The 60,515-nt window shown below is 38.8% G+C and overlaps 3 protein-coding genes across 4 annotated transcripts; 1 reads left to right on the forward strand and 2 right to left on the reverse strand.

Annotated features, from left to right (window-relative positions):
- Positions 1 to 5,355: 5,355 nt before the first annotated feature.
- Positions 5,356 to 42,667, forward strand: nhsl3 (NHS like 3). Its single transcript, XM_079485532.1, has 8 exons — positions 5,356 to 5,741; positions 7,036 to 7,313; positions 36,866 to 37,018; positions 37,099 to 37,139; positions 37,710 to 37,833; positions 38,018 to 38,125; positions 38,348 to 41,746; positions 41,859 to 42,667. The coding sequence occupies exons 2-8, from the start codon at positions 7,076 to 7,078 to the stop codon at positions 41,879 to 41,881; spliced, it is 4,086 nt and encodes a 1,361-aa protein (XP_079341658.1). The 5' UTR covers positions 5,356 to 5,741; positions 7,036 to 7,075; the 3' UTR covers positions 41,882 to 42,667.
- Positions 42,668 to 43,096: 429 nt separating this feature from the next.
- On the reverse strand, positions 43,097 to 48,374 carry yars1 (tyrosyl-tRNA synthetase 1). 2 transcript variants are annotated; one of them, XM_079485449.1, is made up of 14 exons: positions 48,081 to 48,374; positions 47,496 to 47,566; positions 47,154 to 47,300; positions 46,828 to 47,003; positions 46,541 to 46,670; positions 45,872 to 45,952; positions 45,561 to 45,653; positions 45,328 to 45,463; positions 45,168 to 45,253; positions 44,925 to 45,060; positions 44,661 to 44,761; positions 43,866 to 44,059; positions 43,649 to 43,790; positions 43,097 to 43,555 (listed from the first exon to the last, which is right to left on the reverse strand). In XM_079485449.1, exons 2-14 carry the CDS (start codon positions 47,550 to 47,552, stop codon positions 43,445 to 43,447), a joined length of 1,590 nt encoding a protein of 529 aa, XP_079341575.1. In that variant the 5' UTR covers positions 47,553 to 47,566; positions 48,081 to 48,374; the 3' UTR covers positions 43,097 to 43,444. The 2 variants fall into 2 exon arrangements, with proteins under 2 accessions (XP_079341575.1, XP_079341576.1); XM_079485450.1 differs by having other exon boundaries at positions 47,496 to 47,590; positions 48,081 to 48,131.
- Positions 48,375 to 48,786: 412 nt separating this feature from the next.
- On the reverse strand, positions 48,787 to 60,027 carry mfsd2ab (MFSD2 lysolipid transporter A, lysophospholipid b). The gene is made up of 14 exons (XM_079485451.1): positions 59,716 to 60,027; positions 57,908 to 58,033; positions 56,999 to 57,123; positions 54,025 to 54,148; positions 53,850 to 53,928; positions 53,547 to 53,731; positions 53,374 to 53,464; positions 52,811 to 52,929; positions 52,581 to 52,664; positions 51,683 to 51,766; positions 51,446 to 51,558; positions 51,209 to 51,352; positions 50,686 to 50,862; positions 48,787 to 50,536 (listed from the first exon to the last, which is right to left on the reverse strand). Exons 1-14 carry the CDS (start codon positions 59,800 to 59,802, stop codon positions 50,482 to 50,484), a joined length of 1,593 nt encoding a protein of 530 aa, XP_079341577.1. The 5' UTR covers positions 59,803 to 60,027; the 3' UTR covers positions 48,787 to 50,481.
- Between the last annotated feature and the right edge of the window lie 488 nt (positions 60,028 to 60,515).

The raw sequence follows: 60,515 nt of genomic DNA on the forward strand, positions 1-60,515 counted from the left end.
TGGTGTAGAGGGAACTCCAATATGCAGAAGACAAAGAGAGCAAGCGGGCTGTTAAACAGCATTAAGAGAAGAGGCTTAACCCTGTCGACAAGCGGGATTTCCTGACTGTTGCCTCAGCGTTGAAAACCATGAGCACTGGGAGATTTACACAAAGCACCTGTATACAGGAGCTTGTTGTTGAGTGTGAGTTCTATTTTATTATTTTATTAAATGAATCCATAAATGACCATTAAATAGTTGACACATACTAAGCTTCAAGGATAAAATTATTTACGGTTAGCAAAATTCTGCACGAAGAGCACCTGTAAAATATATTATAATAAATATTTTTTTCAAAGCTGGAAAAGAAGAAAATGTATTTACAACTGACAGACAATATTATCCAACGCATATTGCGTTCAGTCTGTACGTTTATATGTCTTCAACTCTTTGAACTTTGCGTTGTACTCACAGTGTGTTGCTCTACCAGTTGAACTACAGAAACACTACTGAAAAGGACATTTCAGTCATCACAATTTCGGGAATACATTTTAGACATGTCGATGCTGCTGTTGCACAATATTCACTGCTAATACACACATGCTGCACTAAACAGACCTCCGTAGACACTTCTCGACTAGTGGAACTGGGGCAGGAGGTGGGTGATTGTTAAAGCTCTGATCCATACTGCTTACAGAGTATGAAGTGAAGGACCATTTAAAAGTAGAGGTTAGTAAGACAGAGATATATATTCAGGCAGAAATTGATAAGTGTAATTTGCTGTGAATTATTTAAAAAGCCAATCCGTTCGATTTACACTAACGTGAAATGTAAGTGGCTGACTGACTGATCAGTCTGCATCTGAATCATATTTCTTGAAAAAGAAATACACACCGTATCTTATAGTTTTACTGTCCACACGTGCCACAGTTTATGATTCAGAATGTTGTCAGGTATTTGAAGTGATGTACATTTACCCTACAGGCATCATCAGCGAATTACGTTACATGAAAAACAAAGTGAAGGTTTATTTCTGTTGAACTCAACAGAATCTGTTGCATTCCTTCAAAAACCCTTACAATATAGCATTTGAAACCTTTAGCTGTGGTTGATTTTAATATTCCTTTAAAGCTCTGAAACCATACAAAACCGCCCTTGAGGTTTCTTCAAAAAACATTTATTAACTTTGATAGATTTTTCTTCTCTCTCTCTCTGATTGGTTTAGAGAGATAATGTTAAACAGACATTAGTCAAACAATTGAAGATTGTTTAATAGCTTCAAAACAAAATCAAACTGAAACCGCTACACAGCCTTAAGAGACACCAAAGTAGATAAATAGAAATTCATGGCAACCAGGAATGCATGCAAATTCCTATAAGATTATTCACACAGAAATTTAATAGTTATAACCTTCAGCCAGGCTCAATTTGCCTTCGTTTAGCTGAGGAACTGTTGCATTTTCTCTACGCAACTCAACAAAGATCAAAGCTTCTGGCAGGGTTCAGTTTGTTCTGGTGGATAATGGTTGTGTATGGTACCGCTTGAAATACACCCAGTGCTTCAGCGCCACGCTTTCACAACAAAACACTGAGGCTTTTGTGAAGGCAAGGGAATAACTGTTTTCTCCATCGTTGCCACAGCAACATTTAAACATTTCAATCTGTTCGGACCGAATTTATGTCTGACTCACAGTAACCCCACCCAATCCCCCACAACTCTTCTCCCCCCCAGTCTCTCTTCTCTCTTTCTGCGAGATGCTATAAAAAACAACATGCAGCTTGTCTGATCCCTATCTCTGCATTTCTTGAATCTAAGATGTGTGGATGTATCTTCGACCTGCATAAGAGCTCCAGATTGTGATCCCCAGATAGTGTGGATCTGCTGGACCGCATTCGTTCCATCCCGGCGTGGGGAGAAGAGGCCAGGGGATCGAGGATCTCCATCTGTGCTTTTCAAAGCAGAAAGGAAGTCAAACAAGCTCAGAGAATAAGCAGTCTCCTGTTTACAGAGCATATAGAGTCATTCACGGTACACATCCTGACACATGTCTGCCTCATCTCTGTTTACATTTTGAGTGAATACATTTTGCGGTAAATTATAATCGTGTGGTGGAAAATGCATAGATCAACACTTGCTTTGTATACTGTGCTAGGCTTTAATGGACTAGTTTTGATGCACTTATGTATTTTGTTGCTTATGTTGTTATAATTGCTTCCAATGTTTCCTCATCTGTAAGTCACTTTGGATAAAAGCGTCTGCTAAATGACTAAATGTAAATGTAAATAAGAGGGTTGCACCGGACAACAAGGCTTTATGTCTTTAGGATGTACAAATATTGTTGTTTTATTGCCACAGATAGTATTGTCTCTCTTCTTTATTTGCTTTTCATGAGAGGAATTTGAAAATCTGTTTGTTTATTTGTTTTTTTCTTGTAGAGTAAACATTGACATAAAAACAAAAACAAGCAGGTGTTATAGTGACAAGGTTGTCATTTTGTTTAGGGAAATTTGACAATCTGTTATACAGCCAACGCACCATGCCACGTTGACACTTACACTGTGACATTTTAGAGCTGATCACTTGTTCTTGCTTAGAAAAGTATTTCAATAAGCATCCGTTGGTTAGCTTTTGTTTTAATTGTACAATTCTTACTGTTTACTGTACGTCACATTGACATACACTGTTTTGTGCAAATCCAATCTCTTTAAGAATGTAGCCGCAGTTTGGTAAGCATTTTTTTGAGTGCACATTAAGGGTTATGAAAGTGGTGCTTCATGATTCATGATGTGATAAGTAACGTTTTGTTTCATTTTACAACAGAGTGTGCGTAATATACAAGAAATGAGAGAGGCATTGTTTGTGTAGTTTGGATACATTTGATCTTTTGACACACTTCAAAGAATGAGTCAACAATCTTGCCCTACGACCAGAATGTTGTACAGTGACAGTTTGTACTGAATAAGATGAACTAACTTATCAAATCATTACAGTCTATAGAGCTCTGGGGGGTTGACGTCACGCAATCTGAACTCTTTTATTTTGGCAGGCTATCAGGAGAGCGCTTGAGTGGCTGTAGCACTGGTATCGACTGCGGTCAAACAATCATTTTAAACCAGGCGCTTTAGACTTTACAAATCGTAGCATTTTCAAAGGGTGGACAGCTGCTGTGTGCCAGGATGCAAGAACAGGTGGAGGAAAACAAAGGTCAAATACATTTATCATATTCCTTAGGATCCCGAACCCCCAATAGACGATAAAATGGTTAACTGCAATAAAACTTGCTAACCAACACGTCATTGCAATCTCTTCCTCTCCATCGTTATGCTGACAAATCCTAAACAACTCTCATGAGAGCAACACTCGCCTAGTCTAGCTGTTCAAAACCCCATCATGTCTGACCACCACCCTTGCCTTCAATGGAGGGTCATTCATTACGCTTAACCTGCAAGTGATATTCTGGCTACATGACAGCTAGGGTCAATTGTCTTAGCTAACAACACAGTTGACTTACCCTTCCAAACCAGGTTAAAGACTCCAAATTTGAATATCCGATACAAAATCAGGCTTCTAAAGAGTCTCCCATGAAAAGTGGAGGAGGTTGTTGTAGATTTTATGATCCTGCTGGTCAGGAAAGCTATACGTTTCTTTATTGATACACGTTAAAAGAACCCCAGGCATTTTAGGGATCTCTTAATAAACAATTTTGCTTTGCACAGGTGTATGTCTTTTGAAAAAAAGTGCACAGTGAACTCTGTCGCCCTTGAAACTCATGCTGGCGCCATTCCCTTCATATTCACTCCCGGCTGTCACTACCTGCCTTTGTGGCGGTGTAAACAGAACAGGTCATGTGACTGCCAGAGCTCTATATGGTATTTGTGGGAGCAGTATGCATACATTCCAGACATACTACAGTTAACAAGTTTTTATTGTCATGTGACCCGTGTGTCCTTTGGTAGATTAACAGTTGTAAAAACAATTTACCCAAGTGTTGCTAAACACGTGCAATATAACCACGAGGAATACATGTCTTTAACACTTACAGTACACTTGTCTACTGTTTTGACTACTATGTAGTTTCGGAAGTAGGCGATTTCTTTAAAAAAAAGAATCCTGAAAACCAAAAATCAATCCCTAATAAATATATTTTTTATTTAAAATGTTATTTTAGGGCTGTCAAATGATCAGATCGCATCCAGAATAAAAGTTTGTGTTTGACATATGTCTGCACATTTGGAAATATTTACGTGTCTTTATTTATATTTACCCATAATTAAAATTGTACATAAATGTATTCATTTTTATATTCTATATTTTTCTTTAAATATGTGCATGCATGTGTTTATAAATGCTAAATTAACATGCACAGTACACCGACATATATTATGTAAACACACACTTTTATTCTGAATGCGATTCAGGTCGATTACTTGTTTGACAGCCCTAATTTAATTACAAACGATAAACGCAAATTGTTTTAAATCATTTTGAAAATATTTTTTTCAAGAAATCTGTCTCTAGGTTAAATTTATAGTGTTAAAGTGTGCCAACTTTTCCTGTTCTCTCAAAAAATCTTGTAGTTATTTGGAACAACATCAAACCATTATTAAGAGACAGAAAATCACATCTAAGAGGATGTTGTCAGACTGGCAGTCTTCATATATCTGAACTAACTCTCTGTCAGCCAGCATCCCGAATGAAACCAGATGAGGCCAGTAACAGATCCCCTGCCACCGATTCCCACGAGACATGACATCACTATTAGCTCAGCTATTCTTAACATCTTTTCTGTGGCTTCTCTGTGCTGTGAAAGAACGAAAATAGCGAATTCATGGTTACCCAGCCCTCAGTTCAAGAGAAAATTCCTGAGAGGAATAAGCAAGAGGTCAAAAAAGATGCATAAACTCATCAAACGGTTGCCATTGGTTACCCAATTGCAAGGTGTACAGTGGCCCAACAAAGAATTTGGACACCAAAGCCACACGGTTCACACAGGTGTAGTTTGTCACTGTCTTAGTTGTTGTGGTTCAAATACTTTTTGAGTACTTTTTGGATACGTCTTTAGTTTTCGTTGATAGTAAAAACTTCAGCTATTTATTCCTTCACTCTCCTAGTCAGTGTGTGCCCGTGCGAGGTTTGGCTGAGTCGGCATGCCTCTTGCATGTCAGAAGTTACGCTAGACATCAGTTACAGCGCCCATTATCACCTGCAATAATCGGCATTGCAAGTATTTGTATAATTTCGATAACGTATACACAAACACATCATCTCACCCTTGTCAATGCTTCTGAATTGAAGAGAGAGTCCCTCTAGAGGAACCGCATAGTGTTTCTCTCTCTGGATGAGACTCGGTTTAAGATCGCATGAGGAGGAGAAACAGAAGTGGATAAACAGTGGTAAGTGAAGGTAAAGGAGAGCGAAACGGTGTTCACATTGTTGTGTAAGAGAGGGAGAGAAAGAGAAAGAGAAAGAGAGAGAGATAAGAGAGATGAGGTAGCCTGGGAGGGGGGAGCATGTCGTTGTGAAATAGTTGGGTGGAATACACACGTGGATTGCAGTTCCTCATGCACTGCGCTGAACGGTCACCAGCGACAGAAGCAGACACAAGAGAGAGATAGAGAGAGAGACAGAGACAGAGGAGCGACCAGCATGGAGCTCCACTCACCCAAAAAGAGCTGAACAAACAAGACAGCACAGCACTGCAGTAAAGACAAGACACACAACCCGGGACAGGCGAACAAAAGAGGCAAGGAAGGAAAGCAAGGTACCCCTCTGGAGCTTTTGTGCAGTTTGGTTTGCGATTGTCTAGATGGTGCTGTAGTTTTGTGAGTTGGTTTTCTGGTGTACGTGGGTTTATGTGCCAGTGTCTGCTTGAATGTTTAATGAAGAGGTGTGTATCCAGAGATTTGGTTGTCGATCCGATTACAGCATCAATGTGTGCAAAAGAAGCATAGCATGAAGTTAAAAACAGAGAAATATATAGACGGGTTGTTCAGATCTGTTGTGGGTGTATTGGAGTTCTGCATATTTTCTCAGGGGGAGAGGAACTTTTCCCTGCCTGCTTTTGTTGCGTTTATGTCTTCTACTTTTGTTTTGTCTCTCATACCTCCAGCTCTGGCACCGTGACTAAGATTAAATGGCTCAGCGAGAATAAACTCTTCAGAGAATGAGGATGTAGACGCAACATTTGCGAGTGAATGCTGGCGTAAAAATGTGTTGAAACGGGGCTCGCGAGAATCTGATGCAGAACACATGTGTGGCAATTCTTGGAACAGAGTAATTGTAACTTTTTCATACTTCTGTTTTTACGGATGTGGGAGGATTTGTATAAACATAGATGGACAGCTGGAAGCTTGAGTGGATGCATTTGTAGTCTTCTCTCCTACTGAAAAAAAGTGTGGTGTAAACACTTTGTTGTTTCAATCCATGGTTGGGTAAAATAAAACAGCCAACCGTTGGGTTATAAATTAACCTATGTGGAGTAGTTGTTACCCAACAGTGAGTTGAAAAAAGTCAGCATTTTGTAAGAGTGTAAGAATTAAACATGTGGACTTGGTAGCCAAATGGTTGTAGGTTCAAGTCCGACAGGGCTGATCCATGAGAGTTAAACTAAATTTGAATGCCAAATTATTCTTATAATGAGTATAATGCAGTGTCTTTATTTATTAAATGCAATATAATATATAAAACTATGTCTTAAGACGTGTAAAGACCTTACATAATGAAGCATTGTGTTTTTAAATATGCCGTTGAATTTAATACGCTGGACCTTTAACCATGTAATGAACTATTTTAAATACGGTTTAGGAACAACATTCATATCAACCAGACACATTTTAAAGTTAAGATTGGATTTGAGTTACATTTCTCTCCGAATTTAAGCGTAGTTAATAGTTTGGTTTGGATTAACGAAAACTTTGATCCAATCAAAATGCCTTAGTCACCAAAGTCAAAGGTACTGTGATATCTCTGTTAGCATATAGCATTGTTTCATCATTGCATTTTTTGGATGAAATGTGAATATGCAATGTTTCTGTCTTCTCTCTCTTGTTATAAAGGCAGGCGTTCCATTAGAGATCGGTACTTGAAGGCCTCGGGATGTCCAGGAGAAGCTCTGCAGGGGATCTGGTACCCAAAGACATTGAAGAGATTCTTGCCCTGCAGGCTGGTAAGAAGAAACGCGGTTCATCCCTGAGTCGGGCATTCAGCTGGTTCAAGGGCAGTAAACGCAAGAGGAGTCTTAGCAATGGACAAAGCAGGACAGGAGGTCCAGTTGGACGAAGTGGAGAGAGCACTACAACCAAACAGATTCATGCCGGTGGTGAACACTGTAGAGGTGAGCACAAGGGATTCTCTTTGGTAGCTGAATGCAGGTTGCATGTTGAAATGGGTATAAGCGTGGATAAGTTGATAACATGATTTAGACTTTTGGTGCATAAAGGCATAACAGACATGTTGTCCGTGTATTGTGTGTACATTCTCTAGTTATGATTGACTATTCCTTTTCCAAGGACTTCCCTGGAATGGCTAATCTGTGTATTGTTGTGTCTCTTTTTGCCATCCTGTTTCACTCTTATTTTGGCCTCGACCTTTCCCTTAAAATGATAAAACACGCAGTGATATGCTCTGATATAACTTATGAGAGCAGCATATGTAGTGTTGTCCAAAAATATTACACTACAAAACAAGTTGGTAATCACTTAGTAACCACCATGCACACCCTAGCAGCCATCCAAAATACCCTAGCAACCTCCAAATAACAACTTTATTACATTACCCTTTATTTTACGAATGCTGTTTGATATCAAGTTCGACATTTTCATCCTCTGGCCATGGGCAAAGTGTTCTGGGAACGTTTCGCCTAAGGAAAAGCCCTTGTATCAGACGGCCCCCGAGGGCCCTTGGACACTTTTTTAAAACCTGCTGGGCCACTTTACAGCGGAGGTCAAACCAGAAGAGTAAGAGAGTTCTCAGATTTTGGATTTTTCTCTTCCTGCCCCCTCAAGTCGCACACTATTCTGCTGAAAGAGCCTGTAGACTATGAGATGCCAAAGTGTGCGAGTTACCGGACATCTGGTACTTTAACTGCACATGCACTCCAAATAACATGCATATAGTAATTCAGAGACATCTAGTCGCATATTGCCTCTTTGGATTAATAGCTTTTTTTGGTTCATTTCGTGATAAAGCTGTTATGCAGGGGAGGGGAAGGTCTGCTAAAGTGTGGAAAGGTCTTATAGATTAGACACATGCTGTTTTATTGAAACAGATGACTGAGGGCGGATTTTTGTTATCTTTTAAAATGACTTCCCTTTTCCTCCTCTCGTTTGATGCTTGTCTATGTTGAAGAACTAGTCCTTAAATGTTTTTTTAGAACCAGGATAAGTTATGAAGTATAATACTTATGGTATGGCTTAGTGGCTTGTTGATTGTATTTTACTTTTATGAGTTTATGACTGGTCATTCTGTCCCATAAAGATATAAGTCAGATAGACTGTCCTGATGCAGGACATTTTGGGGCTTAGAGGCTCAACTGTGCTGCACTGAACCCTTGCGTCACCCCTGTTTAACTGAGCTCAGTCTCTGTCCATCCCCTCCCTTCACCAAGAGCGTTCTATCAGGTCCGGACATTTTTGGAGGGGTGAGGTCACTGTATATGGGATTCCCTCTCAAAACCCTGTTAAAAACATGGACATATTAAACATACCTTTGCTATTGATGCTTTATCGCATATTAGTCTGTGTGTGTGTGTGTGTGTGTGTGTGTGTGTGTGAGAAAGAGACAGAGAGCAGAGCCTGTGACCAAAGAAAAAACTCTTAAAAAATGTGAAATGTCCAGAAGTTCACTTGCACCCCTGTTTCTTTATCAGTGTTTTTGTGTTTTCAAGGAAAATCCAAAAAGCATTAATATATATTTCATACTGACATTTTCCACAAAATCAGAACACTTATTTTTCATTTACTTGCTCAATAACTGATTTTTGTTTATTTTTAACCCAAACTGTTAGACAGACATTATAAGACTTCAAAATCAAAACAAATCTTCAAATTTTTGTTCTTTTTTAAGGATGCTTTTATTTCCTGTAGCTCAGTGGTAAGAGCATGGAGCTAACAACGCCAAGGTTGTGGGTTCGATCCCAGTGGATTGCATATACTTAAAAACAAATGTATAGAATAATGCAATGCGAGTCGCTTTGGATAAAAGCGTCTGCCAAATGCGTAAATGTAAATGTACCAGAGATGTAGTGGAAATGACAAATAAAGAAGTGGGCTGATCATCTTTGTAATGGTTAGACATCTGCTACCGAGGATGTCAAATGCCAGTACAGATGACTTGCGGTTCAATGAAACGTGAGCGTTCTGTAATAGCTTGGAAATAAAGAGCATGTGAATGTTTAATGGCTTTATGAGACACTGATATACATCCCTGACGCACGTGATAGAAACATAAAAGAATAGAAACAAAAGGCAGTAATTTATGATAACTTTCTTCCTCAGAGAATTTTCATGAGAATATACCGCCATGCGTTCAATTCCTAGGATTATGTGAAACTTGTTGTATGGGTCTTTGAATGCACTTTAAGTTGGATAGAAGAGTCTGCCAAATGCCTTAAAGTAAATATGACACTGATAGTATGGCCCAACTGCTCCATCACGTCATATTTGTACTTTCAGATCACCACGATTTAGTCAAAACTGGTAAGAAAACTCTCCATGCTTCCGTTCATGCCCTCAGTCATCTCATGTATCACTGTGTGTGGTTTTCATTATGTAACTCACAGTAATGGATACACCTGTTGACATGTTCATCTCAATCTTTGACTTCAACAAAACCATGCCCTCTGCCTGTCTCTGCATCGACACACCAACTTCTGCGTTTACACAAGAAAAAAAGCATTTAGATATATTCCTAATACCACAAACCTGTCAGGGAGGCCGAGGCATACATCTCCAAGTCACCAATCCCTTTGTAAGAAAGTTTTAGATACATTAGATACATTTAAGTGCTGAACTCCCACATGTGTAAGAGTTCTTAGTTGGACAGTTTTATGTAGGCTAACAGTGAAAAACAAGAACGCTAATAGCTAAAAAAAGAGTTTGGAGCTCAGGAGAGATAAATGAGTGCGTTTCTAAAAGAAGCTGCTAAAGGTCACAAACGAGTTCTCTGACCTCGGCCTGGGTCACGGTGGTTACACCCAAATGTCCGACATACACAAAACTCCAACCAGGGGTGCTGATGACACACCCAGATAACTTTCCCCGTGGTCATGGCAACCATTCTTTACCTCCCATGTCCGTATCTCATCATTAAGTTCTATGAATACAATAATGGACGAAAAGATCCCAGTTATTTTATGTCTATGTTATTTTATCCTCAATGTGCTGTTTGCACAGCATTGCGTCCCTAGAGAGCGAGATGTCATGATCATTTCGGTGGGGTAAAAATATGAATTTGTATTCATAGTTTTAAGTGTCAACATTGTTTCAGCTGTTTTTCCGAAAGGATGAATAAAAATAGAAATAATAGACATCCCGTATGAGTACAGAGCAATGTGATTGTAGTTTAAATCATTTGAATGAATTTCTTGAGAAATGCTTGTGTTTATATTGAAATCTCTGGCCATTTTGAAATTATGGCAGATCTGAGCACAGTTTGAGATATTATTGAGATCTCTATTGAAATGACCACAGTCTGTTCTTGAGCAAGACAATTTGAAAAATTTTAAGTATATTTAATTTCCATTTAACATTTGTTTCGTGTTTCTTTATAAGCAGAAACGTGTTAACCGTTCAGAAATGAACTTGACACACTTGATTTAAGAAGAATTATTCATGCAGAACATTCTGCTGTCAAAAACAAACTGAACAGCAAAGTTATTTTACCTTTTCAAATATGTTCGAATACTTACACTGCATGCCATGAGATACCAAACATAAATTCATATTTATTATAAAAAAACACTGAAATGTTTTTAATCTAAATATGCTTCATATAACTAATGTTATAAGTTATTTTAAAAGGACACAATGCCCCCTAGACAAAAATATGATGTCCAAGCTGTAGCTTTTATTTACTGCGTCTCCCTTGAACTGGTCGACCCAGAGAGAAAATTCAGCTGAATATCTTTTCAGTTCTTATAATGCCTCATGACTCATCATCTTGCCTTAACCTTGAGCCTCTTCTACCTGCACTCTTCATAACTCTGACACTCTGAGCAGGCATGCTAGGAATGAAGACTGGGAACAATGAACACGCAGAAACACTATAAAGAATCAGGCAGGGCACTCTTGGTATTCAAACATAACCATCTTGCTTACCTTTAGGAACCTTACGAAAGGAAAAGACCATGTTAAAACAATCATTTTAAAAGAAAAGGGAGCAGTAGTGCTGGTTGGCATCAGGTTGTCTCTGGCTCTGCCAGCACCTAGATGTGGTGGAATGCAGGTGGATGGAATGCGACTCGATGCCAGGGGGATTGCATACCAGTATATCCCATCAAATCAAGATCAATTGTGGATTTGTGCACGACTGGACTGTTAACTTCCACCTTAAACCACAAGAGGACAGCGTCGAGATAAATTGAATCCAAATCCAAAGTGCGTATCTCACTCAACAGTGTCTGTTAAGACATGATTGGAATATCACTAGGGAGGATAATACATATATAATGAAGACATCTTTCGCCAATGCCCCAGGATTTACATATATAGATTTTTATCAGGCTTGCAGAAATCAGGGTTAACTGACATGGCTTGGCAGTGTTTTATAAACATACTATTTTAGGAGTTCTTCTTCCTGGAACCAGTTAGAGTCAGTTAAAGCTCTACCATATACAGGGTTCTCCAGTGTTATCCGAAATTTGGAGTGAGATCACATCTGTTAGGAGAGGAGGTACTTAAAGTTCTCAGCCCACCCAATTACATACATTTCTAACAGTTTAATTGTACCATTGTTATAGTTGAACAAAACAGATAAAAAGTATACCAACTGGTAAATCTGATTAAAGATCTGATAAAAGACAGACAAACAGATCTCATCCCCTGCTGTGGCAGTCAATGGGGTGAGATCTGTTTGGTTACCGACATTCTTCCAAATATCTTCCTTTGTGTTTAGCAGAGCAAAGACATTTGTACAGGTTTGGAACAACCTGAGGGTGAGTAAATGAAGAGAGAATTTTCATTGTTGGGTGAACTGTCCCTTTAAGGCGGATGCTGATGTCTTTGAGACAGAGGAGCATATGATCGAATGTCAAAAATATGATTTGAACAAAAATCTTTAGGAATTGTAGTTATATTTATACATTAAAATCCTTTTTGCCTATCATATTCTTGTAGGTTAGGCAGGCAAACAGTTTCTGGGTGTCTATAATGCATTTTTTTTGCATTAGTACATTTTCACATTGCCTGTTAACAGCAAGAAAAAAGGTCAATTTTAACTGGGAATAAATAAAGCGAAGGACAGTCATTATTAACTTGATTTATAATCTCGTGTTATAAAGGATGAAACAGACTCCCGTGATGCACCGTGATCGGATGTGAACGCAATGCTGTAATGGACACTTCATTTCATATTAATTGTATAAAGCGGGATGAGTATCTCTTATTTTTTAAGCGTGAACAATACAAGGTGCGGTGCGTGAGTGTATGACCATACAGAAACGGTGAATGAGACATAAGAGCCCTGCATTTACCTTAACACAGCATTGCGCTTGCTCACATCCAAATGGTTAGTCACGCTCAGATGGGGTCTTCATTTCTAGAGTTGGAAGAAAAATAAAGTTCACCTTGACCACAGGGTCCATTAACACCTCATAACTGCCAACAAATTGTATTGACTTTTACCAGTGACTAGCAGTGAGAAAGCTGGTTTATTGGCACCGTGACTTGTGGTGGAAAATTTAGGCTATAAAATTATGAGTAACATTATGAATATTGTCACAAGATGGTGGACACACGGTGGAGTGCATGCAAATGATTTAGTGGTTATAGTGTGTGTGTGCTGTTTTAAATTATGTCATAGGCTACACGTGAGATGGAGAGCAGATGAGGAGAAAGGGTGTGAAAGATAATAAAGAAACACATTTTCTGGTGGTGTATGTGCACGGCTATGCGAGTAAAATATACAGTAGACATTAAAATAGCTGAACAGAGGAAGTAGAGAGGATGTGTGTATCACTATCAGAGATTGGTTCGTATGCATTTGTCAGAGCAGATTTCATAAAAAAATTTATTAAACAGACCTTATCTGTTATTTTTGTTTGTGTTGAATATGGCAATTACTTTCATAATTTGTTTTTACTAATTTTAAATAAAAATAAAATCCTATACACTTGCATTTATGTGAGATAAATCCTATTTGCAGCAGCACAATTTCCATGAACAGTCTACTTATATATTTATAACTTATATATTTATATTTTAACCCGACAACGATAAGTAAACCAGGTAGTAAGCTATGCCAAATAATATCACTACACCCTCAGGGCATCACATTCCTGTCAGCTAAAATTGAATGACTTCAAATCACAAGCCTCCATTTCTCGTCTCAGGACACAGTCACAGGTTTACCAAAGATTGACACCAACAGAATTCAGATGAGCCGAATGGCAGGATTGATAGAGAACGTGAGGGCAGCTTTGTGAAGTGTATCTGCAAAAATAGAGCTTAATGCATAACATTATAAGAATGACATCAATTTATAATGATTTTATGGCTAATGGTATTATTAGCCATTAGCCTGTGATGATACCCTCTGAAAGCTTCTTGCGGTATACTCAGACTAGTACTTCTGAGTCCCTTTGAGTCTGTAAATTGATGTATGATGCACTTGTCTCTGCTGTGTAATGTATCTTCAGAACTGGAACTGGTCTATAGCCAAAGGTTGAAGTCAAACCTGCGTGTTAGTATTTGTAAAGGTCTCGTCTTGGTTTTGTTGTGATACAGGGCTCGACTCGGTTGTGAAAAACAGATGATGTAATATAGATCATGTTTCTAGAAGGAGTGTCGAAGTCGGATGTTTAATCAGTTCTGGAAATAAGATCTGATTCCGCACCAAAATTGATGATGTGTTTTGTGTGATGGGCCGTTGTGGATAAAACAGGATACACTGTTATAAACTTTATTTCTCCTTGGTTTTGTGCAATACATTAAAGTCTGGACGTGTTGCTCTGCCAAGTTAGAAAAAGGATGCCTTCTTTCCACGGATGTCATCGCATTTGCATTTACAAACCTCTTGTAATTTCGGCTTGTTTTAGATTTACGATGATTGAAAAAGCGCTCCACATTTACAAGCTTGGGCTGAAATGAGGATGTAGAGATGGGAAACAATGGAGGGGAGGCCCAGCTGGTACCTGGAAAAGGTCAACAACATTCCAGTGGGGCGTTGCATTTCTTCCTGATCATTTAGTGATATTATGAAGTGTCCTCTCAGAAACTCAAATAAAAAGTAAATTTGTATTAACGTGCTAATATCTAAAAATCTTAAATGCAAAAATTTCTGATCAATCGACAATGTTTATCTAAATGTAAATGAATTCATTTTTAATTCAATTAATTCAAATCTAAATGTGAGAATTTTGCAGAATATGCATATTATTGTCCGTATTGTAAATGTACAGTAACCGAATGGGACTGTAATTCTGATCACAGTTAATGCACTTCATGCTATAGATGAAAGTCAAATTAAATATCAGGTTACTCGATATAGAAAAAAGTAAAAGGCAGTGAAAGACAGTAAGCTGAGGGGACAGAAAGATGGAAACACAAAACGAGTGTTTCACCAGAGGACTGCATGAACCCTGTTTAGATCATTTTCATGAAAACAAAGCACATTTTCTTCCCTGGTTCTCATTACTGTAATGCAATAAAAGTTTGTTCTCATTACCGTAGTACACAACAAGTCACATTTTCCTGTATGGATCAAATACTTTATATTGTTTGCTTAATGCTTAAATGTGATAAGAAAATATAATTTACTTGCATCACATTATGGAGTGAAATATTAGATGGATATTTCTGGACAATATTCATGAGCTTTGCTTATCTACAGTTGTTAAACATTAAAAATGTTATCTTTGTTGGAGTCATAGAGACTCGGTGGATGAAGGCAGTAGAAAAAAAAGCAGGCTGCCGTGCATGCTGAGGTATGGAGCCCCTGGGGCAAAGTCTATAAAACAGAAGACATTTGAAAGCGTGAATCCTGATGATCAGCAATATAGTTCACTGCAGGCAGGAAACATATGTGAGCGCTTTTAAACTGTGTGTGCACAGGCAAGCAGATATCCCTCCTTCCTCATATTCCTAGTGCTGGGAGTAAGCTGTGACTGATCGTCACTGAAAGCAGTGTGTTGAGAACCAGACAGGCGAGGAGGGAGGGAGGGTCTCATACACACATACTCACGCTCAGAGCACACGCGCTGGATCCCGACAAATCTGAGAGCCGGACATCTCTGTCCCTGATGCCATAGCTGGGTCGACGAGCTGGAAAAGGAATATAAATACACATGTGGAACTACTGTACGTTTTGGGATTGTAGAACCGGAGGGGCCTGAGATCAAAGCCATGGGGAACTCCAACAGTAGGAAGAAGACCCAGGCTAGCTTTAGCACAGCTCAGCACACTAAAAAAGTGAAGTCCATCTGGTACTTTAAACGTGTGGATAAATTCAAAGCAGGTAAGAGATGAAACCATGGAAAAGCTGTGTATTTTATCAAGTGTTTGCTATTGTCCGACTACCAGAGCAGTGTTATTATGGGACTAGAAGATCATTTCAGTACCATGATAGATTTAACTCTGTGGGAATTCTAAGAGCTTGTGAATCTGTGTCCCTGTTTTTGGCGGTGTGGGAGGGAAAGTGCCCAGGTGTTCTGTCGCTTCCTGTGTTTCAACGGGTTATTTCCAAGGCTGGGAGGTCTGGGTGTGTTATTAAAATGGAAAAAAGCAGTTAACCTGTCATGGGTCCATCATTTATGGCTTGCTCTCCTCTTTTCCAGTGAAGTAATAAATAGGGTTAATGACCATAAATACCCAAGAATCCCGGCTCTAATATTAAACTCTCAGTCTTGTTGTAGTATCCAACCTCTCATTCTCCAGAACACCATAGATCTGTGGTTTTTACTCATGTATCAGCGTGGATCTGTAAGATGGCTTTACAGTGGCTGGCGATGCAAAATCACTGGGGCATATAAGAACGCTGAAAAGCACCTTGACAGAAATCAAAATTAAATAGAAAAGTGCAACTTAGAGGCAAACATACTGTCCAACAAAGACTCTCCTTTCAAAAACACAGCCTTTCATAACTGTCGGCTGTGTCTAAATGAAATACAAAAGGTCTGTACTTAAGTGGAATGTATAATGTATAAAATCAAATTGTAAATATTTTTCGTATATATTTTTAGATTATAAATTTAGACAATATATTTTTAGACAATAAATATACTATTTACTATTACTATAATACTATTTTTGTAAAAAAAATTAATCGGATAAATAAAAAATCATAAGTGATCGAAAAGGGTTAAAATTATTTTACGCTGTACCTGAAAGATCTTGCCATACTTTTAATGTACTAGAACTTTGTTTTGCTTAGAAAACAGAGGAACCTAATGGGTCATCTCTTTGGACTTCAGAATTGATAGACAGAGGTTGCTGTGGAGCAAATGTTTGAATGCACTGTGATGCACAGGCAGGCACCCCATACGTCTAAGATTGTCTTCTGTGCTTTCTTTTATTCATTCATAGTGCTGGGTTTATAGCGTTGAATCTGAATGCATTCCAACATACCAGCTTCTCTCCTCACGCGTGACTGAGCAGAATACACAACAGAGGGCTGGCGCTGTGTACGTGTGGCTAATGGTCTGTGTCAGTTTAATATTTAAAAGAGCGAGTTCTTGCACAACCGAGCCAAACCATTCAACTAATTAATAAGATTCCGAATTAGGCATTAGTGATGGAGGGATTATAGGACTGTCTTCTCATCCTCATTCAGGCTGGAAATGCCTGGATCACAACCACTCAAGTCATACAGGAGGCAAGTCTGACGGTGAGAAATCCAATACGCTATAGGTCTCTCCAGGGCTGTAGTCACGTGAAAGATGATTAACACTTGGACATAACTCTCTGACATATTGGTTTTCCCAGTGAAATGGGCTGCGGTAGTGATTTTTGCTGGGTTTGGGGGAGGGTCAAGGTATCAGGAAGCGTAAGGAAGAAGGAATTAAATAAGACGGTTTTGGCGATGGGGTTTGTGCTAATACACCTGTCAGTGCCGGATCCTCAGCTGAGTTTTTTAGACACCTCACAGTACACATCGTTCCTTTTATTGTGCAAATATTTGCATCACCTTGCCAAAAAAATTCCACACTCAACAATGCGGCATATTTTTTTGTGAGCGCCTCCAGTCTAATGCAAGGAAAATATAGACTTGTGAATTTTTGTGAGAAAGAGTCTTTCTGCTATCCTTGTGCATAAGTGGATAAAAAAAGTTGTGGATAAAAAAAGTTGGAAAAGGAATGTAACTTTCAGACCTCACAGAAATCTGATATATTACCAAATATGAACTTGTGTGTTTAGAATATCTTCAGTGTCTTGCATAAACATTGTATCTATTTTTTCCTTGAAATAATGGGAAACTGTTTGGAAACAATTTTTATTTTGGGCATTTCCATTTTATGCCACATTAATGCAAAAAGATAATTCTCATTATATTCTCTTCATATTTGGAAGAATGTCAGTAACCAACCAGATCTCGTCCCCCATTGACTCAAATCATATTTATTTTACCTACTATGGCGGTAAACGGGGGATAAGATCTGTTTGGTCATTGCATTCTTCCAAATATCTTCCTTAGTGTTTAGCAGAACAAAGACAGGTTTGGAACAAAGGGTAAATGAGGACAACATTTTTGGGTGAAGTATCCCTTTAATCTTTATCTGGAAATCTCTAAAACAACACTCAAGACCACACCAACAACACTGAAGAAAGAACACGGTGAGATAAACTTGTGTTCTTGTTTACTGTTAAAATGTCGCACTGTCCCTGCCAAATCAAAATACTGAACATTCTGTGTGAGCTGGCACTCGCTACACGAAGAACCTTATTTTGGACGTTATTGAACTCCAGAGAGAGAAAAAAGCATCGGAGTCTCTAATGGAATCACAGTTGAGGAGAAGAGGCTTTTGTTTGGAGGGCAATCCTTGCCTTGCTTGCACCCTTTAGCTGTTGTATCTCTGTGTGTGGTCTAATCCAGCCGTTCATCAACCTTTTAAATCTTACTCAAAACAGCGTAGTGGAATTCTATCCGAGTTTTAAACAGAGACCATCTTTGAAATAACCAATCACATATATACAAACTACAATACTAATTGTTCTCTAGACATGCATTGCGCTGGGCAAAATAATAGATTTTTCCATTGATGTTTTTTTTAAATGCGATCGATTCAATATCGATTCTCAAACGTCATGAATCGCTTTCCCGGGGACAGGGCTGGTCTCTCTAGCAGCGTGATTCTATGCACTGCTCCTTCAAGTGTGTGTGGTGATTTTGTCAGATGATGACAGAAACAGAATCAGACTGACAACAGAAAATATGTAAATGAGTGTTTTGTTGGGCAACAAGCTGAATCAAAATACAGAATGTTCAGAAAGTAGATGCGAAACGAATCTGAATCTGAATCACCAAACGCCACAGTTGGAGCTTGACCGTCTCCCTACCAGTTTGTCATTGGTCAGCTGTGAAAAAATTGGGTTTTTTACAGAAAAGCTGAACTTTTTTCAACTTCCAAAGACGCTCTGAACTGCAGAAAAAAACGCCGGATGTGGCGTTTAAAAAAGTGCTTAGGAATTTTTGGAAAACCCAGTTTGCTCCATAAGATTATAATGTAAAACAGACACTGGCAGCTTAAAAAAAGATGCCAAATGTGAACATGACCTTATAAGTGCAACATACATACGGAGTGCAAAGCTGTACTTATAGACTCTATAGCTTGTACTTGCGTTTGAAGACCTAGAGACAAACACAGACTGCTTAGCTGAGAGAAACACTAACATTGTCATCAGCAGTGATCTCTAGGATGCCAAGTGCACTGTGGGATAGCATCAAATCATGTTGGGAAATAAGGCATACAATTGATTGTCTCTCTGAGTGAGTTATTAAGATCAACATTTGAAGGTTCCCATGTAAATATATCAGCTCGTATTAAGATTGTTTTGGCTTTGCCAGCAAATAATTCCAGTACAAATACACTGTTAAAAATTGAGTACAACACAATAATGCTAACCATTCATCTTGATCATACATCATCTTGACTTTTAGTAGGCATCTTTCATCTCCACCTCTTGCTTTGGGCCTTGGTTGGGGCAGTTAGTTGTCCAAGGTTGCCCTTGACATTGCCTAATTTCTTACAATATATTTCAATGTTAACGCATTCTTGCACATTGAGCATCAGCAACTTGTGCTTTTTGTGCCAATTCTTTCCTCCTGAGGCGAGAAACTGCATACCAGGATCTCATTACTGAGAGAGATTATGGATGTTACCATAAATCCATAGCAACAGGCCAAAGATATACAAGATTTTCCATTTATCACTATCCCACAATCAGCACTCCAACTAATACCTTCTAGTGTAGAAGTTTGCATATCCTCCTTTGAAGTGCACTCAGTCAAGCACATGTGCCAACATCTGAGCATTGTACAAAACAGCAGAATACTTGACGACAGGAGAGGGAAATTCCTTCATACTCTGAATGTGTATTCAAATAGGATTCCTGAGCGCTCTCCTCGGCATTGAATTGGTCCTTAGACCATAGAGAAAGGTTTGTTTAATTATTGTGAGCAACTACAGACAAAAGAACCTGCTGAATTACACACAATACGTGTATTTTTAAGATGTTCTGAAAAGTGTTCATTGGGGTTTGTATGTGTTGCTCACAAAGAAAGCAGCACTAGACAGCGTACACAAGGTTTCAATATGAACCCCTTTGTGTCTAAATGTAACAGGACCTTTCAATCCATTACGGGTTAATAGATTTATCATATTAGATGCAAGGAGACCAATAGCTTTGTTTCTATACATTCTGCAGAATATAGAAATTGTGCCACAAATGTGTACCATATACACATTACATTATATAATCAATAGGACCGATAAAGCCATACATATTTGCACAGTAATTTAAATATAAACCAAATTTCAAATGGTATGAAATCCATAAGCAATAAATATGTCCATAACAAGACTTCTCATATACTGTATTCTTTTATATTTTTATGTGATTTGTATCACAGTTTTCAAGCGTCTTGTCATACTGTCAGTCTTTCACATTTGCTGTTGGATGACTTTTTATGTCAGTCCTGAGCTTTGATTTTGTTGAAATGGAAATAAAATGTATGGTCAAGTTGTTTGTTAAATGTTAATTTAGCCAAAGTGTTTTCGTACACATCACTAAAGGGCTAAAACACTCTCTCGTCAGCTTTTGTTGTGCTGTCACGTCAGTTGTCTTAATGAAGTCGGTCAGTGTGCTGTTTCCAGTAGACCAGCCAGCGCTTGGCTTGCTTACCTGTTCATGTTAAAAGTTCAGAATTAGCATTCATGCTGAGTGGCTGCCTTGGCGATGTGTATGAGAAAGCACATTCACATTTGCTTTGCTGTCCTGACCCACTTCATCCTATTATACTGTTAGACAAACACCAAGAAACATATATTAATGCAGGCTTGAAATGCATTCACAATTGAATGTAAAGATCAGTTTTCAAACGCAGTTTCTACTAATCTCATATTAATCTTGAGTACCCATACAGTAGTATTGCATACGTCGTATCTTCGAAGAGTGTTTAGTTTGAACACATAAACAAAAGATAGATACAGCTGTACGATTATTCTGCCGCTCCTTTCGTGACTGCAGCTGTTCCACCAACTGCCTATTTGGCTGATGCACCAATTCCTCCTGTTTGGATAAAGGTGGAAGACTGTTAGGAACAGCGACCAGGTAGGTACAGTCCAGCACCTCCAGGTAAGGACCAGTCCTTACCTGGAGTCCTGCAGGGACTAATTGCCCTGGGCCGGAAATGGACCACAGTCACCAGTGCGAGCCTGGGAGGATATTGCCCACCACCACTCCAGTGCACCGCCACCGCGGAGTGTTGGAAATAAAATATACTTCCTTGAAATAATAAACCCGCTATGGGGCAAACAATAAACTAACAAGGCTCAAACATATAACTTCCCACGAGGGGGCAAAACAAACAAGGTCCAGGATAATATTGATAATAAGTCCAAACACACAACAGGGAAATGGTCAACCGGAACAAGGTCATCCAACACGAAGCCACGACGAGGCTAGATAACACAATGAACCGACACGGGACAATAAACAGAAGGAAATTATATAGGGACGCTAACAAGGATGATAATACAGGTCAGGTGAAGGGAATGAACACTAACAGGGAAACTAACAGGGAGATGACGCGGGGCAGGTAAGGGGGATGAAACACTAATTGGACAAGTATGAGCTGAGAACAAGAGGGCGGGGCTAAGAGACGCCAGTCATAGTATGATTTTATAACATTGTGTAAATGCTAACTAGAACAAAACATCTTTGTGAGTAAAACTCAAGTTCACACAACATACTTTGTTGAGACAAATTGGAAAAGTACTACAATTTTACATTTATCAAATTAAGTCTTTGTAACTAAAAACGTTGTGTTGGCTGAATTAAAACAGACTTAAGTAACATATTATGTTTAATTCATCTTCATCCCTTCGTCTGTTACATCAATGATTTCATTATTTAATGGGTCTGTAGAGAGAGACTTTTAGGCTCAAAACACAAACCATTAATTACGACTTTTCCCCCAACAAACTCTTAATTTGTTGCTATTAATAGATAGATAGGTAGTTGTTAGGTTTAGGTGTTGGGTTGGATTAGGGATTTAGAATATGGTCATGCAGAACGTGTGGTTTATAAGTAATAATAAACAGCCAATATTCCAACAATAGACGTGCTAATAACAACTAGTTAATAGTGAGAATTGCCCGTTATACTGAAGTGTTACCAGATATTGAAAATAAACTCAGTTCTGAACTTCATATCAAAGAGTCACAGGCCTGGCGATTCACAGCAGAGAGAAGTCCAAACCAGATCATTTTGTTTCCTGGCACACATACTGTTTCTAAAGGATTCAAGAGGATGACATTTACACAGCATTTGATTTAATTTATAAATTCATACAAGTTATTTTTATACTCTTATCAGGTTGTGTTGTTAAAATAGGATGGTTTTTACTGGATACTTTCATTACAGTGAAATGTATTTCACACGTCACATCACTAATCCAGGTGGCATCTCTGATACATTATCCTGGTAGACAAAATCATGGTGGTAACAATTGGATTGTTCTCGATGTGGATTGCTATGTTAGTTACATACAACAACTTGTGCTTTCAAAATCTGAAAAATAATGCAATGTTTACCTGTTCTAAAGTACAGCTGCCATCTTAAGCTTGCATTACACTAACAAGTGGAATGTTAACTTATGTTTCATATTTAGTGGGTTTTATAATCCGTTTAGCAAACATCTTTAATTACAACCTCAAATCTTTGAAAAGAAAAAAGAACCAAAGCTCATTCCAGCCTTTGAAGCTGCAACACTTTCAACGTCAATGTTTTTGATGTTTCCTGTCTGTTGCTTATTTTCATTTCCTTTAACTTCAGAAAGTCCATTGTTAAAATTCCTGAAAGCCTTTGGAGAATTAATCGTTTTGTCAGTATGCTAGACACCGTTTGGCACATGTAATACCTACTATAATCATAAACAACTTACTTTTTATGCAATTTCTTCCATAAATATTTATTTTATGCCAACGATACAGCAAGTTAAATAAGCCAATACTTCATGTTTATTCAAAGCGACTTACTACATTTTTTTCTGAAGAGTAGCATTTTTAAGGTGCCCAGTGTCTACCCAATATGGACATAACTGTGTGTTGCAAGTCTGTGTTTTTGGTGCTTTTGCATGCGGGCCAATTGCTAAATAATAGTTCAAATCAAGCAGTGAGGGAAGTACCATCGTAATGAATGCATCACAAAAACCTCTAAGCTTTGGAAACTACACAATAGCCAAACATTTTTGGTCATGCTGTAAAATAATGAAATAAAAATTATAAAAACACTGATTGGTGAAAACTATTAATAGTCATATTCAGCAGGTTACCCTGAAGTACGTATTATGCATTATGTACATCATGACATGACATTATGACAGACATTATTCAACCACACTGACTTTCAAACAATTTGTATCTTGTTTTTTAGAGCGCATAACATGTCCAGGCTGGATTATGAATTCACAAGTGTTTATGGACCCCCTCATACACACACATGCGCACAATAAAGTTTTAAATCAGCCTCTAGGGTTCTACGTGTAGGAAGCACCTCTATTTTATACAGGATTATATTGACAAGTTACAAACTATGATCACAACCTGAAGGACAATATCAACACCTGTACACATCATTAATCCTATGGATTTACACCACATGATTGCAACTTTCCTGGACAAGCAGCAACAATATCAAGACATTTCCCTGCATTGTCATGATCCTGCCTCTCCTTGTCTTGGTTTTCGAGTCTTGTGGCAGGATCATGTCAGTCCCATGTGTTTTGTGTGGAGAAAGAGCATTGTTTTGGTTTGAGAAGCCATGCTCTCTCTCCGGTGTCACGTCCTTTAGCCCCGCCCCCTTGTTTCCCTGTTTGCAGTCCATTAGTGTTAGTCTTGTCTCCAGCCCTGATCCATCTTTCCCTTAGTGTTTCAGTCCCCTCACCTGCCTCGTGCAATCCTCCTGTTAGCTTTCCCTTAGTGTTTCATCCTTGTCACCTGTGGCCACTCTCCCTGTGTCATCAGTCCTTGTTAGTGTTTCCCTTTATCAAGCCCCAGTTTTCCCTCTGTCCCTTGTCGGTTCATTGTCATTTTGTCATTATCGTACCTCCTCACGTCACCTTGTTGGATTATTCCTGTCTATGGATTATCGTGTTTGTTCCTGTTCTAAGTTTGTGGATTTTGTTGATTTATTATTCAAAGGACTTTGTTTGTTTTGTTCCCCTTGTGGAAAGTTTTAGTTTACATTTTTGTCTTGTTTTAGATCATGTTCTCCTTTTGTTTAAATAAAGTTTTTGTTATTTAACTCTGCTGCCTGCGTTTGGGTTCTGTCCACACACCGTGACATGCATACTGTAACTAACTGCCATATTCAAGCAGCTGACACTGCCTCATCTCTAACTATACATTCAGTTCTGTCAGATTCTTCCATTATTCACACACAAACATGCGGAATCACAACTTTTGTTAATCTTTATTTATGTAACAATTACCTCGCCACTTCTTATGTAAGCATGTAATGTGTTACAGTAACTGCATTAGTTTGGCCCAATATTATAAGTACACGTCTTTAGCCTATATATTATGACATCATCATATTTGTGTGTATGTAAACATTTTGCAATGTATGTAAAAGCACTGTGGATTATCTATTATTATGAAATCGGTAAAGGCAGTTACTGATCAACGATATATCAATTTAAAATAATTCATAATTGGCAAAGACCTCTTACCTTTCAAGATTTTAGATAGCCGCGAAGGTATATCGACTCATTATATTTACAACAATAAAGACGTTCTCATTGACATATTTTCAGTTTCTGTTGTCAGTTCATGATGCCGCACGACATCATCTAACAACTCACAATAGAAAGATGTGATTTTGGCTGTAAGTTCTTTCACACAGCCTCATAGTAACCATGTGCCTATTTACAGAAGAACTTTGTTCATATTTGTATATCCAGACGATAATATTGACATGTTGTTGGAAACGCTGCTTTGTACTCATTTTATTCACAAGTCACCTGTGGTACAATGGTGCTTCTTCATGCCGCTCACTGTACACAGTGTCGCAGTGAAAGTACGCCGGGAAAGAGAGACCTCGCACTCGTGGGGCAGCACTGGCTATATTTTCCCACAGAATGAAAGTTAAGGTTCATCCAAGAAGACGCTAGATTTGTCGCTGTGCCCTTCTTCTGACACACAGTGTCACACAGACTAAGATTTTTGTGTGCGCACCTCCACGGTAGAATGAATACGGTGTAAAAGCTGTTCAGTAAAATTATCTTTCCCTTGCCTGGGCCCCTGGGCTTGTGCCGGCTGGACTGCGTTCATATATATTCGGGGGTCCGAACCAAGGGTTGTTTGTGTCATCAAGCCTGCAGCTGTTCATGCAAAATTCTATCAAAATAGCCTATATTGTTCATGTGATATTAAAGTTTCCCTTTATGTTGCACACATGACAGACACTGCCTCCCAGTCTGATCATAAAAACAACAGAGACTAACGTACACAATAGCAGTTTACAGTTTTTCTCAGTCGCTTTGGTACATTTCTCGAATCATCATTGACATTTACAGTAAGTGCATTTCTCAAAACAATTTGCACAAATAACAATAAACCATGGATTACCTGCAAAAACCAGTCTCCTGCTCAAAATCCTTAGTTGATCTGTCAAAAATAAATATCTGTGTCAATGAACATGTCAGTGCCATCAGAATGACAGGTCCTTGTGTCATTGTGTACGGATAAGACAGTCAAATTGCTATTTTGTCAATATAATAGTGTTATATAGAGGGATGTTCTGATGTAAACTATGGCTAAAGTTTTGATGACAAGTATTGAAAATTGACAGACCATGTCATTGCGATACAGAAAGGAAAAGACAGCACTGCATTGCATCCAGCCTCTGCAGGCATCTGCGGTGATGTCATCACACGCAGCATTCAAGGCAGCCAGAAGGGTCATCTGTGTATGCGGCTGGCGATCATATACTTTCCATCTCCATGCTGAGAAAAATTCCTCAATGGGGTTAAGGAATGGAAAGTAGGGTGAGAGGAACTCCATCAGCATCCTGTTGTGGACAGCAAACCATTGCCTGATGATGTTGGAGCGATGGAAACTATCACGTACTTTGGCAGGTCATCTCCAACCTGACCCCTCTTTTGTTCAGGGATGAGATCCCTGTAGAGAGTGTCTGAATAGGTGACAAGACATGTAGATGATGCGGTGGTTCACTTGCTTCCAGTTCCATTATACGCAATATCCAGAAGACACAAAATGAGTTTTATGAATTACATGCATTTTCATTATGGCCAAGATACATTTACATCAAATGTGCACAGCACATATTGCATCTTCTTTTCTACAGCCGTAGCAAATGTGTAAAGGTCACACTTTGTACTGTATATCACTATACGATGTTGTACTGTTGACTGGGAGGTACAGTTGCTGAATGCTCATACATGTTTAACCTGTACATACTGATAGAACAGCTCCTTCACCTTTCACCATTTCTTTCAAATGGAACAGTGTACAGCTGCTTCATATTCATTTGGTGTCTTTTCAGCACCCTGTCAATGGTTGAGATGCTGATCTTTTGCATGATTTCAAAGATGTTGTTGTCCTCTATAATGGCACTCTGTATCTCCCTTTGTCTTATGGCGTTGTTTTCTACAACCGTGGTGCAAATAGCCTCCTCCTGTTCAAGTGTGAAAATGGGCCCTCTGCCACCCCGTCAAGTTGTCTTGCAGTCCCATGGGGAAAAAATATAATGCAGAATTGAGTAAGATAAAATGTCACTGTGTACGTAAAGTAAACTTACTGTATAATGTCAAATTACTGTATAGTGGAATACTGTAGGTTTGTATGAAGCATTACAGAAAGTATAAAGCATTACAGTCCCTATTGTTAGATTACATACCAGTTCTGTCGACAAAAAGTCTGAATGATTGAGGACACAGTTGTTCTCCCGACATTTGGCTGCACCCTTCGACCAGCCATTGTAAGCCCATGATTGAGAACCTGGTCTATAAGTGTGGCTCTTATCTCTTCAGGACCGCGCATATGTCCTTGGCCTCTTCTACATCTTCCTATGTTGTGCCTCCCAACTCCTCCGCCAGCAGACTCACTCCTCTTCCTCTTCTTCTTCTTCTCTCTGGATGTTAACCCCGGCCAATTCCTTGTCCTTCTATTGTCAGACATTGTAACATTGTGTTGTGCTCCGGCTATATATGTATTATAAATGCGTACTTGCCAGTTGTTGGTTCATGAGATGCACCTTGAACTAATGCCTAAATGTTGTGGGGGTGAGACTATTCAACAGAAACCCATTACAATACATTTTGATCAACATGACATAAGCAATTGATAACGTAGGAAACAGCAGAGAAGTGTACATTATCATTTGCATGGATGTATCTAAGCATTTGCAACTTGTTCAAAGAAATAAGAAACTGCTTTTTTGATGTGCACAAGTGACACAATGATGTGAGGTTTGAACAGGCAGTTTTGAGAATTTCAATTCTGAGAATTGTACAAAAGTTACTGAGAAAAACTGTAAATAAAATCTTAAATAAATGCAAGGAGTTGTGAAAATTGGAGTGGCGTCATCTGCGTAAAGAGACAGCTCTTAAAGGGGCCGCTACCTAAACCTACAGCTGTAACTCCTGTCACTAATGTTAATCAAAGAACAAAAGAAAACAGAAGTTTAATGTTTTTTGTAGCTTTAATTAGAATTCTTCTGTATTTAATATAGGCTACAATTTAGCATTACAGACTATATTTGTGCTTGAGAACTTCTATTCCATTTCTGTATATTTCCTACCTATTTGAGATGATAGCTCTCAATTATACTTTTGAATGGCTATAATACATGTTAAAATAAATAAAAACATATTTATTTAATAGAGACATAAGTAACAGTACTAATATCAGAATTTTGGCTTTCATTCATAAAATAATGCTGTTAAAGAAAAAAGGTTAAATGTGAATTTATTAGACTGTAAAAGTATATTTTAAAATATGAATGTTATGTGTGATTAATCATGATTATGTGTGATTAATCAATCTGTAATCTGATATTTTTTTAATCTAAGCACAGTACAGTGTAAAAGCAGCTTCGTATCAGCTGAGGTGAGTTCGAAATAGTGTTGGCTTCTGGACATGGCCGTAGCAAGCTGTGAGGTCACTGAGGTCCGGACCTCTGTAATCTTTTCATATTCAAAAATAAAATGTGAAGCTATGAATGAATAATCAGCAGTTTAAAATTCAAAATGCGTTATAGTTTACAAAGTTGTTTATAGTCTGTGGTGTAAAAGACGGATTCATTTCTCATGATGAGGGAGGCTGTGAAAGAGTTGTGAGTGCGTGCGTGGGTATACAGTCAGTCCGCAAGCAGTGTTTTTTCATTAATGTGTCATAAAGACACATTTTTGTTTTTATTTTGGGCGTGTTTTTTGACGTGTGATCTACCAGCATGCCATTGTTAACTTTAATCATATAAAATAATTTCCCTAAAACAAAGTTGTTGACAGTGAAAATGCTGAGGGACTAGTGTAACAGAGTTAACCCAACTCACCAACCTCAAGAGGTGTTCTGGCGATGGACGTGGTCTTTAGCCTGCTCCTTAGCGCGCCCCTGCCCCATTCTGGAGTCTCGATTGATCGATGCTGGTTTGAAGCCTGTGGGGCGAGTTGAACCATTTACAATAGTTGTTATGTAAAACCCCTAGCCACAGTATAAAGCCCTGTTCATAGATATAAGTTTATAATTTGTTAACTTTATTAATCATTAAGTTGAGTCATTTATAGCCTTTATTGGTAATATAAGATATAATTATTGACACCCCACCCTGGACGTCACTAATAGGTTCACCATACATGAATATTTATTTCACTCGTAATATCAAATATTAGTGGTTCACCCGACGGGTACCCGCGGGTGCCCACCCGAGTGCAGGACTATGACCACTGGCATGAAGTTCCTGCAGTGGCATGCGTGTGAGAGAACATTTAACCACAGTTAAATAATATTTATCTATAATTTTTGTAGTGGGATATCACTTGCATACAAAAGTAGTCCAAAATCAAACCAGCAAGGAAATTTCGGTAACGCTTTAGATTACAGCCTGCAGTGTATCGCATAATTAAACAGAATTTCCAGCTTAATTTATTGTAGCAATAATGTATCTTTACCTTACTGAAATTTCAATCTTAACTGATTTCATGTGGCTCCTTTAAAAACCTCTGGACGACTGAAATGTCATTAAGCAAATGATGCAAAATCACAAGTGGAAAGAGGAAATGAGAGCCACATAATGATGGGACCCAGTGCCGTTATTGACATTGTTGTGGTCAAAACCGCCTGTTGCCTGGAGATGTTACACTAATAAGTAATTAGCTGTGATAAAGAGAGAAAGTCTCCGCTTGGGCAAAACAAGGTCATGCTCTGCTAACATTCACTGAAAAGAGTCAAACCGTCCGTCAACTCTGGAAAAACTAGTCTTTACAAATCACTCGAAGAGACCAGAGGTGAAAAGTCATGCCGAAGAAGTCAAACAAATTGAGATGGATGAGAAATAGGATATGTGGAGTGGTTATGTATATCGATAGGTCTTATTTGGTATTTTCATAGTTGACATGGTACATGTGGCATATGGCGTGACAGCGGAAATTTAGAAAACAAACTTTTAATAATATATTATTTGATATTATTAATATATTATAATATAAAATAACAATGATAAATCTCTCATGCTAGTTTTATGCTAGTAAAAAACTAAGCGCTCAGGAGCTGTCGTGGCATCTGACCTTGCTACAACCACGAGTCGGCTCGCCGTGCAAACGACGAGGTTCTGGGCAAGAATAAATGGATTTTCAGCAGGACACGCCTGGAAAATGTGCGTGTTACACCACATGGGAGCATGACCCCATTGTTCTTGCCATGCGTCTACATTTAAAATAACAAAGTTAGAACCTGAAATGTGTATGGCCTCAAGTGATTCGAACAGGGCTTGATATTAAAAACATTTGGGTCTTTACTGAAAACATCCAGAGCTTAAGCCCCCTTAGCCCACCCCTAACACCGCCCCTGTTTATCAGAGCCATAAACATTAAGTATATTTTATTTCATGCGGTCTTTCATCTAAATTAAGTGTTTGTCTCCAAACACATTTCTTATTTATTTTAAAGTGCAGTTATACTGTAAACAGTGGCCAAATTTACATCCAAGCTGTATACAGCGACACAAGTGTCAACACAACACAGACTTACACTCAGACACTCTTATAACAAAAACTGCAAACACAAATCCCACAAACACATAAAATCACTCAGTGTGGATGTAATATTTACTAGGCACTACCTCCAAAATCAATTAATTAAATCCACATTTTATCATTATAATTTAGTAAATTCATAATTTATTATTGGAAGCCGGTTTTCTAATATAAGTAGCATGCGGTCGCTTGTTAGCATCAGGTGACCCTGTATGACATCTGTTATGACGACATTGAAATACATACAACATGTATTCTGTATGTGAATGCTGTAAAGATCCTTTAACAATATAAAACATATATAACAATATTAAGCTTATTGGACGGGGTGCATATTTCCTTTGTGGAGGTATGCATCATTACAAGGTTGATGTTGTTTGGGATGAGAGATAGAACACTGTTAGATATACTAAATAGATTTCCAGAAAGCTAATATAGGATATTGTATTATGAACATAAACATTTAAATGTATGTCACTATGTTTTTTGGTGCAGCTCGTGATCTGGATTCACAGTAAAACATTCACAACAAGGGAAATGCATTTTAGAATATGAAAAAACAGAGTGAGAATACTCAATTTCAGATGCATGAAATACAAGACAAAAGGCGTCCGTTGAAACAATGTCTCCGCCCCTCGTGCTATTATTAGTAAGTATTGATGAATCATGCAGGGCGGGTGTGTGGTGTGAGGATTACTGCGAGAAGGTTCTGAGAAGGTGTAGCTGCACGTCAAGGGACTTGTGAACACAGAGAGATGCAGAGCTCCATCACAGCACAGAAAATAAAGTTGACTCTTGCTTCCCGTCGATAATGACTTGAGGTGGTGCACTGCAGGGCAGGCCAAAATTAACCGCATGTACAAGCAGTCTATCAAGAGACCGATGAGAGCAGAACATTGCGAAAAATGCCTCGTCATCTTAGGAGACAATGAGAAGACTCCTTAATATCCAAGAGTGGTTATTTGTTTTCTCCTTAAAAACAAGGCAAGTTAAGAAAGCACCCTGTCTTCAAAATAAGAGATGAGATTATCTGAGATTATCTGAGATATTGGTACAGTGTGCGACTTTCTGTAGAAGTCAGTCAATCAGATAAGCAGTTACTGGCAGAACAAGAAAGTTTTGTGTGCTGTTGGCACATGCTTATGGTCATGAGCACTTAAAGAATCAAACCACATTGGGTTACATATGATTAAAGAGATATAAGTGAAAAGAGTTCTAGGTGTTGAGGGTACAATGAACGTGTTCGTAACAAAGAGAGCTGAAACTTGCAGGCATTTGTTACACATATCGGGCATTTTGTGTTTGTACATTTCTTGATTGCAGACACAAAGAAACAGTCATGTCAAGCAGTCAGGCGTGATAGAGGCTGCAAGGTACATTAAATGTATATTGGTGTCGATCCCAGAATAAGTCAAATGTTAAAGTTTCGCCCTCACGTGAAAGCCCAGAGCGAAAACTATCCCACGTGTATAAGGAACAGTAAAGCGTGTAGATACACGGGGTGATTCATAAAGCTATTGTTGTTCTCAGATTTATTAACTTATAAACTATTTTTTAATTTATAGTTATACGTACACAAACGCTTATTTGTTCAACAATTTGTTATTTGTTGTACATTGTTCAAGCAACCTCACATTAACTGCTTTGTAAGTTGCACTACTCATTCATTATATTTCCAATGCCTACTGCATTTCTAAAGACCTGTTATGTGGCCTATGTTATAAATATGCTGGTACCATTATGTATTGTTATATTTAGTCATTTAGCTCTTACTACCGAGAGCAAATGGAGCAGTTGAAGAGGACTTCAGGAGATGTTCATTATGTACACAAGAATTCTGTAGTAGATCTACAATATATACAAATCTTTATTTGACAGAATTGTCTGTGTAATGTAAAATAAAGTGATGGAGTTTTTCTATTTTTAACAGGTTTCTTATAAAGTCAATTGACTTGATTTCTGTTAAAAAATTCCTTAATAAAACTATTATAAAGGCTTGATTAAAAGTGCACATTTTCATATCCTGCATTATTGACCATTCATTCAATTTCTCAATTTGACAACCATGTCCTATAAGAAATGAATTGCCTCTGTAATTGTCCACCGTGTGTCATTTGAATCCTGTGTTTTGGGGACACATACGTTTCTGTATGGGACTTTGGGGTCTGGTAAACGTTTCATCTCACCCCTCATCACACACCATGTGCCAGATGGTATTATTTGGCTCCCCTGATAAATATTGATGGGATTGGCTTGGACAACAGGCAGTCTCATCCTTTCTTAAGGCATTTCGAATTGACTTTGAGAGAAAACCACAGGAACGTGTTGCCATTTGTGAGGACATTAATGCGAACGAAGAATAGGTGATGGAGAGATGCCAAAAAGTAGATGGGACATAGAGGCACAGAGTGGCTATGGACTGTAATCTAGAGAAACAGAGATAGGACAGAACAAAGAAAAGAAAGTCATTTTGAACAATTTCTAAAGAAAATGTTTAGCTGTTGTTCCAATGTTTCTAGGCTATTGTTTACTTGCCTTGAGTCAAAAGAGCATTTAGCTAAAATGCTTAATATAAAATAGTTAAGCATCTCATTGATCTGATAATGTGTGGCATGTTCACAAGCTGATTTTTGGAGATTAGTCAGACTCCCGTTAAGAATCTCAAGTTCGGTTGGTGTACGTGACCATGGAGGAAAACATCTAACACGTTGGGGGACACCGCACAGCTAGATGTCGACAAAAGCCGAGGAGAGAGGGAGGAGAAATGAGGCGGGGGGAAAGATCAGGGCGGCTGAAGGATCAGTAGCACACAGTAGAGCTCATTGTGTCTAACCCGATTATCCATCACTAGACTCACCGGGAGATGGCTTTTTGATGTCAGATGGTGTGTCGGCTGAACATGATGAGTGTATCTCTTATCAAGTTAGAGCAACTTTCTTTACAATTATAGATCAACATTTGCTCTGGATCTTAATTTCGAGAAAGACATGGTGGTCTTCATAAGTAAAAATGTTCGTTCCTTGTTGTCGATCTTCAAGAAGGGTGAGTAGAAGGACACTATATTTGGTTTCACACTTTGACCGCAGACTTTGATATATGAACACATTAAAAGACTTGTTGACATTATTGTGCACCAGGTCGTAAAGCAACAGAATAACAAGAGAAGAGAGAGATTAATTTGGTTAAATCTATTAGCTTGTCATCCCTGTTTGTTACTGTCTTGTGTATCTGTCCCACAGACCCGAGCTTCAAGGTTCAAGGGTCACTATACTGTACCTATGTTTATATATTTTGACGAAATGAGACCACATTTTATTAAACTGCCTTTTTTAACTTAAAAAAGCTGTGATTTGTGAATTGATTTCACACAGTGCACTTACTGTACCTACAATCTGTGATGTGAGTATCACAATGGCACCCATGAACAGAAGGACACCGGACACCCCCGTGGGGTGAACTAGACAATACCCTTATAAATTGATACCTACCGAGCAGTTAGAAATCTGCATAGCCGACTTCTGAGTCCCTGTGCTAAAAACACACTTAACTTATTAACGGTACTTTTAGAGGCATCGCAACTGTTGTTAACTCATGCCAAGTAAGTTTAATGCACTCAAGAGGTACGTATGATAGCAGGACAAGAGTGTTCCTGTTCCTTTGAGAGCTGCGGCCTAACGGCCTCCCTGAAGGGTCCCGTTTCTGCCTATTGTACTACACTGAAGATCAGTGGCAGTCAGATTTTGTCTTACTGAAGTCACTGGCAGAATCAATAGACATGCTAAATTGGTGTAACATTGACACCTAGCGGTTGAGCTTGGTATACTAAGTTAAAAATATTGGAGAGGGTTTTCCCCCGGCCCTCCTCTTACTCAGACTGGATGCTCACATGAGTTGCCAGACACTTACAGGAGTGTAATGGAAAGCATCAACACTTACACTGTACGTTTAACTGATCATTTATATGTTTGCTTTTTTGTTGATTGCAAATATAACTCAATCAGCAGCTCGATTCAGAGATTGCGGAGGTTACATTTACGGGTCATATTGCTGTCTTGTTTAAATAACCGTAATAACATTTTATACTACTCCCCGTAAGTTGTAAGTTTGCAACGTAATAGTACCGGAAAGGCTGGAAGCTGCTATATCTGACCCAGGTCGTTTGTTTGCTGCAATATGCTGTGATTGTCGGCAACTGGCAACCGAGCTGTCAAAATCGTCAGTGGGCGGGGTCACACGGACCAAAAAAATGCTGTAGCATGGTTTTTGGACAAATCAATATATAAACGTAATATGTTTCTAGACATTTAGGATTTTTTTTATTTAATAGTAATAGTATTACAGACAGCACCTATAAAGCATTGTTTCTGTCATATAATATATTGTTATCATATTAATGTCAGATCCAATATAGTCGGCGCTGCATCTTTTTTAAGGCTCTCTCTGTCCAAAAGGCCTCTTTATTTTTTGAAAATGTGAGTGATGCTTTGTGGCAAGCCGCGGAACATGGGCAATAGGGTGATACCACATTAAGCCACGAATTAATCTAACCAACACCTGTTTCTCTACAATGTTCTTATGCAGAGATATACATATTGCTAAATGGTTGTTAGGCTAACCTGTTTGGTTGCTATGGGCGTGGCTTGGCATCTGGAATTGATAATACTGTAAGCTATGAGTGAAACAAACCACCTCTCTACGATGATCCGATGTAAAGATATAGGTATTGCTAAATTGTTATTAGGCCATCCTGTTTGGTTATGCATGTTATTGGTTATGAAGTTCCTTGGATACTGATTGGTTGCCTGAATAAAACGAGCCCCCCCCCCCCTTGTCTCTACGCCACTTTGTGGCAAAGATCTGTAATTTTTATAATGGGAGTCTATGGGATCGTTTGCTAGGTTGCTGTAAATGGTTGCTATGGGCGTGGCTTAATAGCTTCATGATGATCGTGTGACACTGATTGGTTGCCTGAGTAAAATGAGCCCCCCCGTTGTCTCTTAGTGTTTGCAGTGCGAAGATGTTCAAAACGGTACAGTTTTACGCCTTATGTGAGCATGTTTTCTGTCAATGGGGAATTTTGGGGGACTCTTTCACCCCAGGGGTGCAACTTACAACCCAGATGTATGTTGTTACAGAGCCTGATTGCCTCTTCAAATGTGGTAACCCGCATGTTTCTAGGAAATCCTCGCTCGGAGCTACGACCCGCCAAAGTTGGGCGCAATGTTAAGTCAATGGGATTTTTCAGGTGTTTTTTTGCCCCCCTATCGAACACCCACCCGATCGCTTATAAAAGTCATAGCACACTATTCCTCTATGGGCCGGTCGATTTGAGCGCTCATTCATGGCTCTACGCCAAAAACTGTGGGACAAGTTACGTGCCAAACTTTTGGCGGAACAAGAATAATAAGTATGAGGCAATAGCAATAGTGAGCTTTTTTCCAAAAGCATCACTAATAAGTAACATAGACTAACAATGAGCAATATCGTTTTTCAGCATTTATTAATCCTTGTTAATGTTAGTTAATGCCAATACATTAAGTTCATTGTGCATTAACTGTTAACTGTTACAACTTGCGATTTTAAAAATGTATTTTGTAAATGCTGATATGAACATGAACTAAGATGAATAAATGCTGAAGATTTATTGTTGATTGTTAGTTCATGTCAGCTAATGCACAAATGTTAACAAATCCAACCTCATTGTAATTTCTTAGTACAATTTGATTTCTCAATTCATGACCCCTTTAAATTGAGTTAAAACTCAAACTATGACGATTTGCCATAAAGCAAGCGTGTGTATGTGTGGATCAAAGTGGTAAGATGGTACACACCTGCACTGATCCAATGCTTTTATCAGGCCAATCTATATTATTAATCTGCTGGTGGCTTTAGCCTGCCAGACTGTTACCACACCAGGTCATTCTGACGTGTCCCGTCAATCTGTTGACACCCGATAAGGAACATGCTGTATCATGACTCCTCACAAATCAGACGCATTGTTCTTAAGTGTACGATTCACCTCAGATGTCCAGATTAAAGCCAAACATAACACTGAGTGATAAAAAGGTGCTTGACTGGCATGAAAACACAAAAAGACTTGTTTCTGTGAATTATATGAAAAAGTAATCTGTTCTGTCTGTGCCATATGAATGACAGATTGACATAAAGATTTGTACTGTATGCTGTCATGTTTACAGACGTATATCGTAGGGTAACCTGGCATTTCAAGGCATTAGAGAGATTAGCCTGTCAAAGACTGAAGGCTCGGTCAACACATGCTCCTGCCTGCAACCCTCTCTTATGTAAAACCTGTCCAGCAGTCAATTTGAACAGGTTAGATGGAGAAAGAATGGGCATCATTTAACTGCCAATTTTCTGAATAATTAATTCCCAGAATACGGTTGTGTTATTCCTCGCTCATTATGATTGCATGTTTTTCTCTCTCGTGGTACATAAAGGGAAAATAAAAGCGCAGGACTGGCTGTGATTAGATGATGTGATTTTTCCACTGTCTTCTGTGATCTCATAACGCTGTCTGTCTTTCACCGTAAAAACAATTGTTGGTTCAACTTAAAAAAAAAAATGTTATCTGGTTGCCTTAAAATGTTATATTATGTTAACTAATATTTTTAAGTTGAATAAACTCACAATTTTAAGGCAACCTTGTAACTTATTTAAGTCGAACCAACAAAAAACAACAAATAATGAGACCACCAGTAACTTTTTTAATTTTCTACAGGACAAAAGCACGATGATGAGAGAAAGCTGAGTGTACACTACACAGCCGCTCAGCACTATCAGGAAAATGTGTTCATTGAAGGCTGCAGGCCACAGTACCTGGAAGACCTTCATACTGAGGCCAGGGAGGGACTGAAGATCTTGCAGCAGGAGGGTACGTCACATAACTACACATCAAACTGATAACACGTGTATTTTCTCATGCACCTCACTTCCATTCTTTTTCCCATGCAGAGCAAAGAAATGGACTGGATTTTCAGGATGATCAGAGTATGGTAGGCTTGAATGAATCTACATATATCAGTGTATGTGGCACTCTCCACAGATATGGTCAAATTGAGACATAAATCTAGTGCTTTCTTATAAATAATCGAAATTAACATGGAATGAAATGTACTGCTTAATATAAATACATAAAAAGAAAGGTATTCCTCACTTGATTTGGTTCGAGCAATGGTTATTTATATCGTCACTGTCTTTTCGAAACCCTCAAATTCACTGTTTTGTCTGGAAATGGAAAAAACTGTACTTTTTTAAGTCAGAGTTAATAAACATTTTTAATACTTTCAATACTTCCAAAACATAAAGGCTGACTAACAACAATAATGATTTATGACAAAATAAAATATGGAAACACAAGGTTTCAGAAGGACCGCAGCGAAATATTACTTGAACATTATACACATTAGAGCTGTATATGAGTTTAAGAGTATCAGGTGTCATTAATGCAAACTTTCAGGTCACTTTGTGCTTTATAAAAACATAAATATGTAGAAATTAAATGAATCAAACCTATAAATAGAATAATGAAGTGTTCTCTTATACTGGCATTCATATCTCCACAGCCAGAAGATGCATGCTCAAGAGAAAGAGACGAATCATTGGATACTGATAGCACTGCTGAACACTCTATCATCTCAGCATCCTCCATCTCAGCAGTGTCCTCTCGTCCGGTGCTTACACGGCAAGGTATAACAGGTCTAAAATAAACCATCCCTTTGTTTTCTACTCTCCAATAATGGTTATTCGTGATGTGGTGCAGAAATCATCACAGCTGAAGCTTCATGTTGAATTTCACATGGATTCTTGAAGATACGATGTGATAGTTTTTCAAATGGTGTTGAATTCCTCTACACTCTCTCACGTTCCTTAGGTTCCACTTTTAAGCCCTTGAACCCAGTTAAAAGACTCGATAAGACAAAAAGGAGAAACAGAAGAACAACAATCATGGGCATACCACAACAGGTCCAGAAAGAACTAGGTATGTGCTCTCATTTAATTTGTAAATCACTTTCTCAGACCTTAATATTTATCGAACAAAGTCATTTTAACCCCATGTACCTAATAAAGGTTGAGGTTAGGTTCCGTCCTTGTACCTATTACTTATGCAGTAACACATTTAGTACATTGCACATAAAATTACTTGCTACCAAAACATCTGTCAAAGATAAAAGCGTGATTACTTTGTCTTGTTTCTATGTAGACATGGCAAGAGGAAGTACACTGCACCTTCCAAACGAAGAACATAATGGTCAAGAGGATTCATCTGGCACAGTATTCATCCCAACCATTGATGGAGAACCTCCTCCAGGACATCATGAAGGGGCTCGTGTACACCTGCAAAATATCGAGGTTCTCCAGACATCAGGAGATGAGGATCTTCTCATAAAACACATCCAATGCTTCTATCAAGATGACTTGTCCATAAGCCGAAAGCTTGGGCTGGGACCATGCCCTATGCAGAGGCCTAAATCTCTGGCTGTGCCAGGCATGACCACTTCCTGTTTACTGCAGGAGCCGCAAGGTCCTGTGATGTCCATCTCACCACAAGCAACGTATTTATCCAAGATTATTCCAAATGCAGTTCTGTCCGCTACAATAGATATTATTGAAATTAACCACGGTGTCTGCCAACATACGGTCAGTACGTTTGGCAAAGGTAGCTCAGCAACTAGCCCAGCTTCTACAAGATCAGGAAGTAGAACAAGTGAAGGTCCACCTACCACCAGCATCCCCAACAGAACCCATTCACAATCATCTGATACTGTCGTTTCTAACTCCTCTACAATCTCTTCAAAAGAGAAAGGTCCACCAGCATGCGTTGCTGACAGCACCAAAGAAGCCTCGGATTTAAACCCAAATGCGAGCTCAAACAGTGAAATATGTTCTGAAAGTAAATGTACAAATCAGAGACTGGAGCACAGGGACTCAAGTGATACAGAGGAACATGTCAGAAACAGTAGTTTTTCTCGAAGCCTCTCAGTGATGAAGACAAAACTACCACCAGCACCACCACTGAGAACCTATTCTCTGCACAATGAACTCAAACAAATAAGGAGATCAAAGGAATGGGAATCAACCAATGGCCAAAATCTCACCAGTACAAAAGAAGATGATTATTCCTTCAAAGAAAAGAGTTATTTTCACTCATTAGTACCAAACCCATCAAGACACTTTAAGTCGTCTCCAAAGTCCAGTCCGGTCAGCACCGACCAGCCGGGATCAAGTAGTTCATCTCCACATAAAATATCGTCTAGCGAAAGTAAATTTGATAGGACTTTATCTCCTTCGAGTGGATATTCAAGTCAGAGTGGCACACCAACCCATTCCCCAAAAGAGGTCAGTCCCTCCTCACCTGGAAATAGACGACTTAAGCATTCAAAACCAGACAGAGCAGGTGTACGCACCTCCCCGGTGGTCTCGGTTTCTTCATCTTTGACATCTCTGTCCTCAGTCACGTCGGACACAGCACATCAGAACATTCAAACTAACACCACTCCATCAGAGCCACTGAAGCTCTTCCCTCCTGTTATCAATCCTGTGAACTCCCCAAAACCGACAAACATCTATAGGGAGCTATTCAACATTCCACCTCCACCTAAGGTAAAGGCCCCTTCTCCTCCACCTCCTGAAACCTGGATTCATAACAAACGCACATTTGAACTGTTATGTGGTCCGGGTCCGAATGTTAATAGGTTACAACAACTTCAAAAACAGCAAAAGTTAAACGCCGGAACTCAAAACACAGATACAATACATAATGTTGAGCCAATAATCCCAGAAATACCGACAGCAGATGAAACAAATGCTCAACTGGAGAGAAAAATGCTGGTTGTGCCACCACAAGTTCATGAACAAATGATGTCAGAACCTTCAACAAGATCAACATTATATAATGATGAAGGTCACAAAGAGTATAGTGAAAGCATTCAGATTCAAGATCCGAGAAATGTAGACAACCCAACTCAAACCGTTCCTAATATGGAGGTACCAACTATTGAAGTTGATCATCCTCAAACAAACTGTGATGTCGATACTGAAGCTCAACTATTGAGCAAATCCACTCCAAAGTGTTACAAAATCAATACAGAGAACCAAAGACACACCATAGTTCAGGACATTTCGAATCACAAATCAATGCATACTCTCAGTATAGAATTACCAGAGATCAATGGCATTTCTCCACCCCCTTCTCCACCTCCGGAACACCACCCCCCTCCACCACCTACAAAACACCCATCAGCCTCCCCAGACTCGATTCCTGCACCTGATGCGGAGGAACAAGGGCAGGACACAGGGGTACAGGCCACATCTCTGGAATCTTCTTGGCCACCTCCACCACCACCAATGGATGAGTCAGCTGAACTTATATTTGAGGAGCAAGATGAACTTGAATTCCCTCCACCACCCCCCTTAATTATCTATGAACCTCTGATAGAGACATCAGGTAAATGTCAAGAATCACATGAAGAGCATGTTGATGTAGAACTAGTGTCAACAGAAGTCTCTGACATGGAAAGTAGTTCAGTAGTCCAAATATCAGAAATTCATAACATTCTGGCAACAAGAACTGTACCGAACTGTAGAGTTCTGGATGATACATCAAAGTCTTGCAACAGTGTCTCACAAGTTCACATAGCAAACACAACTGTAGACTCTCCCAAAACGTCAAATCTTTTACAAGTTGAGGACTTATTCTATACAAATTCAAATATATCAGAAGACGATTCATCAGAGGAAGCATCACCTGATATCCAGGCAGTGTCCACTAATGTGGCTCATGCACCGCCCCTGTCAATGGAAGACCAATCTGCTGTTAACTTCCGAAGGCAAGCGTGCCCCATAAACAAGGACAACAGGAGCAAAGACCTCCTGTGTCGCCACAAGAACGCACCCATTCCAAAGGAGGATGCCAACATTCCCCTCGTCACACCTTCTTTACTTCAGATGGTCCGACTACGGTCTGTAAATGTTGAAGATCAAGTAACTGATGATTCCAAAACAAGTCTCGAGTCCACAAAAAAGGATCCTCAAACCTCTAGTCAAGCAACACCCCAAAAGCCTATTCGCAAATCCTTGACTCTAAAATCTCTCCCACCCACAGTCACATCCCCTTCCATGTGTCTCCAAGAGGCCATACGTATGAAGACCGCTGCTTTGTCATCTGCAGGAGTAGCACCAAAGCCTAACCTACGCTTAGCCTCAACTGGTGGTACTGGTTCACCCGTTGACTTGCACAAGTCTCCTGCGTCAACCGCCAGTTTTATCTTTTCCAAGAGCACAAAAAAAGCTGTCATTGAAACAGCTACATCTCCTGACGCTCAGCCAGGCCTCAGCCAGAATCTGGTGGATGAGATAACGCAGGTTTCCGACCCAGCCAAGATGAGGATTACAAACGGCATGAAAAAGCCAATAAAGGTGCCGCCGCCTGTTGCTAAGAAACCAGTGCATGGAACAAATCCTCATAACAAGCCAGAGAACGTAACAACTGATAAGACAGAGTGCTTGACAAATGAACAAACAGTGAGAGTTAATGGGCAAAGCGACGTTGTGCATCCTGCTGGTCAGCTAGCACAAGCATCTACTTGTCGAGATATAGCAAGTAAGAATAAATTGTTGGTTGTTTGTTGGTGCATGAAATATTAAAGGAACTATGTAATTCATATCAATAAATATATAAATCTGTATTAAGAAATGATTATGACTTTTTTTAGGAAGTACAGAGTCGACATGTTGAAGATGTGTTTTGATTGGACTGTTCGGTCACAGGAAGACAAAGAAAGTGATGGAAAGCTCAAGTAAGAACAAGATCAAGGATTCATGGATGCCACAACTGTCTTTAAAGCCTTAGCCTGGAAATGGCCTTCAAATGTTTGCAAAAAGGTTTTCTCCATTTTATATAATAGCTTTGTTACAGCTTTCAAGTATTTTTCTAAATGTTGAACTGTCTGCTCTGGGAAAAGTCACTTTGAGTTTATGGTGGATGTGCTGGTGGATTTTGTAAAGATCAATGGCTAATGACTGCAAGATTGAAGTGACATCTAGTGGTCACTAGTCGTAGCAACTGCTGCTGTGTGCAAAATATAAAACCCGGTGTTATAATTTCTTGACATCCAAATATTCTTTATATCAACAGAGGTTGATTTCTAGCTTCTAATGAATGAAGTTGTTTATACTAACAATTCTGAATGTTTTAGTGCTACGGCAATCACGCCTTTCAGAGTTTGCTTTGAGCAAATATATGTAACTACACATGTACAGCACTATCAGTTACCTTCAAAACACGACTGAGAACATGATATAAACACATTTACCGTTCAAATAGATAAAAGCACTTTGTGAGCTAAAATGCTGCATTCTTTTTTTGTTTGAACTAGCAAGCAGTGAGAGAAGACTGATGGTCCCTTTAGGACTGATGTAAAATTATATATACACTTTAGTAGCGGTTTACTTCGAGGCAGGAGTGAAGCGAGAAACTACACTGTTTTAAACTAAATATGCATTAAAGATATTTATAGATTTAACCCGGTGTGACTCTTTTTTTTCACATAGAAATGTATGTTCATAGTGTATATTCATAGTGTATATCAGTTGTTCTCAACAAAGGGGGCCCTAGATGACTTCCAAGAGGGCCTCAAAAAGACCAATGGCTTAAAATTAGAGCATTGAAATACACTGGGAAAAACAAGATATCGTTTTAGTATTTGGCCATATTTATATTGAATAAATGTTTTTGCAGGTAATGTCAAGCTCTTAAATATTTTATTGGGTAGAAATTGTGAGTTTTTGTGAATGGGACCTCTGAATATTGTTGAGTAGAATGGGGAAAATGGAGTCCAAAAGGTTGAGAATATCTGGTGTATATGCAGCGCATCAGACAAAAAATGTATGTTACTGCAAATATTATAAGCACAAAGAAACTTTTAAAGGCAATATTACTATGAAGAAGTTTGAGAAAATGATTAGGAATTGTCCTTTATAATTTATTGAGATGAGTTTGGTTAACATCAGATGGCCATACTTCAGATGAGTTCTGAATATAACATTACATGATACTCCAGGCTTTTTCAGTGAAGTCAAATAATCCTTAACAGATTTATGTACATTTTATCTGAACCGTTTCCATAAGTTGAATAGTTTCAATAGTTCAAAAGTTAGAGATTGATCAGTTTCCAGCAAGATGTTGGCATCACAGGAAGACCTGAATTTTAGAGGAACTCTTCAACTCATCTGAACAGTTTCCTCTGGGATAATTGGATACATGAAAACTGAATATTTCGAGTAAAATGGTACAGACAGTTTAGCTAATGTTTCCACCCTTCAGTGTTTTACATGTGATTTGTCCTAGCTTGGTCATGAGGCTTTTTTCTTTCCATTGTGCAACACACTCGTCTGAGATCTTCAGATCCACCTGAAGCGATCACACGAACAAACAGGCGAGAGTAAGACACAGTGAACCCTCTTAAATAAACATCCAATTCTCAAAGTATAAAAGCCAACATACCTGTAACTTCTCAAACACTTTTTTCTTTGGTTTCAATTCATCATCTGGTTTACCCGATTCAAACCCATCGATGTAAACCCGGTCTCCTGGTGCTGAACCTTCTGGTGGATCCAAAGGCTCCACTTTCCTGGGCTCTCCCTCACTGTAAGAACACGAGAATGATTAAGATGAAAATCTAATGAACGTTACAGAATGAAAGTCAATTGGTTGCACTGACATTGAAGCACAGAGCAGCATGGCTTGGGATTCAATCCCTCTCATCTTCTGGGGCTTCAGATTGCACAGCAACACAACATGTCGGTCCTGCAGCTCCTCCTGAGAGATGTAAGCCACCAGTCCACTCACAACAGTCCTAGGCTGCTCCTCCCCGACATCAATCTTCTCTAAATACAACGAGTCTGCATCTGGATGCTGTTACATCACAAAAAATGAAAAACAGTTTAAACTTTGCTACATTTAAAGTGGTTATAATGATTTGTATTTTAGACTACAACTGCTGATAAATTGTTTTCACAGTAGAGGTTTAACAGTATATTGAGATGCATTTTTTTGTGATATGAAAGCTGCTGAATCTTATTGGTTGAGCTGCCAACATGTGACCTGCAAATAATATCATTAACATAAGAAGACATTTATTTACAATTACTTATTTGCTTTTAATTTATTGTTCTAGTTGTTTTAAGGTTTTTTAATTCGTATTTATTAATTGCTGAACCTTCTGGTGGAGTAATGTAAAAGCAAAAGATTAAGTGCGTTTAATGTATTTTTAGTTTACAAGCAAAAACTAAGCCAGAAATGTTGTCTAAGATTTGTTATCTTAATGTTCTTCAAAAAACTGTACGTACAACGATAATGCGATAATATATATTTATTTTTCCTTTTACCATTAAAGTTTAATTTTTTTATTTTTATAACATATTCTAATAATATTATAATTGTTAACCATCATGAGATGACTGTATCACACCTACTCATTTAGAGAATGACATAATCTAAACAAATGTTGGCTTACCTTCCCTATACTGATGATTTTGCCCACTCTGATGTCCAGTCTGGATGGGACGAGCTCATCCTCCTCTGCTGTCTGTTTAGGGTTCCCCTTTGCTCCGCCTTCTAAAAAGAAAGAGCATTAATGAACATAACATGTAAATGTTTTCAAATAGATCGTCAAATCCAAAACATAATAAAAATATAATGCAGGGCCAACATACTGCCTGTCATTTTAAATCATTCCTAAAGATCAGCTGGTTCAGATGTGCTATACAATATCACTCACTGTTTTTAGAAAGTTCTGGATAGGCTGAATTTGACAGTTTCTTTAACTCCGGGGTCTCAAACTTCTTCCTAATGGGGTCCAGCAGCTTGTTCAAGGCCACCTCCACTGAGGCCTTAAGGTCACCAGGGTGGACATGCTGCAGACACAAGGTGGTCTACATATTAGGTTCAATTTAACTACTGTATGCAAAGATGTGTATCTGAAAAGGATATTTTGTTCTAATTTACGTGAGCTATTAGATACCTCCGCAGCAAAGTCCTTCTCTACCTCCTCAAAGTCTGTGTAGACTTTATCACCTCCCCACTTTGGATCTCTCCTAATCACAAATTCTGAGAAACAAAAAAGCAACGTTGGCACACATAACAAATGTGTCCAGAAGTACAATATCGGCAATAAAGCTCACCAGAGTGCAAAGGGAAAAGCACATGTTTGACGAAGGACAATACTCCATTATTCTGAATGTTTCCAGGTTCACAGAACGCTTTCTTCAGCTTCTTCTTTACATCCTCCCTCTTATCCAGGAGGTCAATCTTGGACTCCTGAGATTAAATTTGAGTATGAATTGCAGAATTTCCAACAGAAAATATCTAAAGCATACCCCTGCTCCACATTTCTTTTTAGTTAATGTTCTAGTACCTCCTCTGAAGAGCTCATCTTCGCTCCAGTTAGTCCAGGCACCATTGGGTTCATCATATGAATGCGTTTTGTATAACCAAGAGAGGGCAGATACTACATAGAAGAGGTGAAGAAAATTCAAATATCTCTTTTAACCACACATATATCAAATGATGTGATACAGTTGCATGGAAGACTTACATAGACCACGACACAACTACAATGCTGGTTAAAACCAATAAAGCGATGTCTGCTGGCCAATTGATTGGTTGTGCTTCTTGTCATAAATGGTGAATAAAATATGGATATAAAGATGAATGAACAACGTGTACCTTTTCGGCTAATGTGAAGATCTTTCTTTGGTCCACACCCCCAAACTGAGCGTCCACTTTCAGGTACTCCTCATCCAGGGCCTGATGGAAGTAAAGTGTCTGTATACAACATTTGCTAGAAAAAACATCTTCTATATACAGTATGTTCAATTGTCTTATATGCTTTTTATTTGGTTCGATCATCCATAATTTGGTTATTATCAAATGGCTACCCAGGTAAAATGTCAAGATTAAAGTACACATCCATAATGTACTTCATGTGCTCCATTGCCACACATTAATTCTGTCCTTAATATACTAAAAATATAGTTTTGTCTATTCGTGGTGTCTCAACACAATACATTTAGTTTATCTTAAGTACTAAAAACTATTTCTATATGTTAAGCACAAACATAATGCGTAAAAATAGAGCACTTTAAGTACATGTTAGTGTATAATGTATAGTGCACTTTTTTCACCTTATGTTTAAAATATGACCCGCTCGTTTAAAATATATCGTGCCAGTGCGTTTACGGACGCACGACACAAGTTCGATCCCGTCTTGAGCGTCCTTTGCTGTTCCCACAACCCTGTCTCTATCAAATGCTTTCCTGTCTGCTCTCCACTGTCCCATCCCAATAAAGTCAGAAAGCCCCTAAAATATAACTTGCATATAAAAAACCTGCATACCTGTAGTCCAGGATACAGCAGACCACTCAGTAGGGGATGCTCGACCTGTTTGACCACCTCAGCACCTGCTTTCTTGGCATCATGTTCAGTCATCATGGATGACAGCCGGTACACATCCAGAGTGTACTCCCTATAGTGGATCAACCAGACACAGATGGATAGACTCACTAGTCCAATACAGATGACACAATATATGATATACTCAAAATATATTCAAAATATTGAATATATGGATACCCAATATATTCCAGAGTAATTCACGTATTTACAGAGAGTACAGCTGTTACCTGCCGAGCTGATAGTCTGTGCCTTTCACAAATTTGAGCTTGTCAATAGGAACTCCAATGCTTTCCAACATGGCTTTAATAACCTGCTCGTAATATTTCACCCTGAGCTCCAGCAGCTCCCAGGGAGCCTTCATGTTGTCCAGGTAGGCATGAAGATCTGCAAAGAGGATGGTCACCTACAGAAAACATACATAAACATAATCTATATGCATGTTTGCCATTTTTACAATTCAACAAAATGTAAATCCATTAGAATATTACATTATATTGACATTTCATCGACGGACATAACTTGGTAACTCAGAACCAATACAGCAAAAACAAACCTCACAGCCCGCCTTCAGGAAATCGGCGATCTTTGACATGGGAACAAAATAAGCCACGTGGGGTTTGCCCGTGGTTGCTGTGCCCCAGTAAACCTTCAGCTCCCTTTCTTTCAAGATCTCCTTCAATTTCTCCTCACCAAGAACCTCCTAAGGAAAGAACATCAAAGCTATAACAACACACGCGAGATTACGTGCTTATTTGATTTCTTTATGTATTCTTTATATCTATGCACACTACAGAATCAAGAATGTGTAGAGCTCTGAGGGTGGCACAACAAAACAACTTGAGTTGATTCACATCTGAACAATATCACACGGCTGTTGTATCGGAGATTCTCACACCTGAAGGTTTCTGGTGATGAGCTGGAACTTCTCATCTGGACTCAGCTGCTCACCCATGATGTCTGCTGCCTCTGCACGCGCAGAAAACTAAAGTACTTACAAAACAAGCCAACAAGAACTTCTCTGCTCACAAATGACGTCATTTGCTACTCAAGACAAACATCTGTTAACAAACTCCCTTGTTTTAGTCGGTGGGCAGAGCCAGAATACCATGTTACCGATATATAACACGTAATATGAAGAGCTTGATACCAAAAGGAAATAACATGTTTTTAATAATGTCATCGTGTTTTTATCGTGTTAGCTATCTGTATTGTTTTGAGTTATTGTGGCTTAAATCAAAACAAACCAACTGTAGTTTGATTGGAATGCACAATAAAAACATGATTTTGAGTATTTGATGAGGTGATGTGTGCTACTGTATGAATTAACCATGTTACTGATGGTGAGCGTTTTTACTCCGGTTCATGCGAATGCTAGCGAGCAGATAAAGCCTCAGTACACACAATGATCTTGTCTTTATACAAAATGATCGCTAATAAATACCACAAGCTGCGCCTATTAATGTAAATACATTAAACTCACCGGTGGTCGCAAGGAAACGTGTGTGCCGGTGACAGGCTTTTCCTGTTGAAGATCATTTCGTCACGTGTTTCAAAATAAAAGTCTCCCAACAATAAAATGTAGACGGATAAAATATTGCTTCATTTATATATACACAAAACTATTTTTAAATGTATATCTGAATGCATCCGTAAAATTATAGAAAACTATCAAAAAACAGGCTAATCCGCATTTTCTAAATATTGTGCTATTTAACAACAGTGTTGCATCAGCTCGGAATCATCTTATGTCGAGCTATTCGCCACTAGGAAGAGTAATCGATTAAGAAAACCGAACTCTAATCGGGTTCCGGGGAAATGTGAAAGATTAATGTTCATGTATTTCTGTACTCTATTGTATGCAATGTTTAAATGTTTAAAACGGGAGATATGAAGAGTTTGGTTGCAAAATGAGACACCATAAAAACATGATAACATTATAAACATGATAAAACGGAGTCATCTCATTATGCCAATATTTTTGAGGAGGCAACAGGCAAGACGAATTAAAAAAGGATTTAAATGATGGGCTGAGATTGTATACGGAGTTGACACACTAAAACGGATATAATTTTTATAAAGTACTTATATGAATTATTATACAGCGGAGTAGGATTCCAACAATATAAGTATTTACTATTTTGATCTTGTATTTAACATGCTGTATCATAGAAAAAAAGAATGATGTTCAGATGTCTCTCAAACATGAATGAGCATTTATTATAGATATTATATTTAAATAACCAAACATCTACATTTACAGCAATTCCATTAATAAACGATCAAAGCACATTTATTTATACAAACTGTACATTGTGATGTCAGAATGCAATTCTTACCAAACCTGTGTTAAGGCGAATTTGACATTGTCATATCAAAATTGGCAGCAGATAGAAAACGGTATTAAATCAAACCAAGAACATCCCAAAACAGTACATGATACGTATATGTGCATATGTATAACATATGACACTTACACAGACGTATTTACACTTTTCTGCCCAGATAGAAAATGACAACGATCATTCCTTACCTCTAAGCTGGTCTATGTACATTTATATTACAGATCATACACATGGTAAAACACTTGGCATTCAAATCTTTGACACATACGTTGCAGGCAGAGATCTAACATTATTACTGTACATTAATAAAATAATGCCTTACATTAGCACTTTTGGGTCAACTGTAATATGGACAATCAAAGGGACACTGACATTTAACAAAAAACAAAGATCATATTCATTCAATACCTAAAGCATTCAGCAAACAAATTCATTGGCTTTTCCATAGGAATTAATGATACATTAGAGGTCATTGTTCTGCAGTGACACTCTTTTGTAATTGCCCTTATTTTACTTTAAAGAGGCTCTTAAACAAGATAAATTAAGGAAGGTGGGAGAAACAAACTTAATGGAATTAACATAAGATTTAAAAAAGTAATAAATACTTAAATAATCTTGTTCGCCATACATCAGAAGCATTTGATCATACAGTTTAACCCCATGAGCACTAAATAAGTTAGATGGCTTCCTGCTACAGCATTATTACCGGTTTACCTCACAGCAGTTTTGATTATTTCTTACTGTGGATACAAATGGATTCTGAACTTGACCCAATACGTTTTCTTTTCTTATGTTCATCTTTACAGGCACAAAGGGTTCAAATCGGGAAGATCATCTTTTTGGTTCATCCCATATAAAACGTGCATGCCCAATGAGACTGATGTACATAGAAAAAAGGTTGGTGGAAGGTGAAAACATATGAAAATGAGAAATCTGCCTCTTGTGAAAAGTGAAAAACAAGCCTCTTTTGTTAGCAGTACTGATGTTTGAATGTACTGATGTACTTAAGTTAAGTCTTATGGTTTTAGGTTTTAAGTCATGCAGTTAGGTGCACAAACGTATTCATAAATAAATTAGATTCACGGATCTTACTTACATAGTGAACACAGACATTCCTCCCAAAAAGAACCTTTCATAGTATCCCAAAAAAACGTTTTAAAGTTTCCTCTCATGAAAGGCATATCTCACCCCAGAAGGATTTAGTGAAGATTTAAATGTGTGCTTTTATCAAAAGTCTGCTGGTTTGGTACACTGTGAAATCCTTCTCCAGCAAGCAGCACAAACCAACCTTGCCACCCTCAACTTTTGTGTGCGAAACACATCGTGTCCTTCAGCACTGGAAATGACAAGGCACTTTGGATTTAAACAGTCAAAGGCTGCATTTCAGGTCCATCCACTTGTTGTGTAGAGGGTACGGTGACTTAGGCCGATATATTTTAGCCACAAGGTAGCATGCGCTGCTGGTTCAAAGCACTTACTCTCCGGTTTCTTTTGCCTTCGCTGTTCTGAAGCAAACGGTACAGTAGTTTGGGTCTGGTGCTATAAAATTATATTGAGCTCGGTGGAGTCGGTTTCCGAGTCGACCTCATTTTCTCTAAAGAGCGAGAATAAAAGGTCACAATTAAAAACAAGTCCATTGATATTGCAAAGCTATTTGAACTTATTCAAGAAGATTATATGATCTTCAAGTACGTGTACTTCACAAGGAGTGATTTAGTACTTCAAATAATTTGATGGTTTTACCTTTGTTCATTAAGTAGTTTACGATTACCCTGTCTCTTTTCCTCAGTGATGGGATAGGAGATGAAAATGATTAGCCCAATAATGATAAAGAAAATTGGAGCAGCAGATACCAGGATCTTCAAAGTTAAAGTGACCTCTGCTGGCTGCGTGCAACCTCTCGTCACATAACCGGCAAAACTATTGAAAAAAGTAAGAAATGAGAGAGGGGAAAAATGAGTGTGTTATTAACATACATCCAGATAAATCCAACCTCATGACTGTTTCATGTGAGACTTTCCATGAGTTCGTAATCAGTGTTCAACATGGTCATTGGTCTCTAATCGCATTATATCTCAAAGAAAAGAAGCCAGACACATTCTTGTACAGTGAAAATATAACCAAATGCGATCTTAGTGGATCAAGCAGCCAGCATAATCCAACTTTAAAAGCTTGGATCTCCCATACAGGAATGCAAGATTACTTCTAGTGTGGTTTCAGATACGATTTATTGTACGAGGATGTGAAGATGTTTGCTGCAACTTACTCAAGGCTGAGGGTGGAGACTCCTAAAGAAACACCAGATGCAAACTTGGTGAAGAACACATAGAAGGAATAGAAGATGGCTTCATGGCCCTGAGAATCAGGATTTTGTACTTTGAAATCATCCACCACATCAGGAAGCATGGACCTGGAACACAGAAGAAATACACTATGAATACGGAAACTTTGGAAGCACACAAACATAACGTTCACAGGTTTATATCGGTTAACAGTCACTCACCATGGCAGCAGGTAGGCTGCCGCAACACTGACTCCGGCAGCAAATGACACTATGTATGTCAAAATTAGATTGCTTGGCACTAGGACTACCATGACCACGAAAGGTACCACAGACTGCAAAGAGAATACAAGATGTCAGTTACAGAATGTCAGACCAACAGATGCAGCTGTGGTTCAAGGAAACATAACTCATCCACCGTTAATACTCAAATGTTAGCAAATCACTGCCAATACTTACTGTTGTTCCAATATACACTGCAGTTTTCTTGCCAAATTTTGTAAGGAACCATTGCCAGAATGGGATAGCAAGTGTGGCAGAGAGCTGAAAAAGAAAATATAAATCACAATGAATAAAGCTTTACAATCCATGTGCTGGCTTATATAAGATTTGGTTTTAGAATGATGGCATCTTTGCTATGGGTGTATAACAGCACATCGCTTTAACTAACAATACAGGAATGGTGGTTTGTGTGGCACTTTTAAGCAGTCTTCATCTACTGAATAAGTGACCTCATAATCCCAGACACTAGTCATAAAGGAACATTTATTTTACTGTGTCTCTCTGTCCATTTAAATGTTCAAATGATTCAAAACTTTAACAAAGCACAAGAACAAGACACACCTGAAGTATTGTATCTGTATTCAGAGTTTTCTGTTCATTTGTAACATTAATCCTTCTCTCTCATTCCATAACACCATACCCATATTTACAAACCAAACAATCTTTATTATTCATTTACGGTCATTTGAGGATGTGTTGTTAAACTGAGTTTTCTGGAGTAGTTCTCTGTTTCTTCTGTCTTTTTCTTCTTTCATCAAATTTGTTGTATTGGATTCAAAGTCAAAGGCTTTAGTTTTACTCACAATGTCTCTACAACCGGGGTTTAGTATATATTTAATTAAAGTGTAAACGCAGTGCTATATAAATAAACATTGATTGATTGTGTACCCATTTACTGATCGGTAAATGTGACCCACGCACAGAATAATAGAAGTCATTTTGAAAAACTCCATTGTCACATTACACACCCTTTGTTTCCCTCCCTTGAAAGGGTTCAAATTCAATACTGTCTAAAATAACAAAGCCCTTTATTATGATAAAAGGTTAATGAAAACACGCCTTGTTGTTAGCTTACCATTATGGCAAGCAGGATGTTTTGGAAGTCATTTCTGAAGCCCAGGCTGTAAATACAGAAAAGTGCAAAATTTCCCTCCAGGAGCTGCAAAAACATTTATAGAAATACAATATGAGCTGAAATGACATTTGCAATACAATATCATTGCCAAATATAACCATGGTGATCCTAGTTGGTCAGAGGTTTAAAAACCAAAAGGTGCTGTTGGGAAACCAAAATTCAGAACTTACCATAAAAGCCAGAGAAGTGAAGAGAAAACCCATGACCAGCTTAGCATAAGGACCATGACCCATTACCATACGGATGCCCTGGAAGAACGACATGGGTTCGTTTCTGACCCTGCAGGTCTCTAGGAGGAAGAAGAAAGAGGGATGAGCATAAACACTAAACACAAGTTTGAAAAAATGACAAAAAGACAAAAGCACTTTGCTTATTAATGTCCCATCAGTCTCCTTGCACAACCAAGTTTATTTTCCCAGCATTACATTACAAAGATCTCAACATTTTGTAAGCTAAAATAACTGACCTCCTTATAGCATGTTCCCAACTTTGGAAGCCCCTCTGAGTGCTTTGAAAGCTAATTCACTGACATTACATGAGACGAGTTCTCTGTTTGTGGGCCAACTACAGTAACGCGAGCCCTGTGGAAACGCAGCGGCTACATCTGCAATCAAAACCTATCGCTACGGGAAATCGTCAAGGAATCCTCACTCCTGGGAGTTTAACAAAAGCAAAGAAAACAAGCTTGGGCTTCGTTTATGTAACAAAGCTTGGCAATGTTACATGCACATACCTTTTTGCTCTTTCACACCAAGGAACAGCACCACGGCACAGAGAATGTAGATGGAGCAGATGACACCAGATGCAATCATGTAAGCGTTTCTCTGTGGGACAATTAAAACATCATTAAACACCAACATAACAACAATAGTAATTCAATAAACCTTGTAAAAAAGAAAAACATACCAGATGTCCCAGCGTAACAGGAGGCTGAGTGATGTTGACATCAAGACCTGCCTGTAGGTCGGTGGAGTTGAGATCAGTGGAGTTGAGGTCCTCCATGTTTGGGATGCAAGGAGCATTGGCCATCCCCACGATCTGACCTTGAACTGCAATGCCAATGAGTGTGGCCAAAACCTCAACCGTCATTCCTGAGGTGAGACAGCTGACAGTTAGCAACGCAAATGTACAGCAGGTTGCCATCTTTATTTTCAGGGTACATAACCAGTTGTAGATGTGTCAAAGCACAAGGTACTGAATGAAACTTACGGTACGCTGTGGCTGAATCCCTCTCCTTCTGATCGGTGCTAATAAACATGGTAAGGGCAGAATACGGCACATGGAAGCACTGTTTGGAGACATAAGAGAAGTCACGGGGGTCAATGCTAATTCACAGAAAACCACGAATGCTAGCACACATGTTCATACAAAGACTGTTACTCACGGTTTGTAACGTTTGGAATGCACAGTAGAAGATCAGGTACCAGGCAACTTTGCCTTGGTCAACAGTGGGCACGTACCAGATGAGGCAATAACAGAGCACGGCGAACGGGGTGGACACCACAATCCTGTAGATAAAGAATATGATTTCATTAGGCCAAAGTGAATGAACAAGATTAGGTTTTATCTATGGAAATTGTTTTACAGCTCTCAAAGAAGTTCAGAGAATTTCTCAACACAGTATAAATCATGTTAAAGTATAAACGCAACGTAATGTTGCCCATCCTGTAACTTAACACATCATTCAACCTTTCAAAGGACCAAATATGGCTTTCCTTCCCTTTAGCATCATCATCACCAGTTTCACATTGAGAAATGGAAGAAATAATCACATCGGAGACGACTTCCCTTCTTTGCGTCAGACTTATTGTTCCACGCGAGGTGAGCCAACCGGATGCCAAGATGGAGAACAAACTGTACATGAGCAGTTTTTTGGTTTTGTAATTGACAAAACTAAATGGTGGTGTACTGGATCTGGATAAATGCTCAACAGTACTTCCAAAACCAATTCACAGAAACACATATTTTCGTTTGAGCAGCATGTTTTTTTTAACAGAATTCAATTTGTGTTTTGCTCCTAAGCTGTGTGTTTTTAGTAAACACAAGAACATGAATCCCTTTCAGTTGGTTTGACCACATTTTAATCAATTCTACAGATTTTTCTGAAACAATCATTGCAGATAAACACAGTTTTGAAAGGCACAGTTGGAAATTTGGCACGAGTCGTTGCTCAAGATTTCTTGCACAAATACGCCTAGTGTGACTGTAATGTTATTTCACAAATATGCACAGATGTGTTCATTGAGCTTTAGGGAAAGAAATTAAATCCTGTGCGAAAATCCCCCTCAAACAAAATATTTGTTCATTTCTAAAACTTGTGAAATGAATAAAAAAATGTACATTTAAATGAAGCACTGTTAAATGATAATTAAATAGAATGAAATAAGTTGAAATGGTAAAATGATCAACAGCTTTCCCCGCCGTTATTTCGATTGGATATTAGACCATAGTAAATATTTGTATATAAATATGCACAATTTAAGGTTATAACCGTGCATTTTAGGCCAATAACTCTAAGTAACCTGGTATTGTTTAGAACTGCAATCTATTATTATCTTTAAACAGACTCATCTTACAAACAAAACCCATTGAGAATAATAATTATAAATAAATACTAATGCTAAATGTGATAACATGTATTGCCATTAGAAAGTAAACAGGAATTAAAGCCAGTAAAAACCCATCTCTCATCAATGTACGAAAGTGCTATTAATAAAGCATATTTTCATATTGTCATTTCATCTTGTGACTTTAAAAACCCTTCAAAAGTTTGCTTTACATTTTTTTAACCAAAAAGTCCAACCGATCAAACGTGTAACCAAAACAGCATGCATGTCACTCTTTCAGACCGCCATTTGAACTATAATAACCCCACCGCCCGTCAGCTGTGGGCCGTCTATAGACTTCTCAGCTGGTCTGCCTTCTCTCATTCTGATTGGCTTACAGCAGTGGTGTGTTGTGGGTTGGACCACTCAGAGTTCCCTTATTTGCATATTCTCCTGATGCATGTTCCTCACACAGACAGGCACAGGAATATCTCCCTCCTAAGCACTCGGCACTTTTATTATATAACAACGAGCTATTCAGACCACTTTCCATGTAACAATGTTTTAAACAAATAACAAAGTTGCGCCTTTCGGACTCTAAATGTCTTCCATTTTGCTTTATACGTCCCTTAAATGAAAGTCAATTGCGGATTTATCAAATATTTTGGATTATTTAAAATGTGATAACATCTTATCATGTTGGCTGCAGACTTTCATCACGACGGGATCAGAATATGTTGCTAACCTTTTATAACTGCCAGGATTATAAAAGCTTATCTCATATAAATTCAATTATAATGACTTATTTTCCTCATGACTCTCTGAAGACCTTCTTCCAGATCTCTGTATCCCATACCTACAAAAGTCCCTCTGGCACTCATGTTCTCCCAAGTGACATCACCACACAATCCCGGACGTCACGAGGGATCTTCTAATAAACCCCCCTAAGAGTATTCAACGGTCTTGCTGTGTTCACTGGCACTGAGCTCATTAATGCTGAACTTTCACACCGCTTTCCTACCAGATTCCTTTACACGCTCCATGTTCAGTTCGAATAGCATCAGGCATTCCTAACCCCACCCCCCCCATTCCGAGAACTTTAAGAACTTCCGGATTTCCTTCAATGAGTGACTTCTGAGACTGGATTCCAAGGCTTTTAGTTAGCACGTCAGCAATCCTAAAAAAAACTAAACGAACCAAACCTGAAACTCTTCAGTATATTTAGAAGCCCTGGAGCTTTCTCTAAACTAGACCTTTACCACAGGCATCAATGTAAGGACAGATCATGCCTGAGGGAGTGTAAGGTTAAGAGTCGACTGTCAAGCAACACACGCAATGTTGCATTTTTTGTTAGGTTAACCACACATTCACCACCATAGAAAAAAGTGCATACTAAGAAATAATCGTTTGATTAGATTGATCAAATGCAAGTGGTCATGTTGGTCTATAAATCCGATCTAGTTGGTTGGATATAAAAGCAAATTGGCTGATGGCAAAGTTCACAGAGGCCCCCCTCCTTGAACAAGAACCAGACACACTTGGCGCTTTCACTTGAAGACCGTACCTCCTGACATTTCAAATCCATGGAGATATGGGTCAGAAGACAAAGCAAGTGACAAGGCGGAGAGATTCATTTCGGGAGAATGCTATCAATCAGAAGAGCGTGGTGGGTAAAATTGTGAAACTAATCCAAGAAAAGGTTATAAAAGAGGCAGACGTTACTACAGGCAACTTGTTCCTCGCGTAAGACAATTCCAACTCGTTCAATGTGTCATGTAGTTCAGCAAAGTGAACAAGTGAAGAAAAACATACCAGGGCATCATTCGTCCAAATCTGGTCCATGGGCTTCTGCTGACTAGAAAGCCCACCGTGGGGTCTGTAATGGCATCCCATGCTCGACCCGCAAACAGGATGATGGAGGCGTAAAATGGTTCCAACTACAGAGAAAGAGAATAATCAAAATGTAATTATTTGACAAATCCAAAACATTTGCCATTCGGATTCATATTAAATGTTATTTCTATGCTCCACTTTCACTTGGAGATGGTTTCACTTTTTTGTACTTTATGCTGGATAATAATAACATTAAACAGTGACCAGGAGGAGCGCATGGGGTTTACTCAATGACCTTGAAGGAGATGATATCCTTAAAACACACATCAAGGAAACTTCACCGTTGCCATTGCTTTATGTCCCGAAAAAGACTTTTATAAAGCTCTGCCTGTCGACGTTAAGCATCGCATTAATTGTGGGAATACATTAGCAAGGCTCACACTTGTGCAGGTCTTGGTGACATGATAAATGTTGAGAGCTACTAGAACAATCCTGAGCTGGTTTTACCCAAGGTCTTTAATCTGGCCAATAAGACTGCCAAGAATACAGTACAGCCTTAAAAGTTAATGGCATGAGAACTTTATACAGTATCCACCTATTCATTTTCCAGTACAATTCCTCCTTTGTGACTGTACGGACTGTTCGTGACTGTGTAGGCAAGGGGTGTATAGAAACCCAACACCCCCTGAAGTTCACAATCAGTTTTCACACAGTCAATCTGATCTGCAGTTACGACACTGTGAATTATTTGTATTACATTTGTCGGGAAAACGTCTCGTGGCTTTTTCACATCGTAACCATAATCTGAAGTCCAAGCGCCTTTTAAAACTCGACAAGGGTACAGCTTGGAAATTAGAAATAATTATAAAAGGTTTTATCTGTACTCACCAAAGCAACATCCAGGAGGTAGATCTGGAGGAAGAAGCCAAGCGCACATCCTGTTATCTGGTACGGGGCTCCTCCAACAGCGTAGCACAACTTATTGCACACCGATAAACGATTTCTAGTCTCGCTCTGTTTGAAAAAAGAAAATAAAGATCATCTTAAATCGTATTCATAAGGCCTCTCGGAATTCAGAATATGGCATGATATGTCACACTCAGGCAGGTCATGGAGGGTTCACATTGTCTCGGTTGAGATTTAAATGAATCTAATGGTGATGTAAGCAGTCGAACGATGGCCAGACGTTTGCAAAGCCTGTTAGACAAGCGCTTGTTTTAATTATGCTAATAGTACTGTGCATTTCTGCTTGACTTGCTGTTTGGTCCTAATCCAAACATAACCTCGTTGCTCATAAACTTGTGCTGATGCTTTTATCTGGGTCACGTAGGAAAGCACATTCTGCAACTGGCAAAATCACAATTATATGCGTGACTTTCCCCTAAACCCTTAGCAGTAAGTTCAGTGATTCAAATGCATTTGCTTGTGACAGCTGAGTTTTCGTCATGTGCACCGTCCAAAAATAAACCTCTAAAGTTGTGCCGTGAAGACCACAGCGAGCAACTACAGTGCAAACTTGTCGTTCTGCTCAGGACGTTCTCACAATGCCCCCTGTCAGAGAGCACCGAGGCGATGTGTAGCCTACTCGCAATAACACAGAGTACTTTGGATGGCTAAATGAAACTAGATATCAGCGCAGAAGAACAATTGTTTTAGAAGAAGTTCAACAGTTAACTCGGCAGTGGCACATTGTTGAAGTGGGACTTTGTTAACTCTAGATTCATACTTTATTCTGCCGATATACATAGGTTGAAGTGTAAATAAAGCAGAAAGTATACAAGCACGCTCAATAGCGTTAAAACGTTGCACCCTTCCAGAGAAGGTAATTTCCTCAAGAAAACAGATAGGCCAACATGGAACTGTGGGAACCAGGAATTGTGATGTTATCCTTGAGCATTAAACCGTTCCACAAGTGTAAGGACGAGTCAAATAATATCGTTCAGCCTGAATTTCCTCAACAGTTTTACAACATAAAGAGACACATCACTTAACAGCGATCCCATGAAGTGTATCGATTACCACAGCAGGTGGCAAGCAAACACGACACACGCATCTTACCGATGATGTGGCAAAGCGCGTGTGGGTCAGAAACCAAAATATTGACACCAGTTCAAAACATAAACACCACTTATTTGTTATTGGTTTCTTTCTTGTCTTTTTTTGTCGTCGTTCAACGGCAAAATGAATTGTGATTCTAGAAGGGGAAAGTACAAACGCAGAAAGACCCGTGACCGCTTTGAGGAAAATTATTTGTAGGCTACACGGTCAAATCGCTATAATCGTAATCGGCTTGTATACGTTCCAACGATATTTTAACCCACGCACATCTCAGAACCACGGGTTGCGTGATAGACCCTTCAGCGTGCAGCGGCGAATTCAGCCTCTTATTCGAATTCTCACATCCGGCGAGTGACGCGGTAACATCTCGATTTTAAAGGACGGTCCGTGCGCTCGTTACACTGGATTTCAAAAACGTATCGTGAAGTTGTATATTACAACGTAAATTGTGTCATTTGTCGGGTCAAGAGCAGCGTGGATGCATGGGGCGCGTTCCCCGATTCATACGTGACACGTATTTGAGCCGTGTAGCCGCTCCCACTCGTTGAGCTTCTCAACCGCTCCTCCACAGAGACTAAAACACGTCTGCTCATTAAATTGTAAATGAATCTGGACACGAACCGTGATGAATTTCGTACCTTTGCTGATAGTTTGATCTCATCTGGTCCGGGTTTGTGGAGGAGACTAGCATTGGAAAACTGCTCTGCGCCATCTCCTCTTGCCATGTCGTTCCTGTAGTTTTACGCTTAAATCGTTTCTCACGAGGAGACTTGCTGAATGGCGGCGGCGAAGGATTGAAACAATGTAACATTCAGTAAGAAAAACGTCTGATGTTGCCGCGAGATTAAGACGTTTGCTGTGGAATCAACCTGTGTTTCTAAAGACTCGTGTAACACCCGGCTGTAGTAATTGAGGCGTTGGATGCTCCACCCCTAAAGTCATTCATGTTCAAACGCGCCCACTTCCGTCGAATGATGTCCCGCCGACGCCGACGAGAAGGTGGCGTCATCACTCTGACGTCAAAGAGTAAAATGTTAGGGGTTGCCTAAAAGTAAACATTTGCAAGTCCGATGTTGTCGAACCTAAATGTTGGGAAGACAGAATAGACAAAAGAGCAAAAGCAGATATGTTTTCACGTGGATAGGAATATGGTTTAACAATATATTTTAAAAAGCTGGGCTTATGTGATATTTCATCGTCATCATCATCATCATAATCATCATCATCAAATTATTACAGACTTGGGGTCCGATTTAAAAAAAAATTCATAAAAAAAAAAAAAAAACCAAGGTAGCAACAAGGTATAGGTGTGTATAAAAAGTTATATTAGTAAAAAGGTATTAAAATACAATAATATTAAATCTTATAAATGTATGATGATATACACGATGATAACATTATTTTGTTTTGTTATTAGCTATACATTTTATTATTTTTA

This window comes from Barbatula barbatula, assembly GCF_947034865.1.
Source record: "Barbatula barbatula genome assembly, chromosome: 21".
NCBI lineage: Eukaryota > Metazoa > Chordata > Actinopteri > Cypriniformes > Nemacheilidae > Barbatula > Barbatula barbatula.

Bases quoted from the DNA above. Each gene is read 5' to 3' on its own strand.
- nhsl3 (XM_079485532.1), top strand. From the start codon at position 7,076: ATGTCCAGGAGAAGCTCTGCAGGGGATCTGGTACCCAAAGACATTGAA. The intron at 37,019-37,098 runs GTACGTCACATA...TTTCCCATGCAG, and splicing joins GAAGATCTTGCAGCAGGAGG to AGCAAAGAAATGGACTGGAT. The intron at 38,126-38,347 runs GTATGTGCTCTC...GTTTCTATGTAG, and splicing joins ACAGGTCCAGAAAGAACTAG to ACATGGCAAGAGGAAGTACA.
- yars1 (XM_079485449.1), bottom strand. From the start codon at position 47,552: ATGGGTGAGCAGCTGAGTCCAGATGAGAAGTTCCAGCTCATCACCAGA. The intron at 45,254-45,327 runs GTGAGCTTTATT...TTTGTTTCTCAG, and splicing joins GCTTTTCCCTTTGCACTCTG to AATTTGTGATTAGGAGAGAT. The intron at 43,791-43,865 runs GTCAGTGCAACC...GTGTTCTTACAG, and splicing joins ATGCTGCTCTGTGCTTCAAT to TGAGGGAGAGCCCAGGAAAG.
- mfsd2ab (XM_079485451.1), bottom strand. From the start codon at position 59,802: ATGGCAAGAGGAGATGGCGCAGAGCAGTTTTCCAATGCTAGTCTCCTC. The intron at 51,767-52,580 runs GTAAGCTAACAA...TTTCTTTTTCAG, and splicing joins ACATCCTGCTTGCCATAATG to CTCTCTGCCACACTTGCTAT. The intron at 50,863-51,208 runs GTAAGTTGCAGC...TTTTTTCAATAG, and splicing joins GTCTCCACCCTCAGCCTTGA to TTTTGCCGGTTATGTGACGA.